We start from the raw sequence: 57,906 nt of genomic DNA on the forward strand, positions 1-57,906 counted from the left end.
CCATTACCCTATGCTACCCAGGAGAAAAACAGTCTTACTATGGCATAGTGTTTCCTGTATTCTACACGGTTATCCATATCAAGCATAACAGATCTCATAGTAAAACTACCAACTTATATATCCTGCTACAGTAGATAGGCTGTCAGATTTTAAAAAGGCAGGCAGGCATTTTATTCACATAAATTACTTAAAGCCAACTGATACTTCATTTTCTTTGGAGCATAGTACAGTAAGTTGTACTGGAATAGTTTCTAAGGCTTAGCATTCTTTTATGCTGCATGGGTGACATTTCAAATGAGTGCTCATGAATTTTGGAAAGAAAGAAGTGGAATGTGACGCAACACATAGGACTGAAATATGACAGTCATTCTGAGAATTTACTCTGAAGACAATGAGAAGTAAGTGTTCCTTGAGTGGTATTTTTCCCTAATTAAGCACCAGCGTGCAACCAGTTTCTACCGTCACAGGACTAAGTATAGGCAGAATTTGTCACCAATGCATCAGTGCATTTTCTATAATCCACTCATGGAGAAATAATGTAGGAAGGGTGATATAGGACTGGAAAGACTGTGGGGCAGGGGACAACCTTCCAAAAGTGTTAATTGCCTTTGATAACGAAGTACCACCTCATCAGTATTGTATAGATATTCTTATAGCAAGTATTAGAAGATATTGCTATCACTCCAATAGCTTCTACCTCTTATAAGACAAACTGATACCGTTTTAAGGGTGTTAGCTCTAAAAGTGTGCCAACATTAAGGAGCCTGGCCAAATTAGGGCAACTATTTTTGATAAATTAGATGTCTAGCACTGACTAGGGTGACTATGGAGAACTGCCAAGTCCAACAATTCACATGCACATAACTGGGAAATCCCATATACTGTATACAGTCTTTGGACAAAAGCAGGAGAGTTACAAGGTAAAGTAGCTGAACTAAAAAACACTTCTAGAGTATCAAAAACTGAAACTGGGTACAGCTGACACTTCAAAGCCATTGTCAAAAAAACACATGCTAACTGAGATGAGGTATTTGTTCTGATAATGCTAAATTACAAACCAGAAAACTCTGCTACTGGAAATTGGCTGCTAATCCAGCAACTATTACCCACACAAGTAGCTCTCTTGACTTCAAAGGAAAAATGCCCCTATTTGCAGTAGGGTAGAGTTTCAACAATAGCTGCTGCGTTTCATGTTTTAGGATCTCTACAGTAACTCTGTGTTGGCCAGTTTCTTTTTTATTACAGTGAAAGTCCAGTATTTTGGAATACTTTGGCCTGTAGACAATGTTAGTGAGAGAAGACTCAACATTTTTAATTATAATGATTTTATAGAATAACTTTTTTGAACCTTTGGATGCTGTATAAAAATACATGTTATGAAATCATAAAGTCCCAGTCTCATTTCCAGCCCCTCCCACCAGCTACAGCTCTTCCTACTGGTGTTTATCTGGAGGCAGGAAAGGAATCTAGAGTATTGGACATACTGGGCCTGTAAAAAAATCCTTGGATGTGGGAGGGTCTGAAATGTATATCAAGTTGAAGCAGATTTAATTCTGGACCTCAGAAAGCACAATGTGGCCTTAAATACACAAGGGTATTTTTGTTATTGTTGCTTTTATGTCTTTAAGGTCCTATTGACCCTTCCATGGGTGTTTGTGCCATTGATGCCAACTGGCAAAGGGATCGCTGTTCTTTACAAGCAACTCCTCTCTAAAACCTGACAAACTCACTACATACATTTAATCTTAAGGCAAAAATCATCAGAGAGAACATATAAAAAACAATAAAGGGTCCTATATACTTAATAAACCTACTGTAAGTCAACTATCAGACCTATGGGGCCCTGGTAGGCTGGAGTCCTTTCACCTTTTCCCTCCAGGTTTGGGGTCCCCTAGCATCAAAAAGTCCTGTCCATTTGCTGAATCAAAAGGAAGATCTGTTTCAGTTCAAGGTCAACTTCTTACACAAGCCCTTTTGAATCTCTGGAAAAACCCAGTTTCAATCAGTATATGTAGCTTCTCTATTGGGTGGTACCTCTCAGGCATTGTTTACAGTCTCAGTGACTCACAATCACCAGCCACTACTTTTAGTTCCTGGAGGACTAAAATACTGTCTAGGGTAGCAATATTTGTCACATATAACACCAGATTTTTCATTGGACTTAGAATTTTATAACAGTTTTGAGTGCTTAGAACTACTATAAATGAGATCCCTGCTTTCCCAAGTTGGGCACTCAGAAAGTGAGGAACCGCCCTTAGTGGCCAAGTGTAAACATTTATTTTAATTTAAGTTTAGCATTACCTAAGAACTCTGTGGCAGAAGCAGGGATAAGAATCCCTCTCTCTAGTGCGGCAGAGAACTGGTCTCGACCATGAGACTCTCCTTTCCCTTCTAGGAAAGTCTCCCAGGCTCATGACAGGTACACAACTTCTGATATACATGAAGCGGGGTCCCACAGACAACAGCCTCCTTCACTACACAATCCTCTTTCATCCCCACAGAGGGTCCAGTCTACACATTAAATAAAGGAGTGGCTCTGTTGTAAAAATAGTATGTGATCATATAATCCTATACTGTATCATAATACATAGGCACAGAGGAGCCAAATTATGGTTGCACAGGAAATATTAATTTGGACATTTCCTAATATTTTGAGTACTTCACTTTACAGCATTGTTTTCTTTTGAAAGTTTTTTTAAAAGCAAAATGAAAAAGAAAATAATCCAATACATGGAAACCCCCCCTTTCCCCCAGGCCATCAGAGTTGAGACCTGGGATACAGCACTCAGCTCCAAGACTGGTTCCCCAACATACCATTCTCAGCCCCTGTTAGGCTCTGTTTCTGGCATCCTTCCCTGCTCTAGTACAGAGCCCCAGGCTGGTTCCTATAGAGTACCCAGCCACCTGCCAACCCCAGCTCAGCTCCATCTACAACAACCTACTACCTGTGATTCCAACTGCCAGACTGATATCACTCAGTCCTTTTATAAGGACTAAGTCTGCATTAAGATATCACCTGATCATCTTTAGTCCTGCAACTTCAGGGTGGGAAGCAGCTAATTGATTATGAGGTGTATTGCTGGCCCCATCCCTCCTTAAAGAGGCCAGTCACCCTATAACACACAGTATGAAAACTTTGATAATCCCTGCAGCATTGGAGGTGTGTGTGTGTGTGGAGAATCAAAAACATTCATTCTTTTAATTGTAAAGATTGAAATTGACAAGTAAAATACAGGGTTCTGATTCCCTTCCAGTTATATCAGACCAACTCCAGTTAAATCAATTGACAGCCCAGGGTGTAAGTGAATTACAGAACTAGAAAATTCAGAAAATGCTGTTACAGCCAAATTCCCATCTCTCCCACAGAAGGGAGCAGAAGACAGAATGGTTTCAGAGTAGCAGCCGTGTTAGTCTGTATTCGCAAAAAGAAAAGGAGTACTTGTGGCACCTTAGAGACTAACCAATTTATTTGAGCATAAGCTTTCGTGAGCTACAGCTCACTTCATCGGATGCATAATTAAAGTGGAAAATACAGTGAGGATGTTTTTATACACACAGACCATGAAAAAATGGGTGTTTATCACTTCAAAAGGTTTTCGCCCCCCACCCCACTCTCCTGCTGGTAGTTGAAGTAACTCCAACTAAATTCACTTAAATATAGGCTACATAGAATAGAATCTTGCTAACCAGTGTTTCTCAACCTTTTTTGCTGGTGACCCCTTTCACATAGCAAGCCTCAGAGTGCGACTCCCCCCTTATAAATTAAAAACACTTTTAAATATATTTAACATCATTATAAATGCTGGAGGCAAAGCGGGGTTAGGGTGGAGGTTGACAGCTCGTGACCCCCCATGTAATAACCTTGCAACCCCTGAGGTGTCCCAACCCCCAGTTTGAGAATCCGTGTGCTAAACCATGCTCTTCAGTTTGCACAGAAAATTGACTATCTTTCCCTAATTCTCAGCAATAATTTAAAAGGTGATACAGTAATGTGCTTAATATGACTAAGAATTATTTTCACTTCACATTGGCCCAGTCTGAAAACACAATCAAAAATAATCCTTGGTACCATGAGCACTCACACTGAAGTAAATTGGACTGTCTATAAGTAATAGCTACTAAGCTTTTAGCATCCAGGCCCTGTATTACAGTAAGAGTATTAATACATTATAACATTTTAAAACTTTTAAAACCAAGCTATCATTGTCAAAGTAATAAAATACATCTTCTTATCAATAATCTTTGCTTTCCAATTGTTTATTTATTTGCCTATTTGCAAAATTCCGTTGACAATGGGTGAAAGCTTGCACTGTATTATGTATTTACTTGCTGTATTAATACTTGATTAAAGTTAGGTCCTGTGCAACATTTTGGAGGTGTACTTACTTAGTAATTTCTTCATTTAATCCAGATTTTTTCGTGTTATTATATCAGTTAGATGTTTTAGTGCACAGTGATAAATTATGCTTTAGCATGTTTGTCTGGTGACTGTAATTAATCATATCTAAGTTACTGTAGATATTAACTCTTTTTTGATCCTTCATTCAACTGTTATAAAATTAAAATATTTTACCCATTGGTCTCAAAAAGCACCTAAATTTCTGCCACATTTCCCTCCTTATCTTTTTCTCATAACAGTAAGTTATTAAAGTTGCTAAAATGTTAAGAGTAGCTTAGCTGTGTCATTTCATACTTTCATTATGTAGTGTAGCTGAGCTGAGCTACACTGCATAAACTGTACTTAAGCATATCAAACAAAAAGGCAGGTGATTATTAAAATAACCCTCAGATAAATCCTGCTTGAGTTACACAAGCATTTAGCCAATAATAGAATTATACAAGTAATTAATTGTTTTCAATGGGATTATTCACATGAGGAAAGAGAGCAAGATTTACAGAAAACAAAAACACACAGTGTACTTTCCCCTTGTATGTTGGGAATCTCATTTTAGTAGTCTGAACAACACTTTTGATCACATCATTGCCATGAAAAAGTGTATTTTCAAATTAACCCCCCCCCCCATTGTTTTACAATGCTTACAAGTGTATATATATATATATATATATATATATATATAAATTCAATAGTATATACAATTTTTCTAAGCTGCCAGCTACCAGTAATAAGGAAACAGAATGCACTCAGTACAAATATCATAAAGTCAGTTTAATGGTGTCCCAGGCTTAGATTACAAGGGTTTTTTTTATATAGATGCTTCATTATTCATTATTACTCCCCTCTTGTGGGTTTTGTCTTCAGCAACAGAACCTAAGAGCTACTTTCTAGACTGGATGTGTTTTCAAAACCAATGTTTGTTGTCACTGAGACTCAAACAAAGGTTCTTTTCTTGGAACACATATACAAAAAGTGAGAGAATAAAGGAGCTCACTAAAATAAAAAGGTATGTGAACTTTTTTTGTTGTAATCAACTTAACTTTTTTGTATTTTGGTTTAATAAAGGCAGAAGAGGTTCGGGTTTGCTGGCATACAGCAAACAGAAACAAATTTGAGAGCAAGAGGCTCATCTGAATTAGGTTGCTTTGTTTCTTAATTAAAAAATACTGAAGATAAATGGAAAGCAAACAAGTAGGTAAGTGGCGCAGGCGAGGACAGTCCCTCTGTTATGGGACTGGATTTTGTACAGCACCTTGTTCAGTGCGCCCCCAGTACGGTCCCCCTGCAATATAACTAATCATCCAAAAATCCTATCCACCCTTCCCAGCACATCCTCCACCAACTAGTCCAAACCCCGACCCGCACCTCTAACAGCCTGGTCCCCTTTCCCTCCCGCTCTCCTCGCTTAACTGCCTGATACCCTATTCACACCCCTCCCCCCAAGAAAACCCCAGCCTGGTCCCCCCAACAGCCTGGTCCTGTTCCCTCAAACAGCCTGGCCCCCTACTAACACCCCTCCTCCACCCCCACCCACTCTAGCAGCCTGGTCCTCTCCCCCCACCTCGGGCCGGACTCTTTTCACTGTGACACCCGGCCGCTTCTCCCCACGCCCCCCGCGCCTTAGCAACCGGTCGCGCCTGGCCAGCGAGGCCGAGCCCGAGCCCGCTGCCGCCCCGCCCGGTAGGTCCGTGGGGCCCGCGGAGCATCCGGCTCTACTCGGCGCGGACGGCAGGATGAAGCAGGTGGGCCCTGGCGCCCAGTCCTGGCGCCTCACCCAACGGGAGGCGAGCGGGGCCTGGGTGGAGGTGCGGTGTCAGTAGGTGAATGGGAAGTGGTGGTAGGGTGGGGGGAGGTGTTGGGGGCAGAGGGAAGGGGGTGGTAGGCTGGGGGGGATTGGGGTGTTGCGGGGGCAGGGGGAAGGGGGTGGTAGGCTGGGGGAATTGGGGTGTTGCGGGGGCAGGGGGAAGGGGGTGGTAGGCTGGGGGGAATTGGGGTGTTGCGGGGGCAGGGGGAAGGGGGTGGTAGGCTGGGGGGAATTGGGGTGTTGCGGGGGCAGGGGGTGGTAGGCTGGGGGGAACTGGGGTGTCAGTGAGGACTTGTCTCTTTCTCCGTTGATGTCTGGATGTTGGGGGGTTTCTCTCTCCAGCCGTTAGTGGATGACACTGAGGATGTGTCTCTTGACTTTGGGAATGAAGAGGAATTGGCATTAAGGAAAGCAAAAATCAGGTAAGTACTTTAGAAATTTAGTGTAAATTACATGATTATTCCCTTAAATGCCATATCTTAAAGCAGGAATCTGTGGGAAAGCCACTGGTTATGCTGATAGACAAGCAGAACAGGAAGATACTCCTCAATGTGCATGAAAACTAGCTGTCTGTCTTTCCTCCTCACCAAACTGCCCCAGGAATTGTTCATGCCTTGAGTCAGGATTCAAGCATCGCTTTGCCCGTTCTTAAGCCTCTTCAAAATTATATGTATCACGCAGAAAATATGCATCCTTTCTTTGCTTTGAACAGTGTGTTAGCCTTTAAAATCCAGCTCAAATGAACATTCTCTTTTTCCATAAATTTTTTTTGTATGAAATGATCTTGTTGAAAACAAAAGGTTCCTATTCAGGACACTGTTCCAGCCCTGAGGGAAGGCAGACATCATTTACTGGCACCTTCTCTTCATCTAGTTGTAAAATGCCATTTGCAGTACAATTGTCACCTAGTGGGGAGAACAGCTTGTCATACCAGATGACCAGACTTTCCTTTGTCATGTAATTTGACCTGTTCTTGTAAGTTCAGCTGTTAGGTCAATAGGTCTTTTCCAGTACTATCTGATCCATCCTTTTGGAGCAGAGTAGGTTTGTTTTCCCACAGTATCCTAGTGCTTTGTCCATTCTTCATTTAGATGTCACAATATATGGAGATTTCATTACTTTAGTTAGGAGACTGTTCCACAGTCTCCTAGAGCAATGCCAAGGTTTTTATTATGCCAACAGGAATAGAGGTATACACAGTACTGATGAAATGATAACCTTGTGCTTTGATTTGTATTACCTTCCCCTCTCTTTTCCACAAACACAGCAGGTGTTGGTATTGCTTATTGGCATAAATGGGAGAATGAAATTAGGGAAAGATGCAAAGTGATCAATGTGTCCTAATTCACCTACTTTCTTTAGTATTATTTCCTCAGGGATCAACCTCTCTTCTCAATATGGCGATAAAAATCCGTCTCATTTGCAAAAAATTCTGTTTTAAATTACAGAAATGTGATTCCTTAAGCCATTCCCATGGAAGCTTATTTTTGTGTAAAGGAAAGAGGATGGAAAACATCAAGGATCTAGTCAAACTTCAGTTTGTTGTGATTCAGAGTATCAGAATGGTATGCAAGCCTCCTCCTTGATTTAACTTCCCCTTTATCTCTGCTTCATGTAGTTTGAACTCAAAATGGTGCTTATACAAACAATAATCCATAGTAGCCTGTGCATTTCTGGTTCACTGATGGTGTATCAGGCATTGCTGGGCCGTGAAATAGAGTACCTTTAAATACTGAAGGGCATTGGTGTCCCAGAAGAGTAGAGTAGCCAGTGTACTAAGGCTATGTCTATACTAGAGACCTTACAGCGGCACAGCTGTACCGATGCAGCTGTGCCGCTGTAAGATCTCCTTTGTAGCCACTCTGTCCCAACGGGCGTGAGCTCTCCTGCTGGCATAATTAAACCACCCCCAACAATCATGGTAGCTATGTTGGTGGGAGAGTGTTGCCTGCTGACATAGCGCTGTCCACACTGGTGCTTGTGTTGGTGAAACTTACGTCATTCAGAGGGCTGTTTTTTCCCCACATCCCTGAGTGACATAAGTTATGCCGACAAAAGTGCTAGTGTAGACATAACCTAATCACTTTCTTAGGCTTTCTCTCTCCTCTTTGCTATCTCTTTAGATTCTTTCTTTCTTTCCCTTATACCACCAAAGTTAACTGTCCTATCCCCGGTAGTTTAGAAATGTAGGGCTGGAAGGGATCTTGAGAAGTCATCAAGTCCAGCGTACTGCCATGGGGCAGGACCCAATCCAGTGGTTTTCAATCTATTTACCATTGTGAGCTGCAATGCAGCTTTCTGTGTGTTATGTGGGCCGCATCCACACAATATATATACTATTTGTGTGGCCCTGAGGCTGTCACATGGGCCACAGCCATGTGCTGATTAGGCCGCGGGTCGAGAACCACTGCAATAAACCTAGACCAACCCTGTTTTTAAAACCTCCAATGATGGTGATTCCACAACTTCCCTTGGAAGAGTATGCCAGAGTTTCTTATAGTTAGAAAGTTTTTCCTAATCTCTAACCTAAATCTCCCTTGCTGCAGATTAAGCCCTCTGCTTCTTGTCCTACCTTCAGTGGATATGGAGAACAGCTGAGCACCATCCTTTTTATAACAGCCCTTAACATGTTTGGGGAATGTTATCAGGATCCCCCTCAGTCTTTTCTTTCCTCAAGATGAAACATACCCATTTTTTTAACCTTTGCTCACAGGTTTTCTAAACCTTTTATCATTTTTTTGGCTCTCCTCTGAAGTCCAGTTTGTTCACATCTTTCCTCAAGATTGTTGACCAGAATGGAACACAGCTGAGGCCTCACTAATGCCGAGTAGAGCGGGGCAGTTATCTCTCATGTCTGACATACGACACTGCTGTTAATAAATCCCAGAATATTAGCCTTTTTTGCAGCTGTATCACATTGTTGATTCATATTCAATTAGTGATCCAGTATAACCCTCAGATCAGTTTCAGCAAGACTACCACCTAACTAGTTATTCCCCATTTTCTAGCTGTGCATTTGATTTTTCCTTCCTAAATGAAGTACTTTGCACTTGTCTTTATTGAAATTCATTTTGTTGAATTCAGACTAATTCTCCAGTTTGTCAAGGTCATTTTGAATGAGAATCCTCTCTTCCAAAGTGCTTACAACCCCTCCCAGTTGGGTTCATTTGTTAAAATAAGCATACTCATGTATAGGCATACTCTCCACTCCATTATCCAATCATTAATGAAAATATTGAGTAGTACTGGATCCAGGACTGACCTCTGCAGGACTCCACTAGATATACCCTTCTGGTTTGACAGAGAACCATTGATGATTACTCTTCGAATATGGTCTTTCATCCAGTTGTGCACCCACCTTATGGTCATTTCATTTATAGTCCAGCAACTACTTTCAAAAACTAAATGTGGAGTGTTAAACAGGTCACATTTTAGTTTTTAAGGGAGAGAATTGAAAGGGCAGACTAGTGGACAGGGAAAGTGTTAGTTTGCTTTATTTTTTGTTTTTGCTTTTCTGTTTAGCAATTTCTCTTTTTCTCAGATGAGCAAGTCATGGTAGCTCAAGTTTGCTTACTTGATGGCATCAGATACCACCACAGCTCTAGGAATAGTCCAATGGTTAGCATGTGCTTCCTCTGCTGGGTGCACAGCTGCAGAGTACCTCAGCAGTAGATATGAGATAGCTGAGTGGAGACTGAGGAAAAACTCTTTTCATATAATCCTGAGATTTTCATTAATAGGCAAAAGATAATTACTTTGACGATACCTCACAACTGCCCAAAAGGATACTTTCATTTTTGAGATATTTTTGCTATACCACATTTACTACTCACTCCAGCGTTTTTTTTTCTGATGAAAATGTACCAGACACAAAATCAGCTTTGCCTGCTCTTACCTTGATGGAACGGACTGAATTTATTCAAATTAAAAAAAAAAAAAAGGTGGCAGCCTAGCCACTACAGACAAGATCAATTGTGCAAGACTTTGCTATAATTAAATTTAAAAAGTGCATTTGTAGGATGAGTAAATGGCCACTCTGAATGTTGCAAAGTTTTAGGAAGGTATTTTTCTCAAAATATTCTTACAAACAACTGTGGCAAATTGATTAACAATAGATTAAACACATCATATGTATAAATAAAGAAGTAGAGTCCAGATCCAATGCATATTGAAATGAGTGGAACAACTTCTACTGGCTTCAAAATGGGTGTTGGTTGGGATCCCACCGTAAAAGAAAATCTAGAAGAATTGGCTCTTAGATTGTATTTTCTAGTCTATCATTACTTATTCCAGAGGTTTTAAAATAATAATCCCTTGAAAGCTTAAAATGAAATTTTCATGGGAACAAATTATTTAACTCCATTTAAAGCAAGGTAAGTTGCTCACAAGTGCTTTAAATGCTTACAAAATGTTCCTTAATAGAAGAGCTCCTTTATTTAAAGAATAGGGGCAGGGGAGTAGATTAGTCTGTTAGGTTTCCTGTACAATTCTAAGACTAGGGGCAAATAAAAATAGAGCAAGATTTGAGCCTTTCAACCTTGACATTGTTTTTAATTAAATGATTTCACTTCCTCCTTTAAACATCTGTAGCTTTTTTTTTTACTGTTAATCTCAATTTAGACTCTTTACAGACACACTAATTCTACTTAACATTGTCTCCATTTCAATTTGATAAATAAACCTCATTTTGCATGACTTATTCAATCATGTCTTTTGACCACTGCTTATAGGTTATACCCTTCTCCCCCAATTTCTGTTTGTCTAGTCCTAGAATGAACTCCTCAGGCAGGGACTGTGCAGGGACTTCTTTGTTCAAAAAGCACATAGCATAGGAGCTACACCAAATAGACAAAAAATGTATCTGTCTTGTCTCACCATTGCATCCACATTTTTCCCAGTGTTGATGGAGGTAACTACTTCCCCTTACTAGTTCCTTCTCCTCTTCACATTTACTCCTGGTTTTCTCCTCTACATTCTCTTGTGCTCACTTACATTTCGCCCCCAGCCACATCCCAATTCCAGATGCCAGAGAGATGTGCATGAATTACACAACTTCAATTTGGAAACAGAATTACTCAAAACAAACAGAACAATCATGTGCGTAAACCAAAGCAACTCCATGATTTTATCCTCCTTTCTATTTACTCCCACATTTGTCATGTCAGGTTTTAAATTTATGTCCCAATCTTATGCTCTGATCTATGTGAGCAGATCACCATCAGTGGGGCTCTGTGTAGATACAAGGGTCTGCCTGCCTAGACCGAAACACAGGATTGGGGCCTTAGACTGTAAGCTATTTGAGCTAGGAAATGTATTGTCTGCAAAGAGCAATGCAAACCTAACAACACATAGCAATGATGCTATATAATCATTTTCTGAAAATGAAGTCTTTTATTCATAAATCAAATACAGCAGCAGGCAATGTAAGTTTCCCCATGCCATCCAATCAATGCATTCTAGTCTCACGATACCATCTTTGAAGTGACCTGCAAAGGAAAATTTTGCTTCTTTGTAAAGAATGCCTTTGATTTGAGGTTATTTTCTGCTTGTTTCATCTTAGAAATAAAAGGAATCTGAGGTCTGTCTTGTTTTGCTGTAGTTCTTCATTAGAGGACCAAGAACATTCGGTAGCCATTAAATTAAGGGGTAGTTCTGTTAATCCTTAATAAGAGCTTTCAACTTCAAGGTATTTGAATTTGATATTTAACAAGAGAAAATTTAACATTCTGAAGAGAAAATATTTCCCTTTTCAATCTGATTTCATTTCCTACATAGGTGTCAACCTACTTTTAGTTTAGTTTTTCATTTGACTGCAGTCTTTCCTGTTTTTCTTGGAAGACTGGATCTGAATTTCTAAATAAAAAGTAAAAAAACAAACCACCAAAACCCTTTTGAGCCCTGCCTTAAATAAAAAAAAAAGTAAATACCCATCACAAGAGCCTGAGAATTAAGTATCCCTGCTTACTATTTACTAAGGGGTTGTCTATATTCACTTTTTACACCTATTTAACTACATTGGTACAGTTGCCTAGTATGGATGCAATTAAACTGTATGAAGGTGTAAAACGTAAGTATATAATTTTTCAGTAAAGCTAATTCAATAAACGCCTTTATATCAGTATAACTATGTCCACACTAGGGAAATGCACCAAATGTAACTAAATTGATCTTTCTACCATTTTAGTAAAATGGTAGAAAAATCAGTGTAGACAGGCTCTAAGACTGCCTTCTTTGATGGCCATTGTCCACTGAGAATTGAACTGAAATTGCCAAATTAATTTATAATCAGTCATTCAGCTATAAGTCCCCGATTCTGCAGTGTGTAGTTCACTGGCAGACTAGTGCCCGTGTGGAGCCCAGTGTATGCCATACAAATGCAGGATCAGAGTGTGAGATGGTAAGTTTTGGTTACTTTTGCCTGGTACTGGCTTTGAATGCGTGAACTAGAGCTAAAGGGTCATTACATTTTAAATGTCTCCTGAACCATCCTATCTCACTTAGTTCTCTGCCTCTAATACCAAACTCTAGCAATCACCTTAGAAAAATCATGATGCTGTTTCTTTGAACTGCATATTAATATGAATTGGCTTTTTTGTTTACTAATTACATTGGCCTCTTCTGACTGTCCTTGTATGTCTAGAGGGATTTTAGGAAGGGCTGTTTCCCGTTGCAGAAATGATATTGAATTAAGTATAGATAAATACCATTTACCTGTGAATGGATTTCAAAAGGTATACATTTCACTTTGTTCAAAAGGGACACAGGTGTTCTGGCTTAATGTTTTACCTGCTTTATAACACTTTTTTGCTTGGGAATATTCTGTTAAAAATCTTATTTAGATAGGAGGAACTAGAAACTGTCAATTGCAGCTCTGAAGCAGAAGAGTGAACAAGTCAACAAATGTATTCCCAGAGTTGTTTTTTTTTTTCTGGTGCATAAATGAGGAAGTAAATTACTGTACCAGATTAATTTAAAGATCCTTTGGCATAAACAGAAATGGACTACACTGAAATACAATAATGTGGAATTCTTTAAGCTTCTGAGAGGTTTTTTAAACAATGGGGTGCAAGTTATAATATACATACATATGCACACATTCACAAAGAAGAGGAGCCTGGAACCCTAGCTCTGTGAGTAAGTTCTTGACTGACTAAATCCTTGTAAGGTGGTCCATGTGCTACAGGCCAACTACTTAGTCAATAGTATTTGCTATCAGCATGACTTATATATCAACTAAGATGGGTAAACACACTTCAGTCACTGTTTCCCAAGTAGAAAAAGGTGTCAAAGTCATAAGCTAGTGAAGAATATGCTGAAGTCATTGAATAAAATATTACACTTTTGCTCAGCATTGTCTGATATGGCAATACAAGATTGACAGGGTTACCATGGTGGGACCTTCAGAAAAAGCAGAAGGCCATCACTGAGCCAAATATACAGTTTGTTTTCGTTTATCGTAATCCTACCTTCCTGTTTTTTTTAGCCACAGGCTTCCATGGTGAAAAATAAACCTAAGTGCCCTTTCAACTAATTATGCCACTTATCTTTGTGTTTTACATTCTGAACTTCCCACAAAGAGGAAACCAAGTGTAGGTGTTGTATATAAAAAAACACCCAATATATAAAAAAAGAGAGAGACAGGACACATTAATTTGCGAAGAAGTCATAAAGCTGTAGAGCATGTCTCATAATCTGTAGAGAGACAGCATTTCGTGGCATCACTTCCTTCTCAACATCCACTGCCTTCTTACCAAAACTCCTGCAAATGACAGTATATGGTGGAAAAATAAAATACATTCCTAATTTTAACAATTGTAATGGGACCTATACTCCTGGGAAGTGAGGCAACAATTAACTTGCTTCTTTAAAAGTTGCTTAAAGCTGCTTGCTGAGACCTTTGCAGGAATCTAGAAGGGACTACAGTTGTTTGAGCTATGGAGAATCAGTGACTCCCCTTCTAAAAGGGAACAGAGAATGGCTTGGGGAAGTGAAGCAAACCACAGCACTGTCTAAGGCTAAGGGAAGCCTAAATACTTGTCCCTTTTTGTATGTATCCACATTTGAAGGGATTTGCTTTGCTTGGCCCTGGAAGAGGAAGAACACTTTGTTTGTAATAAGTAACTGCCACCTGAAGAGCCTTACCCAGTTTTATGTTTCATTTCCTTGCGGGGTGCCTTTGTCAGATTAACACTAATAAGCCTCCAATAAACAGTTTTTGAGTATGGTGTAGAAATCCTTAGTCCAAAGCCAGACCCAGAATTTTCAGTACAAATAGTATATTCAATATAGAGTCATGGAGTTTAAGGCCAGAAGGGACCATCAGATCTAGTCTGCTAATGTAATGCTAGCTACCAACACAACTCAACAACTGGAATTAGATCAAAGTATTACAGCCCACGGAAGACTAGACTACTATGTGCCACAGGCAGAGAACTGGAGGAACCTAAGTGCATCATTGTCTCCACAGTGGCAGGAGAATGATTGTGAGATATACCTAGCTAATCCTGGCAAGTAACCCGCACCCACAGCTGCAAAAGAAGGCAAAAATCCTCCAAGGTCACTGCCAGTCTGACCTGCAGAAAAATTCCTTCCCAATCCCACATAGGAGGATCAGTTAAACCATGAGCATGTGAGCAAGAACCAGCCAGCCAAGCACCTGAGAGAGAATGTTTGGTGTCATCTCAGAGCCCTGTCCCTCCCTGTCCCATCTCCAGCCGTGGTCATCCCTGCTGCTTCGAAGGATGCTTCTTCCAGTGAACACCTATCAAAGTCTGGGATCAGAACATCTCTAAGTCCTGGTAGCACTATTAACACCCTAATGTCCCTCAACATTAGTACAGCTAATACATTCCAGCAACTGGTCTATTCTGGCAGCCGTTACCCACCACTTATCTGCCTGGTTTTGCTCCATCACTAATCTTTATCAGCACAATGCACCTTTTATGTGAGGCTCTCCTTGCTACTTACCACAGCAGAGTAACAGTCACTTGCCTTTTTGGGCCATTTAATTAATGTCACAGGTCTTCCCAGACATCCCGGCAATGACTGTATAGCTCAAATGCCCTACATTTCCCCATATTGAATTGCTGTTAAAATCAGAAAGTGTGAAACGTACATTCCTCATTATTCCTACTGGAGTGAAGTTGACACACGTTACAGATCTGCAATAGCAATTCAGTACTCCCAGTTTTGACAATTTCCAATGTAATCCTGTCTTTACACAGAAGCTGCTCAGAGGAAGGGGGGGAAAAAAAAAGCTTTAATCTGAAATTTCATGTGCTTAGTTGTAAACTAGAAGATGGTTTCTGGAAAGTTTGAGGTTAGTGTGGGTACAAACAGAAGAGTGATTAAATATCAACTCATCTGTTTACCTGGATTTGTTCCCAGTGTCGTTCTTGCTTTTTTAATAAAGTGAGTTTCTCTCTTCTGTGAACACTGCATTACCAGTTGGTTCTGGAGGAATGAAGTATTCTATTCTGGCTAGCACATCATAAACAATTCTTAACTAAGTCTTGACTGCAGGAACTTTGACTGGTGCGGATTAATGAGCCAGAAAAGCTTAGTTTTCAGATTCCATGGCAAGTTTGCTGGGCTGATAGGGGAAAAAATGTCAAATGATTTGATATGGAAATTAACATGGCATACCATAGTGCCATTTGAGTGTAACTCTCTGGCATAAACATATGTTAATCATATACTTTTGAAAATACTACTATCTACAAAAATGTATCCTTGCCCACTCCTAACTAAAACTTAAACATCACATTTGGAACTCAATGAAAACTATTGCATTAAGGCTTTACACTTACTTTTTTGCAATCTTTTACTTTAGTCAGAGTTAATTAATTTAAATGTTAACATCTACAAGACTTCTAGTATGTCAGCTCATTTCTGGAAGTAATCATTTTGGATAGGACTTATTTCATAAGTTCATCTTCACCTCTGGATAATATCAAATCACCCAGCCAGGTATTTTGATCTGTTAATATTACTGTGTCTTGCTGCTTAAGTTTTGTAAATACTTGGTTATACTAATTAATGGCACCTTTATAGGGACAATTTCAACATTTTATATGCAGGCAACATTGTGAATTTTATGTTGGAGATCCACCACTGGGTCTACTGCTCACCCTTCTTGCTACATGTCAGATTTAAGTGTTGGCTATTTCTTATTCATTTAAAAAAATAACTTTATTTAGAGGATCAGTAAAGATATACAGGAGGGGTTCTCAAGCTGGGGGTTGGGAGGTTATGACATGGGGGGGGGGTCATGAACTATTAGCTTCCACCCCAAACCCTGCTTTGCCTCCAGCATTTATAATTGTGTTATTATATATAAAATTATAATATATATAATTTATAAGGGGCGGGGGTCACACTCAGAGGCTTGCTATATGAAAAGAGTCACCAGTACAAAAGTTTTGAGAACCACTGCTATACAGTATTTTTGCTATACCTTGCATAATAGCATTAATTATTAAAATGGGAAATTGGACTAATTATTGATTAACTGTAACAAATTAGCTGCCTTATTCAGAAGGTGAATTGTGTTTTTCTGGCACAGGGTGGTGATAGGTGAAGGCCTAAAATGGAAATGCCTTCAAAATTAATTGGCAAGCTAACACTGAAATCAGTATATGTGCTAATTAAATATTAGTCTGCTACCTTGCAGATGGAAGCTGTTGAGTAAGCAAGATAAAACATTCCTCAATAAAACAGCATTCGTGCTGAACAGGACAGATACAATTTCACCTTCTTTCCAAAGGGACAAGATTAGTTTAAGTGGCTGGGTTTTTGCTTATATCAGCTGAACAGGTCCAACTAACCATTGGAGCTGTAAATTGGGCTCAAGGTCACACACTTCATAGCTTGTAGAGGCCAAGCTTATTGTATACACCAGGGACTCCTTGCATTCCTCCATTCTCTCCCACAAGCTCCTTCTGTGCCACACTCCTATCCCCTTCTCTTTCAGGGTTCCCCTGAAACTCTTCCCTGCCACCCCCATTTCCACCTTCCCCCCCATGCCAGGGGCTATGTATCTCCATCCTCCACCGCAGCAGGGATTTTGTGTGCCCTTCCCCCCCCCCACCCTCCTCTGCTTCCTGGGTCTCTGTGTACAACCCTCTTTCCCAGGTCCTCCAAACTCCCCCACCACCAGGGGTTCAGTCCCCGATTAACCCCGCCACCTGTACCAGGGTCCCGCATTCTCCCCCTTCTGCCAGGGGCTAAGTGCACCCTCTTTCCCATACCAAGGTCTCCCTAGTCCCTCCCAGGATTCTGTGTGCCCCTGTTCTCACCAATATGCCAGGGGACTGCCTACAACAAATGATAAAGAAACTAGATTTTTTTGTTCTAAATTGGGGGAAGAAGGAATGTTTATAGGTAATAGGCAGCACAGTCTTCCTTTTAGTCTTATGCTGAAACTTAGCTAGTGGGAAAACTATGATTGGTTTGTTGAATAAGGGATCTACATCCTATCACATGCATTTAAGTAAATATCACATGTTTTTCAATAGCATTTCATGAACATTAAATTGCAACATTGGTAAATATTGTAATATGTTTTGTCTCTTAAGTTAGTAAGTGTTCTGGATTGTTTTTCTAGGCATCCCCTGGCTACTTTTTTTCACCTGTTTTTCCGAGTGAGCGCTATTGTTACCTACTTGCTCTGTGACTGGTTCAGCAAAAGTTTTGTTGCCTGTTTTGTCATTATTCTTCTCCTTCTGTCCTTTGACTTTTGGTCGGTTAAGGTAAGAACATTCTGAACGAATAATGAAGTTTAGAAATAGTCTGTTTATTTCTTGATTTTGATTTTTCTTAATGACAAATACAGTGAAAAATAAGTGTCAGATAATCCTGTACTGCTCTTCCTTTATTAAACTTGCTGAACAGCTTTGTTTTAAGTAGATGGAAGCAGCATTTACATGTTTTAGTACAAATATTAAGGAAGTTACCTCACCTATGGTAGTCTTGTTTATACTTTGCCTTTGGAATCAGGTACGGTAGCGTTCTATGCCTTAGTGATCTTTACATTCAATTTAAAGAGCAGAATTCATTGATGAGCTCCAAAAAGGATGATAGCTATAATACCAGGGCCTTTGAGATTGAGAAGCTGTTGATGTAGGAGGGGGAAAAATCATTAACATAATTTTTCATTTATACATTTTTTAAAAGCCTGGAGTCTAGGCACCCTGAAAGTTTAAAGAGAAACCATAAATTTGTAATAACTTCAGAATATAACCCCATAGCTTTAATGCAGTTCTAAACCAGTTAATAATGGAGAAAATGCAAAGGATCAGAGAGAAGGACTAAGGCACTGATTTTACAATCAAATCTGTGTGGGTAGATTCTTGTGCCTGCATGGAACCCCCACAGAAACCAGTGGGGCTCTGCATAGATACCAAGGATCACTGAAGTCCTGATCCTACAGTTTGAACTGCAGAAGACAGCAATATTGCCACTAATGTGATGGGCCTTCTGAATTTGACCCCATCTTGTAGAAAAGTCTAGTGATAGTGACGGGAAAATCTGTCACTACTCACTAGTTATTTGAAAAGCAATTTTAAAATGAAGACAAACTGGCGAAAACAATCTTTTTCTGCCTGGTCATGATGTCTTAGAAAGCTTTGGACTACTTTAAAAAAACACCAATGTATTTAAATTTTTGGTCAAAGAGATAAAAATTGATCTATATGTTAAGTCTAGGATTTTTTTTTTTTTTTTTGGTCTGGGCAAGAAAAGAAGCCTAGAAGTGAGAAAAAGTTACCTGAGCTGTAAAGCCTGTGGATGTCCCTACCTCCATATGTGGCTTTCCATTTTACTTCAAAAGTTACTGAATAAACATTGTTCCTGTATTATACTAAATTTAGATTATATTTTGATTTTGGGGAGGGCCTTTGGATGCATTAAAATGGGCAATTGAATATATATGTTAACCTCGCATTCAAAGATAGTCTTAGAATGAAGGGAAAAGGGAGAGAAATGGAACAAGGACTGGTATGTTAGTTTATAGATGCATGTTGATATAATGAAACATTTGTATAGTAATGATTCATATGTAAAAATTAGTGCCTAACTTGTTTGTGAATCTTTGTTACTTGCTTGTTTATAATGAATGTTCCTGTTTCCTGTCTGTTCTATATCCTTTTGGATTTTCCCCCTCACATTCACAATGTGACTGGGTGTGCCCCAGACGAACTTAACTAGCTGAATAACTCCTCTTGTAATTGACTTGGGAGAAACATTTTTCCACTGAAATAAAATTGCATTGCATTAATGCTTATATTAGAACCGTATTATAATGCTCTATAGTTCATTGAGCTGTCACCACACACCCCTAAAAAATTTGGCATAACTCTCAAAACTTTAGCAGTTGACAAAAAGGATCTAGTCTTTCAGAGTCATGTTTGTGAATTTTAAAAAAAATTACCTAGTTGATTTATGGAAATAACTGACTAACTCTGTCTCTAGAATGTAACTGGAAGACTCTTAGTTGGCTTACGTTGGTGGAACCAGATTGATGAAGATGGAAAAAGCCACTGGGTTTTTGAAGCAAAAAAGGTACTTTTAAAGTAAGAACTATAGTAAAACATTATCCATGTTACAATGTATAATGATAAACAGCTGATAAGTAGCGATGATACACTATTAAGTGTAGTTAATTCTAGACTTTTAAAGTTGTGTAAAGGATATTTTTATCCAGATTTTACAGCTCTTGGGGTAAATTTACAGAGCAATATTAAAGGAATTGAGAGCACATTTGAGGGTTTTTTCATAGCACTAAACTTTTGTTGTGCTACAGTTTCAACACTTTGACCTTGGTGACAACAACAGGACCTGGTTTTATGACATAATTTATATAATGTTATTGCTTGTAGATTTACAATTTCTATTTCCTGGAGAGAGAACATCATGTGATAGCTATTTGCCCACTCCTGTTACTGATGGCAGTTCTGTACTTAAACTCAAGAACTGTGCTGGAAATGAAGGTTACCTATCTATAACCAGAGTTCTTTGAGATGGACTCTGCATATTAACATTCCTGGGTGAAGCTCAGACAGTGGAATCTTTTCATAACAGTGCTCACGTATCCCTCCTACCTCTTCCCCTTGCATTCCTGAATGTACGAGGGCAAGGTTATAAAAAGGCATATGGTACCTTTTGCTACTTCAGTTCCTTTCACCACTTCCTCAGACTCAAGATTCTATTAAGATTCCAAGGAAGAGGAGAAAATAGGTGGGGAGTGTCCATCTCGAAGGACAGGTAAGTAAGAGGATACTCAAAGAAATGAAGGTTACTATTCCATTTATGGAGTACTGCTTGCCAAACTATCTTATAAGTGGGAAGTGCTAACTGAAGCCAAGGCCAGATAGCAGTGTTTTGTAAATGTATGTATAGAGCTCCAAGTAGCAGCCTTACAGAAATGTAATTGGAACATGGCTAAGGCATGTTATGGAAGTAGTGTGTAACCTATCTCCAACAAGAGATAGAATGGATGCTTTCCTCAGTTTGACAGATGTGAAAGTTGGATACCACCTTGGGCATGAATCTAGAATTAGAACAGAGCATCATCATATTCTTGTGAGAAAGAGTGAATGGAAGATCAGCCAGAAAGAGCACGTAGTTCATTCATTTGCCTAGCTGCTGATCTGGCTACTGTGAAAGCCATTTTAATATATAGAAGGAACAGAGAACAGGCTGCTGTAGGTTGACAGGGAGGCTTCATTAGCTGCATAAAGACTAAATTGGGATCCCATGCTGGTACTGGTGGATACAATTGGGCAAGTCTCTTCATAATTATCTTTCTAGGCCTGATGGGTAGCTTTAGCTGCTACGTGAACTTTTGAGGATATAGAAAGACCTGAAAGCTTTAATTGAAGCAATTATTCAAGAACAGACTTAAGTGGTGCCAGTGGTAGTGTTTAGCTGTTTTGATGTGGCGGGGGGGAAGAAGTATCTGGGGATATCTGCAACAACTCATCCAACCTTCTCTTCTCTCGTGGACAGATCTGAGAATAACTAGCAGGAGCCTTCCTCTTATTCCAACCTTAGAGGCATTTGGGCTTCCATAGTAAAGGTTTTTGCGGTGCGGATGGACAGTGTAGAAACAACTGCCAGCTCTGGAATAATCTTCAGATCTGAAGTGATCTTCAGAACTGGGGATGACTCTTAGGCAGGGATTTACCCTGACCTGAAACCTTAGTCTTTGATTTAGAAACCGATGTTTTGATCCAGATCCGAGAGATTGGAGGAGTCTCCTGAATAGGATTTGGCTCTGCTAACAGGAGTTGCCTTGTCTTGCACTGTGTTTCTCGGAACCAAAGTACACCAATATCAACATTTTTCAGAGTTCAGCATCGACTGTCTGAGCGCTTAAAGTTTAGATCAGGTGATCTGCCCTGGGGCAGAGATCAGAACCTTATGTATAGTATTTTTCATCTTCTCACTCTCCAAGGTGTCAGAAGCTGACACTGGCCTTTTCACCTTAGATGCAGGACCCGTTGGATGAGTATGATCCAGGAGGTATTGCAGTCAGAGCTGCTTGAAGTAATAAGGTTTGCAGCCTCTTCTGGTGCCCCTTGTGTAGTTTTGGAGAATGATCCTCTCTGCAGGCCAAGTATAAATGCTCTACGATAGGCATCATATTCCAGGAACAGTGCTGGACAAAAGCACACCTTATGAAGTCACATCTCTTAGTTTTCAGATCTGCCATGGAACTGGAATTGAAGTCTCAACTAAGAACAAAGAATAAAAAACTAAGTTTAACACTATACTAAGCTAAGGCACTGCATTTTTTTTAAAAGAATGATTTGAGTGTGATGGATCCAAAGAGATTCATGTCAGGTTACTGCCCTGTTGGAAGAAACTGAAGTGGTAGAGGGCACCCTGCCCCCTTTACAATAGGCTCGCCTTCAAACATTCTGGAATGCCAAGGAGTGCATGAGTGTTCTAACTGAGACTGCTATGAGAAGGTTCCAGTCTGCTGCACCCACTGGTGTATCCCCAGAGTGGGAATATGCTGAGGACATGCTATAAATTTTCCTAGCAAGCTCCTGGGGTAAAGATTCATCAGTGTTTCCAACTTGGATGCTATAACTTTTCTGACCGTACTGGATTTAAGTTCTGTAAAAAAGCCACACTCTTTGTTTACAAGACCTATGCACTGAATCTTTACTTTGCAAATAGTGGAAGGCTTGCTCTAGTTAAACCATTGCCTCCCTTTTTGTGCTTCACTCTAGCTCTTCATACATTCTGGATGTTTCCACTTTCACTCAAGACAACTCAGCATTTTTGTAGATTGAAAACAATCCTGTTTGCGCATACGAGAACATGTTAAAGTCAAATTAGTACTTTAACTAGCGGTAGTGTCTGAGTTACCTCTTCAGGAGTCAGCTCAGACATGGCTCTGCGTTACCAAGTTAAACAGTAATCTTGAAGGATTCCCTTCATATTTAACAGAGAATGAAGTCTGCGTGGTGCTAGGCAGGACCTTCGCTGTAAAATGTATCAAACATTTAATAGTAAGTTGTGCAAATAAAGTGAAATCTGTCATTGTTATACACAATTTAATAATAGAAGACGTGGCTTCCATTTCATGATTTCTAAATTGTAGAATGTTGCAAGCTTAAACATATAGGATGCCAATTTATTCTAGATGGCTTTCCAGATAGTTATGTCATTGCTCATTTGCAGTGGAGCATTTTACACAGCATATGGTATGTCTAGAGTAGACCAGTGGTCTCCAACCTTTTTACGCACAAGATCACTTTTTGAATTTAAGGGCAACCCAGGATCTACCCTTCCCCGAAGCCCCCCCACCTCCCTCCATTGCTTGCTCTCCCCCACCCTCACTCACTTGCACCGGGCTGGGGGAGGGGGTGTGGGCTCTGGGCTGGGGCCAAGGAGTTCACAGTATGGGAGGGGTTCCGGGCTGAGCCTGGGACAGGGGGTTGGGGTGAGGGGTGCATATGCTCTGGGAGAGAGTTTGAGTGCAGGAGGGGGCTCCAGGCTGGGGCAGAGTGTTGGGTGCAGGAGGGATTATGGGGTGCTGGCTCTGGGAGGCGGGGAATTAGGACTGGGACAGAGGGGTCGGGGTGCAGGAGGGTGTATGGGGTGCTGGCTCAGGGAGGAGGCTCAGGGCTGAGGTGCGGCCTTCTGCTGGACAGCGTTTACCTCAGGCTGCTCCTGGTCGGCAGCACAGTGAGGTTAAGGCAGGCTCCCTGCCTGCCCCAACCCCATGCCGCTCCCGAAAGGGGCCAATGCATGCCTGTGGCCCCTGGGAGGAGCGGGGGTGGGGGCGGGGGCATGTGGCTCCACACACTGCCCCTCTTCAGGCACCACCCCCGCAGCTCCCATTGGCCAGGAACAGGGAACTGTGGCCAATGGGAGCTGCAGGGGCAGTACTTGCAGGCAGGAGCAGCGCGCAGAGACCCCTGTCCCCCACGGGGCAGTGCTGGATGCTTCCGGGAGCCGGGGCAGGCAGGGAGCCTGCCTTAGCGGCAGCCCCACTGCCCCCCACAGAGATTGCGATTGACTGGGAGAGTCTCTAGTATTGACCAGTCGATCGCGATCGACCGGTTGGTGACCATTGGAGTAGACTGATCTGTGCTCCTAGTTTTTTCCAAAATCCAAGGTGAGGTTAAATATGAGCCAAAATGACACTGATTTTTGAGAATTAAGAGGCAGTTCGGGTCACAATTTGCTCCTAAAATATTATTATCCTGCCTGTTAAACAGTGTAGTGTGCTGGACATACTCATTCTAGGGTACTTCATAATTCTGTATCATTTAAATAAAATCAACTGAGTTCTACCAGTTAGTATGTTTCCTTTCATATTGTTGAAGATAAACTTGGATTTTAATGGCTGTTTCATGCAGAATATAAATGTCTAAAATGCTTGGTGGTTCAACTAGTTACCCAGCATACCTATGGTACTAAGTAGAGTTCAGGGCATGACCAATTTTTGTCTGTGTAAATAAAATTAATACTGTATTTAGAAGCTATATATTGTTCTCCCATGCTGCAATGATTTCAATTAAGGGAATGCCAGTCTAAGGAAGCATACAGCCAGGCAATAGGAAATAAATTATTTCCAGTAGCTAAGCTACAGCTGATATTATATAAAACATAACGGAAACAGGAACATATAAATGCATATAAATTACCTGTGAAAGGAATGTCTCAATCCTTAACTACTGTTAGGATATTTTGGTAACTAAAACTAAATGTTTTTCTTTCTAGGTATCTGCAAGCATAGCTGGCTCAACTGAAGTTGAAGCTCGAATCTTTTGGCTTGGACTAATTATCTGTCCAGTTATTTGGACAGTGTTCTTTTTTAGCACTTTGTTTTCCTTGAAGTTGAAATGGCTGGTAAGCATGGGGTAACTCCATATGAGCTGTGGGTGATAGGTGCAGTGAAGGGGAAAGGAGCAGAAAAACAAGACTATTAAAAATACAGTTTTAAGTTAGATTCCATAGGAAGTAAGAATTTAAGTTAGAAGATTACAGTGACAGCTTCAAGAAGTTGTAGAGCAGGCTTCTGTTCCCAAACTGAAGTTAATCCATTAGGCCTGGCACAGACTTTATAATTCCTTACTCTCCACCCCTCACTAGGTTCTGGTCAATCAGCCCTCTTCTCCTGAGTCAAATGTTTCTGCTGGCAGGCACCACTGCAGCTTCAGTTCAGAAAACTCCACCTATACAATACCCCAAACTAAAAAACTATTAGTTCCAGAGAAACAGAAAAGGAGAAACCATTCTGCAGTTGGGTTTTACTTTTGCATGTCTTCTTGGGACTTGGATAATATTTGTACTAACATCCTCTAATCCTTTCACCAGCCAGCCTCCTGGTCTCCATGACTTGCAACAGACCACTCTGTCACACTGCATCATTTAATATTTTGGCAGGCCTTACTGGAAATAAGCAGTTGCTGCTTGTTGTCAGTACCACCATACTGGTTTTTCTAGGGCTGTAATGTAACAAGTCATATAGCAGGACTCATACGTGTAAAGATGAACATTTTAAAGATATTGAAATCGCTTGCATTGGTGGTGGGCAACTTGCAGCCTGCATGTAGCCCATCAGGGTAATCTGATTGCGGGCCGTGAGACATTTTGCTGACGTTGACTGTCTGCAGGCACAGCCCTCGGCAGCTCCCAGTGGCCGCGGTTCACCATTCAAATTACCGTGATGGGCCGCATGAGGCCCTCAGATTGCCGACCACTGGTGTATAGCATATGCTTGAAATGAGGCCTTTTAAACTTGTTCCAAAATAAGATACTGTTTTCTAGAAAATGTTTGATACTTTCTTTGGAAGAGAGTACTACCAATAATATTAATTTTATTAAGTTCATTAGACAATTAGATGAAGTGGAAAGTACTATACTTAGGAAGGAAAAATCAAATTCACAGCTACAAAATGGGGAATAACTGGCAAGGTGGTAGTACTGGTGAGAAGGAACTGGGTGTTATAGTGGATCACATGTTGAATATGAATTGACAGTGCAATGCAATTGAGAAAAAGATTAATATTCTGGGGTGCATTAACAGGAGTGTCATATATAAAACACAGGAGGCAATTGCCCCACTCTGTTTGGCACTGGTGAGGCCTCAGCTAAAGTACTGTGCCCAGTACTTGGCGCCACACTTTAGGAAAGGCTTGGACAAACTGGAGAGAGTCCAGAGGAGAGGTTTTATCGTTTTTTGGCTATCACCAAATAAGCACCATTTTTTCCAGGCATTGTGGAAAAAAGTAACCATGTAACTTTTCTAAATTGTTTAGAAAAACCTGATCCCTGGGGAATGGTTAAAAAAAAATGGGCACGTTTAGTCTTGAGAGAAGACGACAGAGGGGGAAACCTGTTATGTTTTCAGATTTGTTAAGGGCTGTTATAAAGAGGACAGTGATCAATTGTTCTCCATGTCCACTGAAGGTAGGACAAGAAATAATGGGCTTAATCTGCAGCAAGGGAGATTTAGATTAAATATTAGGAAAAAAACTTTGATTATAGAGATAGTTAAGGTCTGAACAAGGCTTCCAAGAGGTTGGGAATCCACATCGTTGAAGGTTTTTAAGAACAGGTTAGACAAGCATCTGTCAGGGATGGTTTAGATATAGTTGGTTCTGTCTCAGTGCAGGGGGCTGGACTAGATAAACTCTGGAGGTCCTCCAGCAGTCCTACATTTCTATGATTCTGAAAGCTGCTAAAGCTGCCCTATTAGAAAATGTTTACCAGATTGTTTTGTGGTACTAAAATTATGCTTTCTGCAAATGTTGGCACATCTTCTAAACTGTACTCTTAAGTCTTTCATAAATCTGCAAATTATTATAGAACCTCCTTTGTAGATAAAATTTGTGGCATTCCAGGTTAAATTAAAATAAAGGTCTTGTAAATAGCGGGTAGTGAGAATTTGGCTATGAATGTCTTAAAATGAAGGGAACATGACTTCATATAGGTTTAAAGAGTTATTCTTTTGAGTCAGACTTTTGTATTATAGTTAGGCACAAAGCACTGACAAAATGGGTCAAGCTGGAAGGAGTGAGACCAGAGCTGGGGGAAAAAATGATTTCCACCCTTGAAATGTAAAGTGAGACTTCCCAAAAAAAGGCGCTTCTGTCGGTGGGTAGGGAGGAGTGTTACTGGTTATTTACGCTTCCTAAAATGCAAGTTTTAATTTATTATTTGAAGGTAAATTCCTTTTGATACTACTTACATTAATCAGCATTATCAATTTTTCCACACTAAGCTGTTGATTGTCTATAGCCTCATAGAGAGACAAGTTGGGTGAGGTAATACCTTTCATTGGGCCAACTTCTGCAGGCTCTTGTCATAGCTGGAATCTCCCTTCAAGCTGCTAACTTATATGGATACATCCACTGTAAATTAGGAGGGAAAAAAAGCATCAGCAAAGTAACTTCAAGGTTTTTGTCACAGCAGATGTTTCAGAGGGTAAGTATTAAGGTTCGTTATTATTCTCAGTAGTTGCATCATGCATGTGTTTTCCACAGCAGCTTTTAAGGAATTGGGCATTATGCTGATTTACACTTTGATAAACATGATTGAGGAACGCCAGGTTGTGCTTTATAGTGAGTTGTGTTCATCACATATACATCTAAGTGGACCTACAGATTTCCTGTGCACGAATAATATCAGTGCACAAGTCTGTCAACACTTTTAAAGTCTCAGACTAGTGGTCCCTCTTTCTGAAATGCAAAATTAATGTTTAATCTGAAAAACCAGTTTGGGAATTGTACGGTCTAACTGCTGCACTGCAAAAGAGTAAGTGTGACCTGAGCAGAGAAGCCAGAAGGATCCATTGACAAGGACTGCTTTGCAATAAATGAAGAAGTTTGTTGAAAAGTGGCCTGTAATTAGGACCTATAAAATTGTCTTGGTATTTGTTTGAGTTCTATTCATGGTTTGGGGTATGGTACAAGAAAATATCTTCCTGTTGCTACTACACTCTTTTCTTTTATGGATGTGGATGGCAACGACCAACAAATCAATTTCTACTTTCCCAAAAGGTGCAGAATTGAGTAGCTTAAGAAAATAAGCACCATTTTTTCCAATGCATTGTGGAAAAAGTGACCATGTAACTTTTCTAAATTGTCTTGTTTGCATGAATGAGGTATAAAAGAATTAGACAATGTGTTTTATAACAAACCCATTCTGTGCTCTTGTATTACCTCCTTGGAGTAGTTAAGATTAAGATTTTGTAAAGTACTTTAGAGGCGTCAGCAAAAATGATTGCAGTAGATGTTCTAGATCAGGGATCTCAAACTCAAATCACCACGAGGGCCACATGAGGAATAGTACGTTGGCCCGAGGGCCGCATCACTGACCTCCTGCACCCATGCTGCCATCGGCCCCGCCCCCATTCCACCCCTTCCATGAGCCCCCGCCTCTTCCTGCCCCTGCCCCGCCTCTTCTTCACCTCCTCCCTTGGCGGCGGGAAGCACCTGCAGGTAGGTAGAGGAGTGGGGACACGGTGTGCGGGGGGGGGGGGGGGTGAAGGAGCCTGGTGGGCTGCAGGAAATAACTCTGGGGGTTCAGGGAGCTTGGCGGGCCACAGGAAATAACTCCATGGGCCGCGTGTTTGAGACCCCTGCTCTAGATACTAATGCTGGAGCAGCATTAGGTTAGTAGAACATCATCTTTAGCTTTCATGTGTTCATTCTACAGGAGAGACAAGAAGAAATTCAGGGTATGGATGTCCTGAAGGATATGGAAATACATAACCACTAGGTGACTGTGTAAGTTGAGGACTAATATTAGAAAAATGGATAAGCAATAAAACAACATTTATTAAGTAACACTATTCTAGAGCATCAACCCTGTCTGAACAAGAGTAAAGAATTGCTTGATCAAAACATGTCAAACTCAGATTTTTAGTGACAGAGTTCCTTTGATGCGGTTATAAGCTAACACCTTAAGATAAAAAGGCAATGTGTTTTAAGTAAAAATTGAAATTTTCCTTCCTAAACAGGCCAAAAACTAGCTTTATATCCTACCATGAAAATTTCTTGCTTCTGTTTGAGAAGTTAATACAGAGTTTGTTTGTTAATGATTGGGGTCATTTTAATCATTAAGACAAAAGCCTCTGGAGGATTCCTGATCTCTGGGTGTTTCTAATACTCAGTTATGTGATATTCATACTATATAGATCAGGCAGCATAATTTCAGAAGTGTAATAAAAAAAGACAACTGCAATTTTCCTACAGTATATGCTTCTCATTTCTCAGAGTTTGGGATGTGTAACCATTGGACAAGTCAGAAGACTTGTTAACACTCAGGATGAGAATACCCTTCTTGAATGAGTGCAGAGCAGAGTAGTTAGCCATCCCTTTTTTCTTTCCTCCCTCTGGCTAATTTCTGGCATGAAGGAGTGGGGTCTGGAATCAGAGATTGAGATGAGGAGAGCAGAGGAAAGGCACATTTGAGAAGGATTTCTGGCAACACAGCACTTTATTACTTGGTGAATTAAACTCCTACAAATAAATTAAACCTGAACACTGACTTATTTCCTTGCTATAAATCAAGTAGGCAGCAAGCTCCTTCAAGTCAACTCATTCTGTTATGCAGCTACACAGTCAAGTTTATATTGATTTAAATTTGAAAGCAAATGCAGTTAATTTTCCTGTGACACTTGCCCTCTAATTTCTTGTATTACAAACAAGGAAACTAACGTTAACTTGTCTAAGTAAAAAAAATGGTTAGTAATTTGTTCCCAGTAGGCTGAAACATATTTTTCTTTTCCCAGACACTGATCACTAAAGAGGAGACAATCCTAAATTTAAGTGACTGCACTCTAAATATGGAACTCTACTAATCAAAGAAAAAGATGTCGAAGTGATCTTATCCAATGAAACACAGCATGGAAATGCACACTACAATTAATCCTCAAATGAAGGAGGCTTGAAAGTACTAATATTTAAAAAAGAGACTCAGGTAAATGTTTCGGTGAAAATATGTATTTAATGTATAAGAGTTTCTGAATAAAGTCTATATGTGAACATCTTTGGAGATTAATTTCACTAACGACATATGCAAGATTTCAGGTATCACAAAATACTTTAGATTTAGATTTAACTTCTGATGCACTAAGTGACTTATTTCTATAAACTTAAAAGAAAGTTTTGAGACATCAGGTGGACTAGCTGGTGTTCAAATATTATGGTGATTGTACACAACAAGAACAGGAAATTAAAGCAAGGACATTAACTTAAAAATTATTTATTTGCAATACAGAAAAGGAGTACAAGTCTTTACATTCTTCCTATAAAATGCTTTCCTATAATTAACTGCACATTTATTCCATTCCTTGGTTAGATAATTTTTCTTGTGAGTGCTTTAGGCCACAATATTCTTGAATCCCTGCAAAGAGGCAAAAACAAAGTAGTAGTGAACTTATTTTATGTATTGATCACTGTATGGATCTATTGCCTGCTGTGGGCATAAATCACAAAATTTTGTCTATCATACTACCCTAACTTATATTTGAAATGATTTAAAGAATTTGTTAACATGCCTTTTAGACCCATTTTTCTTTTGCTATTTGAATACTTTCTGCATTTTATACATTTGCTCTTCCAGAAGTGTAAGAGTGACATACTCAAAACTTCATTTACTGGTAAGCTATCAAATTCCATTTAAGAAATGCCTGCTCGTAGAAAGTTAGCAAAACTATTTTATTTTGTCAGCAAGAGTACATGATGTATTTGCTGGAACTCAGTGAAGGTCAAAATAAGCCATAGAAGACACACTTATTTTAGTTACCTGGAGTTGAATAGCTATCATTTTAACAGAATTTAATTGTTTAAAATATAAGTGGCTGAAGTAATTCTGAGACAAGTGGTGCAATTTCATGATTCTTATACTGTACATTCTGCCAAAATTATGCTGTTGATGGCTTCATAACATATTTTAGAAGTTAATTGCTCAGACAAGTAATTCACATATCAGCCTTTTAACATGACATACTTACTTTGGATGATATTCCTGTAAGATGAAGTAGCTGGGGACTCAGGTATTTCAGACAAAAAAGATTGGCCTTTATCACAACTTTTCCCTAAAAAAGAAAGGGGAGGGGGAAAAAAAAAGCTAAAACCCTTGTGATGCAGGAAAGCAAAACAAAAAAATTGCCTGAAATTTACCACCCCAAAATTGCCGTACCAGTCCAGTGAACCAAGGGCTTATGTTCTTCCTGTGTCAGTAATACATAAATAAAGCATGGTAGCTATTTTCTTATATACAGCTATTAGTACTAAGTAGCAGAACAATGTCATTTTTCAGATTGCGGTCCTAGATTTAGAAGTCTATGTACATCCCCTGTCTATGCCATCCTTCCATCTACATGGGATGCTGTTCCTTAATTCCATGGAAGAGTAGCACCAAGGTGGTCTTGCTTTACACTTGATACAGTGTAGACTGGCATATATTATCTACTAGTAACTTGGTTCTTTACATACTAGGTCTTTTAGTATATCTAATTATCCACTGAAAAAAAATCCAACTAGCATTTTTTTCAGTTGTTATAGAAGCTGTAGTTTTAACCATATCAGAACTTGATGTTACAAAATTTTGTTCTTCTTTGTGGTATGGTTTAATCCAGTCTGCAATTGTAAATGAGCAGTTTTTTTTAAAAATTGCACACTCTAAATTAGTCATGTTAATAAAGGTGAAAGGCTGACATGATTACTGTTTAAACCTAAGCAGGAAGTTCTCTCATCGTTTTACTCATTTCAGACCAAACCATATTATCACAGTTCCACAAACTATATTTACAGGATTTTTAATTCTAAAAAAGTCAGCTATTTGACACTGTGTTTATCACAGTGAATAAGTCTAACACATAGTTGATATACCAAAAATAACCCTAAAGTAATGGCAAGCATATTGTTGCTTTTTATTACGTAATTTGCCAAGATAACCTATTTGAGGATCTAGGGCACTTTACCCAGGAGAGAAATATTTAAATTTTGGCACATCGTCTCTGCTCCTCCAGTTGTTTGAGGAAAGATTTGAGATTCAGTCTGTAATGTTAAAAAAAAAAAAAAGACAAGTAATACAAGACAACTCCAGAAAAGATCATTTTGAGAACGACATTTCTTCAGTTTTGTTTAGTGGTATTTTCCAAACATCACTTATTGAAATCCCAATTAAAACAGGACCATACATGGTGGGCTTCTGAAGGCTGTGCACGGTAGTTTCCTGGCATACTATCACTAAATAGAGTGGATGTCTACACAATTAAAACTTTTGACTTAAACTTTCACACAGATCATTTCTGCCCATTAAGAGCATTTTAGGTGCATATATAAATCACAAGTACCATTTCTAATACCTTTTTTCCTTTATTCGTCTAGTTTAGGTTACTGTTCCTCCAAGACATTTATTGTGATATATACAGAATCCTAATTTTAAAATTGTGGGTTAGAATTTAAATTTACAAGAGTGAGAGATGTGAAAGCAGACAGTGTGGCCAGCCAAAAGCTGTCAATATTCTTTAATTCTTTCCAAGACCTGGGACTCCTGAGCAGAGACTGCCAATGATGTCTGATTTTTCAAGCACTCATATTGCTTTGAGGATGTGTTCAAATGGGTAATAGGTTGATGCCAAGGAACTCACCTGAAACCCATGGACCCACATTCCCAAGACCAACTGATAGTGCATTAGTCTGCATGTTTGAATGGTCATTACCATCCTTCAGTTCTTCTCTAACTGGGTCAGTAATATGTCATTTGTCATCTTGTTCCCTTCCTAGCCCAACCTTCAGACTCCATGTTTATCATGATTGGCACATACAATCAGGCATGGGAATGTTTTTAGAAAATGATTATGGTACACAGGGTAGCTAAACCCTATTCCATAATGCTCCCAGTTCTTACTTTCATGTGTTTGAAAATGCCAAAAAAGTTCTGAAGCAAAAGCAGCACATGTAGCTCACTTATGTAATAGGGTTATCACGAGTTCAGCATCTAAAGGAAATTTTTAGTAATGCAGAAACATCTAAATGGTTGCATAAGCTTTTAGAAGCAAAACTAAACAAGAAGGGAGGATGCAGTAGTGCTTGAACACACAGCACTTCAGAAGTTTCCTACGTCACAGAAGCTGCAACATCCCACATCAGCGATTCAGAGATGCCAGCCAGTGGTTCCTCTTAATAGGAGCATTTAAGACATAGAGTTGTTAAACACAGATCTTAAAGTAGGTCTCAGAGCGGTAGCCGTGTTAGTCTGTATTAGCAAAAAAACCGAGGAGTACTTGTGGCTCCTTAGAGATGAACAAATAATTTTGTAAAGTGGATTTTAGCCCACGAAAGCTTATGCCCAAACAAATTTGTTCATCTCTACGGTGCCACAAGTACTCCTCATTCTTTTTAAAGTAGGTCTGTTATTCAAATATAGATGTCTAACGTGTAACATCCCACTGTGTAGCTGAAGCCACCATTTCAAAACTGCTCTTTTTATATAATGTCCTGACTCCTAAAAGAACCTACAAAACTAGTCTTTGGCCTCAGGAAAGCACCTTTCATAATGATCTAAGGACAACAGTACCTGTATAAAGGAGTTTGATACTGTTTCCACCAACAGAAACAGGATTTTTTCCTGTACTACTCCAAAAAGGATTTTTTTTAATGAATGGCTTTATTCAGGAGATCAAGCAAGTTTGTGCCCTGATAAGTAAATCCTTTCACTTCCGTCATGGTCACCACAAAACGTACATACATTTGGAATGCGTGTATTAAGACGAGTGAAAATATTAGCAATAAGTTTTAGATACTTACCTTACATTTTGGGCATACAAAGCCATTCATATTTTTAACAACACCTATGATTGGCAGTTTCACCTTATGACAGAAGTTGACCTCCTTTCAAACATCCTAAAGTGATATTACCTAGCAAAGGCAAGTGTTATTTTGTCAGTCCACCTGTACTGGACTTTTTCCAACTATGGATTTTCCTGCAAAGCAAACTTTCCTAGCACTTTCAAGCAACTGTTACAAGAGCTCTTACTGAATTCTTTCTGACTTCTCTTCGCATTCTGAGCATGTTTTCTACCAGCAGATTAAACATGTTATCTATTGTCTGGTTTACTCAATTAAGGTATCTTCTGTCTTGAGGCTGACCAAAAATTATCAAGCTATTTAGATCTTTATTCAACCAACTTAGCTTCCAGCATCTTTAAATCTGTCCAACAATTCTGGCATGGGATTAGTGAAGAGTATTCTTTAAATAGAACGGATTATGCAAATATTACTTTTGCATCTACTGTAGGTTTACAGAAAGACATCAAAAAACTAATCTGGTGAAGGTGTTGAGGAAGATGTGCAGGAATGGGTTTACTCACTCTTTCCAAAGTCAATTCTAACACCACTCCCTAATCCTTACCCTTCTCAAACACATACCTGACCTTTATTTCCTTCTATTTCCTCCTACCATGTACCTTGCATTCTGCTCACTACTCCCTACTTAGTATTCCATTTGTTTCCTGCCACTTGTGCCTCTGGACATTTTCTTGTTACTCCTGGAAAACTCTGCCTCTTTCTGCACAATTGGCCTCTTCTCCCCCTCCTTCAAATTGCCCACTAAGAATGTACCTTTGATTTAGCTAGACTTCTCCCACTAATCTCAGCCCTAGCGCCTGACTTCAAACAAAAAGGTACTTAGAAATCATCATCTTTTCAGTTGATCATTTTAAATATAGAAGGTTTTGGATACAACAATCCTGGACCTTCACAATATCAATACAGAATCACTGTTCAGAAAGATCTGCACCTTAAGTTATACTTCCAACAGAGCATTCTACTCAAATTTCTCTATATTTTAAACTTATGCACTGTCAAACTAGAATTGCATTTTATCAATAAAAGTTAGGTACATTCTACTTCAGAAAGTTTAGCAAAAAATGTATGCAGAAAGCAATGGGATGTAGGACCAAAAGGGCTAAAACAAAGTAAAGTAATTTTAAATCGACACTAACATGGAAATCACTCATTAAGTTCTGAAAAAAGGATAAGCAGTTTTATTACATAATTTCATCAGCAAAACTGGCTCAAAAGAATATTGTCTATTGCCATAATCAAATGGTCTACTTCCTTCCAGTTTTATGCACAAAAGGATATTAAAACAAACAGTATAAATTTAAAAGGTTGAATTATTAACCAAATAAGACAGTTATGCTACCTACATTCATTAAAAAAACCCACTGAACATCAGGTAACTTGGAAATTATGTTGTTGAATATTGAGATTTCTTTCAGATATGCAGTCAATTTAGGAATCTTTTTAAAAATGTGATCAATATCCATACCTATTAGAAAGTTCATTAGACCCGTGTTAACATGGAGCAATAAACAATAGATATATGCCCAAGTGTGAAAAATGTATAAAATATACATTTTAATCAGTGGTATGCATGCAATGATATTTTATCAAATATAGACTGCTTAGTTTCCATCTAGCAAGTCTTCACTAAATTATTCTGATTATGTTAAAGATCTCAGTTCAATATAAGATAACCATCCTATAGTGAAAGGAAAATGCTAAGAATAACTGCTTTTCCAACAAACCAAGTTTTATATGGAAAAAAGGAAGCACTGTCTAACTTGCAATAGTTTATGCTCCCTGATGCAACAATCAACAACAATGAAAATACTTGAGATACAGACCATTTGGGGGGGGGGGGGGACTCTCCAACTAACAGCATCATCAGGACCACTAAGCAAGAACCCCACTGACATGACCCTTAAGTTTTCTTCAACGTACTAGAAAAGAGGAAGCATACTATTAAAATATCCCAGAAAGAAATGTACTTGACAAAATAACATCCTTGCCAGTTCTTAAAAGAAAATTTTAAGAAAATAGATGTTGGCGGAAAAGTAAGGACACTTCATTTTTTTCAATCAGTCAAAGGCTGCATGATTTCTGTACAGCAGTCAGTAATCTGATCTATATTTACATTTTAAAGAGCCTTTTACAAACTTATAATGCCAATTACTGCAATAATCTTCACAGAATCTCTATTGAGAAGGCATGTGGCTAAAATGACTTTCCGTTCTCTCTCAGCATCAGAAAAATAGTTGTGTGGTGGCATGTACAAAGTTTGAACAACGTCTGAAATAGTTCTATGCATTTTGTTAAGAACATCACCTCTGTTATTCCTTGGGATTTAATTATCTGCAGTGTTGTTATAATTGAAAGTGAGGTACTGTGCAAGTACATGAGAACCAGAAATAATGAAACCAACTTGTCTATTTTTGCTGCCCAAACCAAAATAAGTGCAAAAGGAAACAGTTGAAAAAGCAAAACGTTACTTGTTTTAAAATATTCGGTTATAATAGCCCACTGTGATGTTCGTAACAGACGGAATTTTTTTAAAGCTATGATTTTTAACCTGTAGTGCCTCTTTAAGAAGCAGGACTTCTGTATATGGAAAAGACTGGCGGGGGGAGAGAAAATACTTCTAGTTTCTCTCTGGGATAGGGCCCCCTAAACTGTATTCTTTAAAACAAAACAAAAGAAACCCCTCACTAACTTACCACCGGAGACCATCCAGAACCACTCAGGTGAACCTGAGGAGTTTTAAAAACCCATATATGCAGTATATACACAAAGCATGTAAAATATAACCTACACTGTAATGCTGCATTTCAAACCAGATGCCAAGAAATATGCTAACTGTATTGAAAGAGTCAAATGGCCATATAAGAAACTGCAAAAAGGCAGAGTTCCTGAATTAGACAGTGAACAATGAATTCTGTCAATGTTGATCAAATGGCTGTTGCAGCAAACATGCTGCCTAACAATTGCAATATAGCCCTCAAACCCTTGCTGCAGAAAAGTTAACCCTCAAGGACAGAAATATTTGAAGGAAAGAAAGAATCAGACGCTGCTAGCCACTGCCTGTAAATATAGGGATACCTGCTAAACATTTGCTACGTAGAGAAGGTTTTGTCATAAAATACAACAAAACCAGAAAGGGGACTGGCAACCAACTTCGGAGAAACACAAGAATATACAAATCTCTCTCAAAGACAATACTTCCTTATGCCAATGGCATTACTTTCCTAACAATGTGTCAGCCTGATCATAGATAAATGTCTTAGAGGCTGCTAATCGCATGGCAAAGACGACTCAAATATCCTTCTAATACAAACGGTACCATGACCTATACTCAATGTGTAAAAGTAAATTCCTTGTTCAGAATGTTGAGTGTCTTTCTCCTGTGCCAATTAGCTAGTCTTTAAGGAAACAAAGGTGAACCTTGCTAACGCTAATGGTGTACGTGATTATACCAAAACATGGTGTGCCCCTACTTCTCAAAAATTAAAAAACAGAGCTATAATAGGTTTCAGAGTAGCAGCCGTGTTAGTCTCTATTCGCAAAAAGAAAAGGAGTACTTGTGGCACCTTAGAGACTAACAAATTTATCTGCGCATAAGCTTTCGTGAGCTACAGCTCACTTCATCGGATGCATTCAGTGGAAAATACAGTGGGGAGATTTATATACACAGAGAAAATGAAACAATGGGTGTTATCATACACACTGTAAGGAGAGTGATCACTTAAGATCTGCTAATACCAGCAGGAGAGCGGGGGAGGGGGGGGGAGGCAGGGAGGAGGAAGAGAAAAACTTTTGTAGTGATAATCAAAGTGGGCCATTTCCACAGTTGACAAGAACGTCGGGGGGGAGGGGGGGGAATAGTTTTACTGTGTGTAATGACCCATCCACTCCCAGTCTCTATTCAAGCCTAAGTTAATTGTATCCATTTGGAAATTAATTCTAATTCAGAAGACTCTCCTTGGAGTCTGTTTTTGAAGTTTTTTTGTTGAAGAATTGTCACTTTTAGGTCTCTAATCGAGTGACCAGAGAGATTGAAGTGTTCTCCGACTGGTTTTTGAATGTTATAATTCTTGACATCTGATTTGTGTCCATTTATTCTTTTACATAGAGACTGTCCAGTTTGACCAAAGTACATGGCAGAGGGGCATTGCTGGCACATGATGGCATATATCACATTGGTGGATGTGCAGGTGAATGAGCCTCTGATAGTGTGGCTGATGTGATTAGGCCCTATGATGGTGTCCCCTGAATAGATATGTGGACACAATTGGCAACGGGCTTTGTTGCATATCACTAAAACTTCAGAATTTTGTACAAAGTGATGATTCTGCAGTATTATAGTCTTCAAAAGCAATAAAGTTCATTTTATGTTCTGTTATCCTGGCATTAACTGTTTACTTGAAGCATTCAACTCATTTATACAAGCTAGCCAAGCTGTACTGAATTCGGAGGGGCTCACCTTGCTTTTTATTATGTAAGCATTTCCTCGCATATTCCCCAAGAAGTTATTCTTAAACAAGCCCTAAATACATACACACACACACACACACACACCCCCCCCCCAAACTGAGTCAAGCAGAGCTCCCAATAAATAACCTATTAGGCCACTTGAGACAAGTCTCTTACAGTTTTTAAAACAGAAACAATCATATCTGTTCTCCCTCTATACCCAGTATTTTAGGGATAGATATTTGTGGACCCAAAATGTCCAGCAGAGCAATCGAAGAAAAAAAGTTGGAAATAAGTTTGCACAGAGTTGTTCACACGATATAAATTAGAAGCAAACACTAAAATGAGTTTAAATTTGGAGTTTAGTTTAGATTACGAATGGGAAATGAAGCATTCTGACATTAGATCGTTGGCTTGAAGACATGACTGCCTTTACTAAATATATTTTTGGTAACAGGCCCAGTTCTAATGGGCAGTCATTCACCATCTCAATGGAAGTTAATTTGTATCTTCCTTGGTAGTTGCAGCAGGAATTGCCCAAGCATGGGAACTGAATTATCCCCTCATCCTCAGGTACATCCATGCTACAAGGACACGGCCCGGCTGGATATTTTCCATGGGTAGAGGGCATCCCATTCTAACAGGTTTATTGCTAGCATGGTTAGAAAGTGTGTAAAGAAACAAGTTTTCATATCCACCACATTGGCAATAACACACACTGTAGGAATATAGATGTGCCTAACTGTGTAGCATAGACAGACCCTTAGGATGGTCTGTGCAGGTCAGGATCTCCACAAACCAGCCAGCGCTATGCTGGGGAACTTTGTGCTGCTGCCTAGCCACGGATCTGTGAAAAAATGCTTCAGGCTCAGACATTTTTAACATCGGCTAAATTCACTTAAAGTTACTTAAGAGTTTAGGAGTTAATTATTCTTCAACCAGCAGTATTTGAATCAGACCTTAAACACCTCAGTAGTTACAATCCATTGTGAAGTACAACGTTTCAAACAGTCTAAGACAAAACACAAAAAAACAGTCTTAAGTATATGTGCAACTCTCAGCAATTAGGCATTTGTGTACCATTCGGAGCAGCAGGGAGGATGGCTTGAAAATAAATGGCTTTTGTAGGAGTCCTTTCTGTGACTTTAACATGTAGCAAAGCTTCTGGAATGCAATTTGTGCTACATTCTTCACCACACTCAGAGCAAAAGAGGTTATTCTATACAGTCTAAAATAATGCACGTACACAGAGGGCTGAGAGCCCTTTTGATAGACATTACTAAGGTATCTGATTTTTTGTTACTTTGGGAAAATCAGATGACTTCTAACACTGTATCAATAGACCACGACACAAAAACCTCTAACAGTGGTCAGCATGATGAATACGAAGCTTTGAATTTTGCACCAGGAAAGCCTGACTTCAAGCATCCAGTTTAAGTAGCAATCAGCTTGTCCGTCCTACAAACACTGACTTACCCTATTCAGATTATAGGATAGGGTATGATATTATGTCTAAAAAATAAGCATGCATTTTCAAGCATAGCAGAAGCACAGAAATGTACCATTTCTCAGGAGCTGGTCAGTTGAGTTCTTAATAAACTGATTATACTGTTGTACTTCTGCAAAGTTGTGACACACAAACCAAAACAAAGAGGATTACTATTTACAGTTTGGGAAGATACATAACTGTACAAGCCATTTTACATTTTTGATAATTTATTAAGGGCATTTATAAGGTACCCATCATAATCTAGATCAGTGGTGGGCAATTTGCGGCCTGTCAGGGTAATCCACTGGCTGGCTGCCAGATAGTTTGTTTAGATTTGCACGGCCGCCCGCAGCTCCCAGTGGCCGTGGTTTGCTGTTCCCAGCCAATGGGAGCTGCGGGAAGTGGGCATGGGCCACAGGGATGTGCTGGCCACTGCTTCCCGCAGCTCCCATTGGCCGGGAACGGCGAACCACAGCCACTGGGAGCTGCGGCCGGCCGTGCAAATGTAAACAAACTGTCTGGCGGCCCTCCAGCAGATTACCCTAATGGGCCGCAAGTTGCCCACCACTGATCTAAAGTCATGTTCAGCACGCTCAGATTCAAAGACAAGCATTCCTCTAATCTAGCTAATTTCTCGTATAATTTGAAAGAACACATGACAACAACCTCGAAGCAGATGACACTATAGCAAAAAATAGAATTGACAGCTATTAAAAAGCCTGAAGAATAGTGCAAGAGTTTAGTCTCTTGGTTAGGGCAATGGGATTCTTGACTTCTATTTTCAGCTCTGCCACCTACTCGTGCAAAGCTGTATCAAAATGGAGGTGAATAAATAGCACAGAGATTGCATTGTTATACCATGTTTTTGAAACATCTGCTGTTTTAGTAAGAAAAAATGAGCAAAAGAAGTTTGATGTTCAATAACAACTTAAATATATTTAAAATACAGTGTATACTAGAAACTGATGCAATCTACACATTATAAACCAAAGCAGGTTTCTTTGGCAAAATAATTATTACAGCTTGTTTAAAGTGTCATAGAACAATCTTGGATTGTCCAATCCTTGAGTTGTTATAACTAAAGCAGGTAAATGTTCCCTGAGCAGCCAAGCAGGAATTGGCAGAGTCCTGCGTGGATACAAAATTTATATCCACAGATATAAAGTGGATATCCGCAGAGCTGCAGGGCTCTAGCGACAATGAGAGAGACAAGCAGGGCCATGGCCAGTGCCTAGGCCAGGCGAAAGCAGCAGCAGCATGTTGGGCCGCCACTCTCAGGAGTCAGTGCCCAGCCTGGGCAGCTCCTCCTGTGTGGCTGTACTGCCCTTTGCCCACGGGGAGCGGCTCCAGGCTCACAGGCAGCTGTCTCTGGTCACACTAGTGTGTGCAAGTGGCTCACATGCTTCCGGGCAGGAGTCCCTTCCAGGCAGAGGTGTGTGTCACCAAGATGGAAGGGGTTGCAAGCACCTTGGAGGACAGGATTAGAATCAAAATGACTGATAAATTGGAGAATTGGTCTGAAATCAACAAGATGAAATTCAAAAGAGACAAGTGCAAAATACTTAGATAAAAAATCAGATGCACAAATACAAAATGGGAAATCACTGGTAAGGACGGTGCTCAATTGTTCTCCATGTCCACTGAAAGTAGGACAAGAAGGAAAGGGCTTAATCTCCAGCAAAGGAGATTAAGGTCAGAGATAAGAAAAAACTTTCTAACTATAAAGATAGATAAACTCTGCAGAGGCTTCCAAGGAAGATTGTAGAATCCCCATCATTTAAGTTCTTTAAGAACAGGTTAGACAAGCACCTGTCAGGGATGGTCTAGATATTCTTGGTCTTACCTCAGCACAGGGGACTGTATTATAGGCCTTCTAAAGGTCCCTTCCAGCCCTACATTTCTATGATATTAATATAACTTGAGTGCAACAGTGAAAGGAGTGCAGATTTATCTTATTTGGGGATATTTAGAAGCTTAGCAACTGAATTAAAAAGGAGTGTGAAACAATTCCTTCCATTATAAATACCCGAAATACATATCTCTGTAATAGCAACACATGATACTAGCAGGTAAAATGTCCAGGTCTTTAAAAAAAACCCTCTAATGCCACTTAGTTTCCAAGCATTATTCTTCCATATCTCTTAAGTATTAGGAGAAAAAGCCACAAGCTGCAGAGGCATAATGATCTCTCTCTCTCTCAAATATTATATCGTACCTTTCATCAGCCTTAGGGCAAACTACATAGGCAAAATCACCAGGACATACAGCCCTCTGCCAACCAAAGAAGAAAAAAACACACTGTACAAACAGATAGGAGAAATACCAGCCAAGGACCCAGAGCAAACTCCAACACTTGCAAAATGTCAAGGTCTCCTCCCAAAGTCCTAGCATAGCAATCTGCTTTGTATCCTTGTGACATTAGAAGGAGGAAGACCTGAGTTGACTGCTCAAGGCTTTGAATCCGAAGTCCCTGGGAGACTAGGTATCCTTTCTCACTTTTAACTTTCATCTAAATATAGTGGTCTTTCAGATTTACAAAGCATCATTGTACAATGTGAAGAAGCCAACTGAATTAAAGATAGAATTTAAAAATACTTGGAAAATATAGTTTGTCTGCTGAATGGTACTGAGGAAGAACTGCATCAGTGATCAAGTCCAACATTTGACCCTTTATTTGCATTGAGGGAAGAAACAGATTTTAATTAAATAACCACAAGAATTGCTGAAACTCTCTCACAATTGTCAGGTATACAAAGGTTCCCCCCATTTGAATGTCTCTGAAAATGTGGATGCTATTTTTGCCAACAGGTCTGGGAAAGAAAAAAAATCTAGCCAAAGACTAGGAGGGCAGTACATGATAACCAACAGGAGGGAAAAAAGAATCAGAGATGGATTGCATCATTCCAATGCAAGAAAGTTCTCTGCAGTACATTTCTAGTGTCTTTTTCCAGAGTGAATAATAAAAAAAAATTATTTGATTTTAAAAATAGTTCTAAGGGGAATGCTGCATTAATCTTTCTACTGTTGGATAATCACATGTCCCTTTAAGAGGACACAAGGCAAGGGCTAAATGACCTTTAGATTAAGTTCAAATTCCCCTTTTATCTGGTGATTTTGAACCAGCCACATACACCAACACAAGACAAAGAGATCTGTAGAATGCATAGATTAATATTTCCAACTAGGAAAGAAATTCCACTTATGCAGCAGAGAAAAATATAAATCTTATGATAAAAACCCCTTGAAAGAAAACAAGCCTAACTTCCAGATGTTCATGGTCAGAGTGGTCAGCCAGTCAGACCTGGTTCCTCAAGTTTAGTGATAAGATTTTTTTCAGTGGCTGCAACCAGACTTCTGTGTCCCCAGTGCAGCAGTATCAACTGTCTGCTGGGTTTTTGCCATTTTTTTTTAATATAATCATGAGGTTTTTTAGAGTTTCACTCAAGTGCCCTTTGACTTTCTGTGGAGGATACTCTGCATTTTGCAGTTCAAAAAGGCTTGTTTTCATCACTATATGTCCTTACAAAATATTTAATGGCATTTTAAACTATTGTAATAAAATACCGTCTGCCTTAAAAGTAATAAACTTGTTGAATTTTAAGATACGGACTTGAGAATGCTCAAGAAGCTAATTACTGACAATTCAAGCTGGCAGATGCATGATGGAAATGTGAATAATACAAGTATTTTGAACCTGTGCTGTTTACTGCTCCAGTTACTAGTTTGTTTAGAATTAGGGGCCATTCCTTTTAAGTAACACTGAGCACCTAAACTTCTAAAGTGGGCACATTTTAAACTGCACTCTCTGCAAAGAAGTAGAATTTATAGAATGCCGATGTTACACTTCAGCCCATATTCCCTCACTAACTACCTCAGCAACCTCATTCATATTTAATATGAGGGACACCAGCAAAGAAGCACAGATGAAAGAGCCCTCACATCAGAAGAGTAATTACTCGCCATAACAATTTTTCTGAAAGAAAGGAAAAGAAGGAAAAGAGCTATGGAAGATTAGCTTTGTCCATTCCTGCCAGGGATAGCAGACATCTCAACACCACCTCACAATCAACTGTTTAAACTAATTGTAAATTGAAAGATAATTGGTCCACATGCACCACATTGCTGAAAAGTAAACTTTTGACTAAGAATTAAAACAATGTCTCACTCCAAGCTTTCAGATCTGGACCCTAATTTGTTCTGCTATCTTCTCACTGCTTGCAACATGAATAGAGAGTCCAACTTCTTGTTAACATTAAAGTAGTCACATAGTCACTATTTGCAAGTGATCTGCTTTAATTCCATGCAGGAGGGAAATAATCCTATTTCTATAGATGCTCCCTCTTTGTTCGCACAATAGATGGTTTATTTGCACTGAGCAGTGAGCTCAGTACCCTCCTTTTACTGATAAATTATCATCCCCATGAGATGAATATTAGCTCTGAAACACAAACCTACTCTGGATCTTTACTATGCTGCCGGAAGTGAAAAATAAAACACGAGAGCGTCTCTTTGCTAACTTTAAGACACCATGACAGCTTTAAACATGTACCTGCTTCTAGTTTTGACACTACCTTAATGTAGTTTTTAAGATATCCTTACAAAAACTAAGATTTAGAGATTTTATATGAGAAATCAGTTACTAGGTTAGTAATGCAAAAAAGCCCAGTAAATGAATATTGTGGCAGTTTCCTGTATGGGAATTAGCATAATGAAATCTATTATTTGTCAGCTGCTAAATGTTGTTTCATATAAAATCCCTAAATCACATTTAAGTTTTCCCATTCATTTCAATAGGAATTACCCTTCTAGTAGATTTTTGTCCCTCTTTTAACAGGAATATAAAAACTGGCACACTGGACCAGATCAGCAGTAAATCTCTTCCAGTATTTCACCTCCACTATTGGCCAGTAAGTACCAGCTGCTTCAGAGAAAGGCACAAGAAATCCCATAATTGCCTACTGCAGGGTAACCTGGCCCCAGGGAAAGTTTCCTCCTAACCTCCAGTAATTAAAGGTTTGTTTGTGGCCTGAAGGGTTTATATCCCTTCCCAGACAGATGCACTTTATTTTGGATGGGATATAACAACTATGAATATTCTTGTTTTCCCATGTAAATGTCCTGCCCTTTTTTGAAGCCTTTTGAGCTCTTGGCCTGAATGTCTTGTGGCAATGAGTTCCAAAATGAGTGTTGCATGGGAAAGTATTTCCTTTTACCAGCTTGGCATTTTTCACCTTTCAGTTTCACTGACTGCAAGGTTATTCCTGTAATATGAGACAGGCTGAAATACAAGTTTGATCTACCTTCCCTGTGCCACTCATTGTTTGTATTTCTATTTGATTAGTCACCTTTAAAATAAAGATTCTAAGTATGTTCGATTACTAGTGGCAATAAGATTAAAACTTGATTTTGAATAAACACTTTTTTTTTTTTTTTAGGAACAGCTGATTGCAGAAAACATGTCAGTTGTGAATCAGTCCTAATTATTGTCTTAAATATTTTTTAAAAATCATTTTATAATGGGGAGGAGGAATTGTTAGGGAGTTGGGGAGCCACCCCCAAGCAGACCCTGGCTGACCCCTAGCTTCTCCCAGTCATTCAGGCACATCTGCCCCTGCCCCTACACTTCCCTCTGCCCCCCAACTCTCCCCTGCCCTCCCACTCCCATTCAACCCTGGCTCAGTGCTGTCAGCTCACTAGCCTGTGCCCCTACCCCAGTCTGTCCACCCCCAGCCCTTCTGAACCCTAGTCTAGGTCACCCCCCCCCACCAGCCTCATGTGCCCCACTCTGTCCCCCGTCACCTGGCCTTGCAGGCAGAGCGCTGTGAGAAGGCAGCCACTGCTCCCTCCCTCTCTCTCGGCAGCTGGTTGCTCCCGCCTGGAGCCAGCTGCCCTCTCTACTGGCACCACAGCAGCCGCTTGTGGGCAAAAGGTGTAATTACGGCACCTCCCACAGAATCTATTTCCTGCCGGGGGGGGGAGGGGAGAAATGATTTCTGCACATGCACAGTGGTGCAGAATTCCACTGGGGTATTTTCTAGGTTTTAAAAAATGTTCTCAACTGTTACCTTGTTACTGTTACCTCAGCTGAACCATTTTAAGTCACATAATTTTAAATTGCTGAGCTATTAAGCTAATTGCTGAGCTATTAAGCTAATTAGTTAACTGCAAGTACTACTAGCAATCATACTGTATTTCTTGCTTTCTTCTCACCTCTGCCTGACAAGTCAATCTTGTCTCCCATCTTCCCCCACTATGGTAGCTTTTCTTCCAATATAGATGCCATCAACCCACCTTTACTTCGAAGAGAACATTTCTACATATTTAAGAATTGATTCTAGTCTCAGAAACATGCGTTGTCTTGTGTTTTAGAAATAGCTACTGCAACTCCACTTGGGGACATGCAGCCCTCCACACGGCATATCAGGCAATCAGATTTCCTTTTGACTGATTTATCCAGCCTGGATTCTGGAAGCACTCGAATAATACCCTCTGCCAGAAGGTGAGTGCGCAATGATTCCCAATTCACGGGTCCGTATGCCAATATCATGACTTTCTAACCACTTCCCTGCCCCCAAAACAGCTGTCTGCTGGCTTATTTGGAACTGTTCCATACACATAAGAAAAAGAATAAAACTCTGAGGAGGATTTGGATTAAACAAGTTAAGACCTGAAGAAAGTGCTCTGTGTAGCTCAAAAGCTTGTCTCTTTCACAAAAAGTTGGTGCAACTTTCTGGACTTGTGGATTATTTATTACAGAATTTGGAAAACACATTTGCAGTACCAAGTGGGAAGCATGATCTTACGAATGCTGCAAGAGCAGAGCTTCGGGGGCTCCCAACTACCTGAAAGTCCTAGTGGTTTCATCACACAAACTAAATACCCTGTTTTATACGAGTACTGAGATCCTTTCGAATGAAGGCGCTACACAGTATAAACACAAACTGATTATGTACACAATCAAGTACTTTAGTATGGCCTCATGGATTTACGCGAATTATAAATAAGGCTCTGTGTTTGTCATGGAGGTCACTGATTCAGTGACTTTCTGTGATCTCCGTGACTTCTGCAGAGGCTGGTGTGCCTGGTCTGGGAGCTGCCTGAGCAGCTCAGGCAGCCCCATGGCCAGTCGCACTGGCTGCGGTGGGGGCAGTCTGCCCCCCTCCTCCCACCAAGAGTTTGGCTGGAGGGGGGGCGCTCAGGACTGGGGCGGTGCTTACCTGGGGGGTGTCCCTGGAAGGGCGACAGGAACTCCCCTCCCTCAGCTCCTAGCTCCATGTGCTGCCTCCGCCCGCAGTCACCGCCCCCGCAGCTCCCATTGGCCGCGGTTCCCAGCCAATGGGAGCTGCAGAACCGGGGCTTGGGGCGAAGCGGAGGCAGCATGTGGAGCTCAGGAACCGAGCAGGGAGCCTGCCCCAGCCCTCCCAAACCCCTTCCCCCGAGCACCCATGGCGGCCCCCCGGGCCATCCCCCTGAGGCCCAGCCCAGTTTTAATCAGGGGTATATAGTAAAAGTCATGGACAGGTCACGGGCCATGAATTTTTGTTTACTGCCCGTGACCTGTCCGTGACTTTTACTAAAAATACCTGTAACTAAAACGTAGTCTTAATTATAAATCCTATCCAATGGAAAGGCAATCTTCATGTTGTTAGGCTATTGCAACACTGCCAGTCTAACCGCTATGCAATCACAAGTGGTGAATCTCCATTTAGCATAATCCTGTTTCACACACATATTTTGCAATTTCATATGACCACTAACCTCTCTCCTAGCCACAGAATCTCAGACTCTGCTATTTCAACACAATAAGGGATCAAAGGGAGCTCCAGGGACTGAAGTCAGGGAGACAAATTGTGGCAGTTGTGTAACTTGAGAATTTTTTGATATCTTTTACAGTTCAGGGACCACACTGATCAAATTCAGATTTTTTTTCAATGTGATAGTCAACTCTAACTGCCTATAAAGTGGGAACTTTTGACAACAGCCATTCTCACTGTTTAGTCTATTGCCATAGTTCCCTCCAAAAAGACACGCCCCCTGCAACCCAGTGAAAAATTCACAAACCAACCAGAAAGACATTCTAAGCACATGTATTTTGATTCTTTAAACCCCTTTCTTTAAAGGGACATGAAGTTGCATTTGGGCACAGAGCTAGCATCCACCAGCTCTCAGAGCTTTCTAGCTGTTGAGCACACTCAGTTCTTGCGCCAAATGCCACCATTATACCTGCCTTCTAACCAAGCGATGGAAGTTACAAACTTCATAGCCCAGATGAATGTAAAGCTGTAGAATAGCTGACAACAAATGTTCTATAACAGGTTGGCCAGCTTGTGAGCCAAAACAGGTTGCATATGCAATTATGTTTAACTTTCACCATCCAAGAATTTCACTAAGAGCCTCTTTCTAAGACTGAGCATGAATCCTTCAGTTTTATTCTTTGTTTGCCTACAAAGACTACATTGTTTAGCCAATGGGGCTATATATCCACCTTAAAAGAGGCACTGAAAAACAAAATTATTTGTAGTATCCTCCCAGAAGTTTGAAACCCTGTCTCTGTCTGTTTTAATCGTTTACATCTAACAAATCCCCCCCCCCCCCGCCCAGCTCCACTCCCCCCCCAACCCATATCTCTTAAGAGGCACAAGTGTATCATGATCTTCACGCAATCCTGTTGATCTTCTTTGTGTATGGTAAGACAGCTCCGGGACCTGGGTGTAACTCATGCTCCCTCTGGTGACTGGTATATAAATTATATAGAAACAGTTTCTATATTTGTGTATGTATTTAATGTCTCAGTAACAGAGTGGTGGATTTAGAAAAAGATTTAGAACCTAGAAGGCACTGCCTAAGCATGTAATCCTGAGTATCAGAAATTATTGGATAATACTACAAACTGCACAGACTACCTTCAAACTGATGTAATTAGAATGCAACTGTCAATGGCTGATAGTGAAAGCACATGAATCAAATAAAATGTTAAGCAACTTGGTGGAAACGAAGATCTAATCACTTTTAGTGTATTTTCTTAGGGTGGAAATGACCAACGTTCCGAATTTATACTGTTGCTTATGAAGATTCACCTTGTCAGGCCTCAGCAACCCTAGTTCTACTTGCATGGAGGCAATGTCAGACATAGGTAATTTAATTTACATTGGGAAAGTGCAGACTGAACTAATTTATGCAGTAGTATGAAGGCCAAAGTGTCCACTTAGTCACAGATTTCACTTGCCAACAGGCAAGCAGCATAAGAAAACATTTCACTTAGTAGTTACATATTATACATTAGACAAATCACCATGTGTGTCACAAAATAAAGTCACTTATTTCTAGTTTTTTTAATTTCTTTAACGGGCCTGAAGCACTGATTATTGTATATGTCTAACAATAGTCTGTAGGAACCTGTTCCATATAGGTCTCAGTTGTGCCCATTAAGGTAAAGGGAAATGAGAACTGCTCCAATATGAAGTGTTTGTGAAATATTTGTCTTTCTGAATGAAGTAATACTGCACGTGGAAACTCACAAGCATGGGAAAGGATTTAAAAGCTATTAATTAAAGGAAAGTTCTTTCCTGAAAAACAGAAGCTGGTTTCATAGCATTAATTGCAAGCCTACTGCAATTTTTAGAAGATTTTAGAAAAAAAGTTCATAAAAATAAAATTCTATCCGTACTGAGCACATAGCACACACGTTCAAGGTGTTGTTAATGAACCTATTTGCTCTATGTATTGCCCAAATTTTCTTTCTTTGTGCATACTGACAAAAGACAACTTTTTACTGTTATCGGTATTGGAGAATCCAGACAACATTAGAAGAGTCAGCTACATTCTAGACTACCTCACATATGAGCAACACGAATGGCTAAGCTCATATTTAAGAAAATATTGTTTATGGTGACTGAGGAAGTAGGAAGCCAAGAAGAACTGTCCACCACGTAACTTGAAACCAGGCTTCACATTGAGTCTGTTGTCAGTTAAGCTTACAAGTCAGCACAAGACTCTTAACAGATTTGATAAAGGAAGCTACTGGGGAAGAATGGCACATGACATTTTTATAGTTATTTTGGTAATCTTTAACTGCACTTGAAATAACCAAAGATGTTAAGGTTTTTTACTGTGTATGGCAGATTTTTTTTTTAAAGATGCATTTTAGTAGCTTTCGCTTTTCTGGGGTGGGAAGGAAGGTATAGGAGTAAAATAAAGCCCCTGTCTTACTCACAGAACCCCTTAGAACAGACGGACAGGCACATGGGAAGACACCCACATGCCTGAGCTACTTTAACCTGCTCCCCACAGTGACCAGGTGTGTGCAGCACAATGCGTTTTATGGCAGCTTCTTTCACCACCTTCATATCATAGAATCATAGAATATCGGGGTTGGAAGGGACCTCAGGAGGTCATCTAGTCCAACCCCCTGCTCAAAGCAGGACCAATCCCCAACTAAATCATCCCAGCCAGGGCTTTGTCAAGCCTGACCTTAAAAAACCTCAAACGAAGGAGATTCCACCACCTCCCTAGGTAATGCATTCCCGTGTTTCACCACACTCCTAGTGAAAACATTTTTCCTAATATCCAACCTAAAGCTCCCCCACTGCAACTTGAGACCATTACTCCTTGTTATGTCATCTGCTACCACTGAGAACAGTCTAGATCCATCCTCTTTGGAACCCCCTTTCAGGTAGTTGAAAGCAGCTATCAAATCCCCCCTCATTCTTCTCTTCCGCAGACTAAACAATCCCAGTTCCCTCAGCCTCTCCTCATAAGTCATGTGTTCCAGTCCCCTAATCATTTTTGCTGCCTGCCGCTGGACGTTTTCCAATTTTTCCACATCCTTCTTGTAGTGTGGGGCCCAAAACTGGACACAGTACTCCAGATGAGGCCTCACCAATGTCGAATAGAGGGGAACGATCACGTCCCTCGATCTGCTGGCAATGCCCCTACTTATACATCCCAAAATGCCACTGGCCTTCTTGGCAACAAGGGCACACTGTTGACTCATATCCAGCTTCTCGTCCACTGTCACCCCTAGGTCCTTTTCTGCAGAACTGCTGCCTATCCTCCTGCCCAGTGGCAAGTCTGGTCAGACTGTGCCCGTTCAGAGATGCAAGCAGCTTCCTTTTCACCTCCAAGATCTCTAGTCAGTGATGTGTGTATCTGTGTGGGAGGTGCGAAGAGGATGGGACACCAAAGACAGAACAGACAGAGTTAGCAGATGGACTGTACTCATTTGTATTTATTTCAACAAGATACCTAGATACGGACTATGCTGTCTTCCCGATTGTGTGTGCCTACGCACAAAAATACTGAATCTGTAAGAGACGCCTGTGGGGGCAGCCATTTGATCTTTTGGGGATTTCAGGGGTGTTTTCCTTCAACCTAACACCAGTTCCTACAGTTGAAATGCTTGCTGTTTTTGAGGGAATGACAAATATCTTATTTACAAGAGAATTTTAAACACACCAGCAATTCCTCTTATACCAGGAGTAATGATAAATGGGAATTCCTCATACAAAAAGGGAAGTCATTTTCCTTCTTCAGAATTAGGCATTAAAAAGGTGAGGGACAGTTTTTACATCTTCTGGTATAATGATAGTACGTCTGTCAGGGAGCAGGGAGCTACATAACCTCACTAACCCCCACACTGGCACTGCTCTATTGCCCCTTCCTACCTCCCCCACTGGCATTTCCGAAATGGCCAGTTTTGACTTAGCTTAAAAAGAGGACCGTCTCAGCCAAAACGGGACATGTGGTCACCACCAACCTAAAACACAACTATTTGTTATCCAGTTGATCTCCAAATCAGTGGAGATTCCCCTGAGTACCAATATCTCTTTGAGGGGGCAGGATGAAACCTTCATTCTTGGAAAGACTCTCTAAGACAGGGGTGGGTAAACTTTTTGGCCTGAGGGCCACATCTGGGTATGGAAATTGTATGGCAGGCCATGAATGCTCACAAAATTGGGGGTAAGGGTGCAGGAGGGGGTGAGGGCTCTGACTGGGGGTGCGGGCTCTGGAACTGGGCCAGAAATTAGGAGTTTAGGGTTTGGGAGGTAGCTCTGGGTTAGGGTGTGGGGGGGTGCGGGTAAGGGCTCTGGGGTAAGACTGGGGATGAGGGGTTTGGGGTGTAGGAGGGAGCTCCAGGCTGGGACCGAGGAGTTCGGAGGGCAGGAGGGGGATCAAGGCTGGGGCAGGGGGTTGGAGTATGGGGGAGGGGTGTGAGGGCTCCGGCTGTGCGGGCTCTGGGATGGGGCCAGGATGAGGGGTTCACGGTGCGGGAGGGGGCTCCGGGTTTGAGTGCAGGGGGAGGGGGTGAGGGCTCTGGGCTGAGGCTGTGGATGAGGGGCTTGGGGTACAAGAGGGCGCTCTGAGTTGGGATCAAGGGGTTCAGAGGGCAGGAGGGAGATCAGGGCTGTGGCAGGGGATTGGGGCATGGGGCGGGCTCAGGGATGCAGGCTCCGGGCAACGCTTACCACAAGCAGCTCCCGGAAGTATGTCCCCACTCCGGCTCCGAGGTGCAGCCAGGCGGCTCTGCATGCTGCCCCGTCTACAGGCGCCACCCCTGCAGCTCCCATTGGCCTGGAATTGTGGCCAATGGTAGCTGCAGGGGTGGCACCTGAGGACAGGGCAGCACGCAGAGCTGTCTGGCTGCGCCTTGGAGCCGGATGGGGGACATGCTGGCTGCTTCCTGGGAGCCATGCGGAGCAGAACAAGCCCCCGACCCCGCTCCCTGGCAGGAGCTGAGGGCCAGACTAAATGGTCCGATGGGCCAGATGTGGCCTGCGGGCCATAGTCTGCCCACCCCTGCTCTAAGAGATCAGAAAGTCAAAGATAGGATGTTGATGGAAACCTTACTAACATGGTTTTCCTCTTGTTGCCGGCACCCAGTGCCGAGAGGCAAAACAACAGCAAGGTTCGTTACCCGGTGTGCGTCACCCAATAATCACAGCGGGGTGGAGAAGCAGAAAAGTTTATTTGCAGCTGCAAACAAGGTACAGGGAGAACAGAATCTCAAATCCTGCACATAGAGCGGGAAGTTACACAGGCTTTTATACATCCTTTCTTCAGCATACTTATCCAATAGCAAGCTGCCCTAAGTATCCATATAGCCAGCCAATCCAGTTACCAGCTAGTGCCCTTGTTTTTTGTATCATTTGTTAAACTATACATAAAGCTGCTTTATTCAGCATTGTTCTTCCATATCTGCCCTGTTTGGCCTTGTTTAGTTTCAGGCAGTCTGACTCTGCAACATATTGTTGCAGATTCTTAGTATAACCGCTGCGAGTGCCTCCAGGCGGGGGGGCCAAGGACACTTGGGCCTAGTATGCAGAGCTGCTGCGAGTGCCTCCAGGCGGGGGGGGGGGGGCAAGGACACTTGGGCCTAGTGCGAGGGGGCTTCATCGATACTCGTGGTCTTCCATCCCCTCGAGTTACCTAGTGGCCATGCCCCAGTGTCCCCAACAACTCCCCCCTTTGAGAACACTCAACAGCCTTGGCTCTGAGTTTTCTCACTTGAGCTACTTATTTCTTTACAATAGGACTTTGCATAAGCACTTTGTGATAGCCCTGAAGAGAATGACTTATTAACTTTTGCAAAAGGGCCCTGACACATGATACTGCACAGCATAATACCAGTAATACAAGCAATACAGGAATGAGAAGTTTCAATAACAGGCTAAATAAACCACCAAGCCAAGACGACAAACCCCAGCCTGAAAACAAGGTTTGCAACCAATCGCTCTCTGGGGCAGTATAGGCAACCTGTGCTCCGGCTCGGGCATGGGCCTCAGCCTGTACCACCTTTTCATAGATCTCATAACTGCTATTATTTACATATACACAACATTGGGGCCCGACGAGGGCACAAACCCCTCCTTGGGATGCCAAGAGATAGTCCAAAGCCAGCCTGTTTTGGAGGGAAAACGTCCTGAGCAGCTGTACCTCTTTATTTAATGTTTTTACTGCTGACCCTAAATCACTAACTGAGTCCTCTAATTCTAGGGCCACTTTCTCAAGTACCATTTGCAGCCTTACAGTATAGTGGCCTATGCATGCCATGGCTGGCCCGGTAAACAGTGGCGCTATTCCCAGTACAGAGCACCCTACAAGCTTCTCAGTTGTGAGGGAATTCTTCGTATTGCCCTCCAATGCCTTAGTCAGTCGCCACAGGGTCTTTTCTTGTGACTCAACAGAGGTGTCTTGGGCATTTCTAATCTTTCCTTTGGGCAGTGTGACAGTTATTGACAGATGAGGAACTCCATGAGCTATATAACAGCTACCTGTCCAGTTGGCTGGCAGCACCTTGTAAGCCTTTCGACCACATACAAAATAGTGACCCTGTAGGGCCCAGTAAGGACTGTTTCTTAAGGGGATTCCTGGGATATTTAAGGCTGCTTTTCCAAACAGTTCATATGCCTCTAAGGGGGCATCCCATCCTCCTGACTGGGTACAAGTGGGGGCATTTCTAATTGTGCTGTTCAAATTACACTCGCCATAGGGACCACTACAAACCCACCATTGGCTTGCTACACTGGAGATATTAACTGGATGGCAAGTTATATTTCCAAACCCTTCTTTTGTGGTAAGATTATTTGTAAGAGTTTCCCTAAAAGGGGAGGAACCATTACACCTACACTGCTGGCTTCCCCTTTTGGTCTTTATCCAATACCCATCAGCCCACTGTGTAATAAGTCCACAGGACGCCCACAGTGATCAGATTGGTTTCGGGTAAAACATAATACTCCCTCAGTGAGTACTGCAACTGAATACTCCTGGTCCTGATAGGTGGCTTGCTGTAAAGAGGTCTTATTTCAGAACGGCGAGTCCGTTCTTTTCTGCTCTTTGGTGGCGGCTAATTCTGCTAGGGTCAGGGACAGCATGTCAAGGCGCATTCCCATTTTGGGGGACAGTGGAGTTGGAGCACATACCCAGCAATCAGTCTGGTTTGTTAAAGTAGCAACATGGTGCGCAAGCAAAACAAAGGAGTTATGCTCCCGATATGCACAGTTTGGAAATACCAATACAGAGAATAACAATGTTACCCAATTAATTATCACCAGAGTCTTCCCAACCCAGGGTCTCCAATACCTGGGTGGGCCCATTTTGGCGTTAAGGTGTCCGCTAATTGTGTCCTTTAAACAGTAGCTTTAGCCCGAGATCGTCACTAGATGAGGAGTCAGCAGGTTGGACGGTCCACTGTTCTGCTGACGAGTACTGCCTTCAGACGAGAGTGATGGATCCAGTTCTTGTGTCCCTCGATCTTTGCCGCTGTATGGGAGATCAGCAGGACGGTATAGGGTCCTTTCCACTTTTCGTGGAGAGGCTCGTCTTTCCAGGTACGAACAAGCACGGAGTCACCGGGTTGTAAGGAGTGGACAGGAGAGTCCAAGGGGAGAGGCTGGGAATCCTTGGTATACCTGTGAAGAGACAAGAGAACAGCAGACAGGGAACACATATACTGTGACAAAAAAACCATTACCCAACTCCCATTCCCCTGACAGAACTGGGGTGCCATTCATAGGCCATGCCCTTCCAAACATAATTTCAAAGGGACTAAGCCCTAATCTACCCTTTGGGAGAATGCGGATACGAAGTAGGACGAGGGGCAAAGCATCAGGCCACCACAGTGAGGCTTCTTGGCACACTTTTGAGAGATGCCGTTTAAGGGTCTGATTGGTACGCTCCACTACACCACTGGCTTGCGGTCTCCAGAGCGTATGGAGTTTCCAGGGGATGTGTAAGGCATGTGAGATGCTTTGAATAATTTTTGACATGAAGTGTGTCCCGTTGTCAGATTCTATCCACAGGGGGAGTCCAAAGCGAGGAATGATCTCCTTAAACTTGAGGGCCACTGTTCTGGCAGTGCAATTACAGCATGGGAAGGCTTCTGGCCATCCGCTGAACCGATCCACTATGACAAGGAGATATTTGAACCCTTGGGTCCGGGGAAACTCAGTAAAGTTTATTTGCCACCCTTGTCCGGGGCACGGAGTGGGTTCTAGGGCAGCTGGTGGCACAGGATGTCCCGGTCGGGGGTTATTCTTTTGGCAGACTAAGCAGTCCGCTTGTACCTGGGCAGCCAGGGGTCAGAGTCCGGAAGTGATAAAGTATTTTCTCATTAGCTGGATAAGTGCTTCCCTGCCAGCATGAGTGGTTTCATGTAGTTTCTGCAGCACCGGCCGGATCAAGCCCTTTGGTAGGAGGACCTTCCCTTCCGGGGAATGGAGCCATCCCTCCTTTTCCCAGAGACTGAGTTTGTCAGTTAGCTGTCTCTCCTCCCCAGAGTACTGAGGGGTTGGAAGCTCCCCTACTGATGGGATAAGGGCATGCATATGGGCGTTCTCAGTCTGAGGGGATGGCAGGGTGGCAGCATGCTTAGCCTCTCTATCTGCCCTAGCATTACCTCTGGCCACATCTTGATCTTCCCTTTGATGGGCTTTACAGTGTACCACCGCCACTTCCAAGGGAAGTTGTATGGCTTCTAGGAGCCGGAGGATTTGTGGCCCGTACTTGACTGGGGAGCCTTGGGCTGTCAGCATTCCCCTTTGCTTCCATAGGCCAGCATGAGCATGTAGCACACCAAAAGCATACTTTGAATCAGTAAAAATGTTGACCCGCTTTCCTTTTGACAGTTCAAGTGCATGGGTCAGGGCTATTAGTTCGGCAAGCTGGGCAGAGGTCCCAGCAGGCAAACCTTCAGCTTCCACAGTGTCATGGAGGGTCACAACAGCATAACCCGCCCTCCTTTGCCCATCTATTACAATACTGCTACCATCAGTGTACCACTAATAATCTGGATTTGGGAGGGGTACATCCTTTAAATCCGGACGGCTGGAGTACTGGGCATCTATGATCTCTAAACAGTCATGTTTCTGTTCCTTAACCCAGCCACCCTCTTGCCAGAAACAGAGGGAGGGGCAAGGCTGTAAGGTGACTTCAGAGTTCTTTAACAGCTTAGCCTGGTACCGAGCAATCCGAGCCTGGGTGAGCCAAAGTCCTCCCTTTGCATCCAATAAGGCTCAGACCATATGGGGAGTATAGATTTGCATAACCCCTCCCAATGTTAGCTTCTCGGCTTCCTCAAGCACTAGGGCAGTAGCTGCGACTGCCCGTAAACATGCCGGCCAACCCTTTGCAACCTGATCCAGTTGCTTAGAAAAATAAGCCACGGGACGTCTCCATGCTCCTAACAGCTGTGTGAGCACTCCTAGGGCCACCCCCTTTTGTTTATGTACATACAACTGAAACGGCTTAGAGAGATCCGGCAGGCCCAGTGCCGGGGCTTCCATCAATTTTCTTTTCAGGATTTTAAATGCCCTGTCAGCCTCTGGGGTCATGACAGAAGGGGTCATTATCTGCTCCTTTTACACAGTCGTACAGGGGTTTAGCCCACAGTCCAAACTCTGGGATCCATATCCTGCAAAAGCCTGCCATACCCAGAAATGCCCTGAGCCGCTTATGATTACTTGGGGTAGGAACTTGACAGATAACTTCCTTTCTTTTTTTTTTTTTTCGCTTGAAAGCTGACGCTCCCCTTGCCTTAGCTGTAACCTGATTCTGCTCTACCTCAGACAACAGGGTTCTCAAAAGGATATTACAGTCTTCTCAATCCGGCTTGTGACTACCGAGGCACCCCTCAAAGACTGAAATAAACCGGCTTGGGTTCATGGAGAATTCCCCAGCCTGTGTTTTAAAAGCTGCTAGGTCTATTGGATTGAATGGCACATGGGTGTAAACTTGCACAGTGGTAGCCTGATGTCCGTCTGCCCCTGGGCAAGCCACAACAGTCTCGGTAATCAAAGGATAGAGTCCCACCGAGGGGGCAATCTCTGTAACCCGAGGCATCCTACCCTTATAAGGTGGGGGTGTGGGGGCCGAAGGGGACACCGGCTCTGCCATTACAGTGAAGGTGGAGGTCTGGGGACTAACATTAGCTACTACCGAACCAGTCGGAGTCAGATTACAGCTCTGCAGAATTACAGCTCTGTTCTGTTTCTTAAAGCCATAAACGCTTGTGCATACAAATGTTCATTCCATTTACCCATTCACTGACAAAACAAAACTAATTGGAGGATCATGTTGTAATTAATTGACCCTCCTGGTGGCCACCACTCCTGGTCCTCTAGTTGATATTGAGGCCAGTCAACTGTACAGAATCGTTTTAATTGGCTCTTAGTCATCGGATCCGCACCAAATACCTTCCAATTTGCTAGAATGCATTCTAGGGGCGTACACTGTGCCCTAACCCCCGAGCTCTGTCCCTGTCCCATACCTACAGGGTAACTCTGGGCGTCCCCAGACTCCAACAGAGCATACAATCTGGATTTCAAAAGGTTCCTACCTTATCCAAGGGACCGGTTCCTCACCGTCGCTCGCAGCTGCTTCTCCACTATATGAGTGTGTTGCACCGTTGTGCCCTCCGGGGTCGATCAAA

At 41.3% G+C, this 57,906-nt stretch overlaps 2 protein-coding genes across 5 annotated transcripts; one reads left to right on the forward strand and one right to left on the reverse strand.

The window, feature by feature from the left end:
- Positions 1–5,912: 5,912 nt before the first annotated feature.
- On the forward strand, positions 5,913–37,922 carry TVP23A (trans-golgi network vesicle protein 23 homolog A). 4 transcript variants are annotated; one of them, XR_006284100.1, is made up of 9 exons: positions 5,913–6,201; positions 6,543–6,622; positions 17,806–17,950; positions 19,671–19,760; positions 24,441–24,569; positions 27,021–27,149; positions 28,383–28,453; positions 29,461–29,648; positions 37,653–37,922. XR_006284100.1 is itself a non-coding variant. In XM_037911066.2 (8 exons), exons 1-7 carry the CDS (start codon positions 6,130–6,132, stop codon positions 28,443–28,445), a joined length of 708 nt encoding a protein of 235 aa, XP_037766994.1. In that variant the 5' UTR covers positions 5,913–6,129; the 3' UTR covers positions 28,446–28,453; positions 29,461–29,713. The 4 variants fall into 4 exon arrangements, 2 of the variants coding, with proteins under 2 accessions (XP_037766994.1, XP_037766995.1); XR_006284101.1 differs by having other exon boundaries at positions 5,913–6,138; positions 27,021–28,453; XM_037911066.2 differs by lacking the exon at positions 37,653–37,922 and having other exon boundaries at positions 29,461–29,713.
- Positions 29,797–45,452, reverse strand: NUBP1 (nucleotide binding protein 1; the record flags this gene model as incomplete). The annotated part of the gene is made up of 4 exons (XM_043524035.1): positions 29,797–30,074; positions 30,685–30,768; positions 31,657–31,732; positions 45,282–45,452. Coding segments are annotated over 4 exons (396 nt in total), but the record flags the coding sequence as incomplete, so codon positions are not given.
- Between the last annotated feature and the right edge of the window lie 12,454 nt (positions 45,453–57,906).

This window comes from Chelonia mydas, chromosome 10 (genome assembly GCF_015237465.2).
Source record: "Chelonia mydas isolate rCheMyd1 chromosome 10, rCheMyd1.pri.v2, whole genome shotgun sequence".
In the NCBI taxonomy this organism is placed as follows: Eukaryota; Metazoa; Chordata; order Testudines; family Cheloniidae; genus Chelonia; species Chelonia mydas.

Bases quoted from the DNA above. Each gene is read 5' to 3' on its own strand.
- TVP23A (XM_037911066.2), top strand. From the start codon at position 6,130: ATGAAGCAGGTGGGCCCTGGCGCCCAGTCCTGGCGCCTCACCCAACGG. The intron at 17,951-19,670 runs GTAAGAACATTC...CTCTGTCTCTAG, and splicing joins TTGACTTTTGGTCGGTTAAG to AATGTAACTGGAAGACTCTT. The intron at 27,150-28,382 runs GTAAGTATTAAG...TTCATTCTACAG, and splicing joins CACAGCAGATGTTTCAGAGG to GAGAGACAAGAAGAAATTCA.